The sequence below is a fragment of the Bubalus kerabau genome, chromosome 10, assembly GCF_029407905.1.
Source record: "Bubalus kerabau isolate K-KA32 ecotype Philippines breed swamp buffalo chromosome 10, PCC_UOA_SB_1v2, whole genome shotgun sequence".
Taxonomy (NCBI): Eukaryota; Metazoa; Chordata; class Mammalia; order Artiodactyla; family Bovidae; genus Bubalus; species Bubalus kerabau.
In genome coordinates this window covers 71345720-71417808 of record NC_073633.1, presented here as the reverse complement: position 1 = coordinate 71417808, position 72089 = coordinate 71345720, and the positions used below count along the sequence as shown (strand labels likewise).

The window sequence follows — 72089 nt, the reverse complement described above, 5'->3', positions numbered from 1 at the left end:
TTTGAGATCGGAATTAGACTTCAGAATAAGTTTGATAGGAACTGAGGAATTAGCAGAGAAGAGCTTTGTTCTATGACAAATACCTTCCCTGGTTCACAGAGCATCCTCCTAGCTCCTGCCTTAACCCAGCCCCACCTGGTCCCCAGGACTCCTCCTGCTGGGGGTTTCTGGCCCTGGTTGCTTGTCCAGGTCCCACCTCAAGCCCTACTTCTTCCACACTCTTGGAAAGCCTGGTCCTCTGTAGCCATCTGGATCAAAATCTGTCTCCTACCAACTTCCATCTCCTGACCACTTTCCCCTCACCTTCTATCTCCTAACCACTTTACCCTCACGTTCCACTGACATTCCCTGATGGTTTGGGGCATGTTCCTTCTTCATTTTTCCAACACATGTTTGTTCTTCTCCCCTATTATGATGAAGATGTTTCCCTTTCCACCCAAGGTCAGTCTCTACTCATGGTGAACTCACAATTCCCTACCTCTGGCCTCTTTCCACCCTCTGATTTTATCTACTTAACACCTCTTGGATTTGTGTGTGTGTGTGTGTGTGTGTGTGTGTATCTCTAGCCTCGAATTTAAGCTACTTGTTGTTCAGTCACTCAGTCGAGTCTGACTCTTTGTGACCCCATGGACTGCAGCACACAAGGCTTCCCTGTCCTTCACCATCTCCTGGAGTTTGCTCAAACTCATGTCCACTGAGTCGGTGATGCCATTTAACCATCTCATCCTCTATTGCCCCCTTCTCTTTTTGCCTTCAATCTTTCCCAGCATCAGGCTCTTTTCCAATGAGTCAGCTCTTCGCATCAGGTGGACAAAGTATTGGAGCTTCAGCTTCAGCTACTACAATTGTATAATCTCTCAGCTTCCCTAACTCATTTTTCTGCACAGTGTTGCCTTTTCCAGACCATCCTTCCGTGAAGCCTGAGTGAGTTTTTCAAAATGTAAGCCTGAGTATTTCACATAACCCCTTTTGTCATTAGTGAAAGGTCCATACTCTTCAGCACGGCATTCAGGGCTCTGTTTTTTGCTTAGCTCTGAAAGGAGATAAATCATTCCTCAGCAAGTTAAATAATGACATGAAGTCTCCTATGTTAAAACGTTTTTTAAATAGAGAATTTCCAGTTCTTTCAAAGCTTGGAGCTTACAGAACTTAGTATTTTCTTTATAGGCCACCCCTATAAAGAAGACTGTTTCTGACATTCACAGAATTTCTGAAAGCCGTATACTTTTTTCTTTCAGATGCTTATGATGCAGGTTTTGGACAATTTCTTTTGTACAGAAGGTTCGATTCATAGGAGAGATTGGTAATTTCAAAACCAGGAGTTCTAATTTTAGGAAGTTGCCTATGCAAGGTATGTGTGCAATCTTTGCCTATTTCTGAAGCTGTAAGATGGTGACAAAACCGCCACATCACCTTCATGGGTGTTTGTAAAGCATAACTAATAAAAATGACAGGCTATGTTATAGGATATTAAGATGCCTGGCAAATAACAATCTTCTTCCTTAATAATGCATGAAGACTTATGAGTCTTTTGGAGTTGTTTTTAATCCCTGAGGTAAATCTTTCTGTAACTTAAGCAAGAATAATCAGGTACAAGGTGGTGATATTTCCTGCTTCTCAGTGTATGTCATGTGACATGCGATGCCAAAATAAGACCATGAAATTCAGAAAATCGGCTAAGCGTTAGCATCTATGAGTATCATTTTGCTTTCACAGCTCCTTCCAAACCTCAACTAATTTAAGTACATCTTAAAGGAAGGTGACAGTGAGGCTTATCTGTTTTCCAGGTGGGGAGAAGCTGAAGTTAGTTGTTAAAAGCCTTGCCCAAGGCCACAGAGGGGGATGTTTTGTGCCCAGGAAACCTGGGCAATCGCTTCTGCAAATTCAGCAGCACCACACTCGCCTCCGAGTGGTTCCCCTGCTTGTCTCTACCATGGCCTTGAGGGTTGATTGAACGGATCTTTGACATTTGACCTTCGATGGCTTTAAAGTTGAAACTAATGTGTTTTGTGATTCATGTAGACGTCATGGGTCCCCACCCCTGCCCCCCCACCCCAAAACTCAGTTCCTGGAAACTTGTTTTTTGAAAGATGATTTTAAGAGAGAACAAAGGAGGCCTGACAGAATAAGTAAAAACATGATATACCAGGAAGTGCTTCTGCTCTAGTGGGTGAGTGGGCTGTAACTGCTGGCCGATGTGGCTTCCAGTGAGGGCGTCTAAGCACTCAGCGTTAAATGTTAATTGTGAGTGCACTGCCCTACCTAGTGTAAGGTGGTGAATCCTCAACTTCTAGAGGACAGTAGATGATGGTATCACTCCTTTGTACCTGCAAACTGAGCATGACAGGCTAGACAGGTTGTTCCAAGTGCTCTTTGAAAAGGGGCTGTCAGAGGTCTTAGGTTGCCTGCATTCCTCAATTTACATAACAGATATATTCCCCTGAAGTTTGTGTAAATGGAGTCCTATTTTTATAGCGCCAGGAAATCTTGCCTTTTAAAGGATCCTTGTTTTGAGTCCATTTGAAAGTGAACTAAACTATTGTGCTAGAGACGATTGCTTCTGAATTAATCTATTGTGCAGATTTGGCTTTTCAAATGAGTGAATTTTTAAAAGCAGAGCCTTTTTGTGAACTTGTCACAAAATGCAGCAGTGATACTGCTACAAGTGGAAGGTAGCAGGGCCCCTGGAAGGACATGACCTTTCAAGGCAGATGTCTCTGAATTGCGATATAAATACTGTCAATTAATACTGAGTGGCCACAGTCAAGGTTAGTTTTACATGGAATAGAATCACTTTATACTGAAAATTTTAATTTAACCGAGAAACAGGGACAACATCAAGGCAGTTCCGAGGCAGTTTATTATATACACCTCTTTCATTCTTTTAATATTTGCATGATATTCCACTGTAGAGGTTTAACATAGTTTATATAATCATTCTTCTAGTATTGGATACATTAGAAAAGTATCAGAAAAAATCTTGACAATATGTGTTTATGTATTTTTATCACTTTGACCACCTGATGTGAAGAGCCAACTCATTAGAAAAGACCCTGATGCTGGGAAAGACTGAAGGTAGGAGGAGAAGGAGATGACAGAGGACGAGATGGTTGGATGGCCTCACTGAATCAATGGACATGGATTTGAGTAAAATCCGGGAGATCGTCAAGGACAGAGAAGCCTGGTATGCTGCAATCCATGGGGTCGAAAAGAGTCGGATGTGACTGAGCAACTGAGCAACAACAACCTTATGTATGTAGGTCAGATTCTGAAAGGGGGCTGACTAAGGGTATGTGTTTTAAATCTTGTGGATACTGAAATTGTTCTCTAGAAAGCTGCAGCACTTTGTACTTAAGTGAATGCTGTGTCGAAGGGTTCACACCTTGACCCCATCGCCTCCACTGGATGTTGCCCTATAGTCTTATTTATCTAGTCTGTTGGATGAAAAAAGTATCTCCATGTTTTGTGTTTTTTTTAATTGTGAATGAGCTGAATAAGCAGATTTTACATTTTAGGCCAACTATTTTGTTTCTGGATGATTGGAAAGGAATTTATTCATAAGAAGACATGCAACTTAATCCAACTCTGGGACTAAGAACGTCCTTGATATTCTTTATTGTAATGGAGACACTAACTTGCAGGGTAACCCAACTTATCCAACATATTGGAGAAAAAAGTGTAAGCCATTCCTGTATTATCTCCAACTTTATTAAGACTCTTGATATTAATTGTGCATTTTTGGTTCTGGGAACTGGAGTTGGTGGAAATGTTTTTAAACAAAGCTTAGGAAAACTTAATTTCAAGGGAAATGAGACTAAGATTTTAGGGGAAAGAATGATTAGCATTTAAGGGAAAATAACTTTATAGCCCTGAGCGCTGACTTACAGCTGGGGAATCACTGCCACAACAATTTGATTGTTATAGTTGGTAGTAGTTATAAGCTTATTCACTGTAATTCATGAAGGACTGATGCTGAAGCTGGAGCTCCAATACTTTGGCCGCCTAATGCGAAGAGCCAACTTATTGGAAAAGACCCTGATGCTGGGAAAGATTGAGGGCAAAAGGAGAAGGGAGTGGCAGAGGATGAGATGGTTAGATAGCATCACCGAATCAGTGGACATGAATTTGAGCAAACTCTGGGAGATAGTGGAGGACAGAGGAATCTGGTGTGCTGCAGTCCATGGGGGTCACAAAGAGTCCAGGATAACCTAGTGAATGAACAGCAATAACAACAGCAACAGCAACATTTTGAAAAAGTCGACCCTTTAAATGTGCTACTATTAAAAAAAGAATCATCCCTGTGCCAATATTAAGCCTGATAGTAAGCCTGTCTTTAAGGCTTTCACTATAATTCTCTCTCCCTCTCTCTCCTCTTTCCTCTCCCATCCCCCGTCCCCTTCTCTCCCCATCAGGATTCTGCTTTTTCCTTATCTTTGTACGAAGCATTTTTCAGGTCTTACCTTATCTTATCCTAATCAAAAATGAGAAGAGAGAGAAAAAAGACCAGAATGGAAAAACAACCACTTTTTAACCTACAGGAGGATAAAAACAATTGTAATGTTTTAAAATTTTTAACTTTTTTTTTTTTTTTTTTGCCGTTAGCTCCTTAGGACTGTGGGCTTCCCAAGTGGCTCATTGGTAAAGAATCTACTTGACAACGCAGGAGATACAGGAGATGCAGTTTCGGTTCTTGGGTCTGGAAGATCCCCTGCAGGAGGAAATGGTACCCCACACCAGTATTCTTGCCTGGAGAATCCCATGGACAGAGAAGCCTGGAGGGTTATAGTTCATGGGGTTGCTAAGAGTCGGACACAACTGAGTGAACTGAGTACAGCCACAGCCTTAGGACAGTCATGCAGTTTCTCAAACATGAACTACTGTTTGGAAAACTCTGTGATAGTGTTGTCAGTCGTCATGCCTAACTATTTGTGACCCCAGGGACTGTAGCCCGCCAGGCTCCTCTGTTCATGGGATTTTTCAGGAAAGAATACTGGAGTGTGTTGCCATTCCATTCTCCAGGGGATCTTCCTGACCTAGGGATCAAACCTGGGTCTCCTACGTTGCCGATGGATTCTTTACCATCTGACCCACCAGGGAAATACCAACACAGATAGAGTTTATGTTTTTTGGAAGGAAAAGACATTGTTGCCAAGGAATCGCAGGTAGTGTATTTCTTTTAACTCAGGGTTTACAGTCGGAGAAGGCAATGGCACCCCACTTCAGTCCTCTTGCCTGGAAAATCCCATGGGCGGAGGAGCCTAGTAGGCTGCAGTCCATGGGGTCGCTAAGAGTCGGACACGACTGAGCGACTTCACCTTCACTTTTCACTTTCATGCATTGGAGAAGGCAATGGCAACTCATTCCAGTATTCTTGCTTGGAGAATGCCAGGGATGGGGGAGCCTGGTGGGCTGCTGTCTTTGGGGTAACACAGAGTTGGACACGACTGAAGCGACTTAGCAGCAGCAGCAGTATCTCAAATTCTGTTTTGAAGAAAGAGAGAGTTAAAGTTCACCTTCCTAATCAGAATGAGAGTATTTAGTACTTAAAAAAAAAAAAAAGACTCTGGATGATAAAAATAGATGTAGGACAATGGAAAAGGACCAGCAAGATGGGCAAAATCTGGAATGCTATGTGGGAGTGATTCGGCCATAAAAATGGTGCTGGCCAAGAAGACTTTCAGGAGAAAGGATAGCTAATTTTTAATTATTACGTATTTGCAATTCAAATCCTCTTCGTTTGATCAAAACTTAAATCTGCCTATAATACACAGTGTTGTGTGAATATTTAAGTTATTCTTTTGTTGGAAAGTCAAGAAAGGGTCTTATTTGACTTTGTTGATGGGTTATAGAGGAGAGAGCATACATGTGTATGTAAATGATTCAAAGACTGAACTAATAATTGGAAGTGAAAATGAAAGTCGATCCTGTCCGATTCTTTGTGACCCCATGGACTATACAATCCATGGAATTCTCCAGGCCAGAATACTGGAATGAGTAGCCAGTCCCTTCTCCAGGGGATGTTCCCAACCTAGGGATAGAATCCAGGTCTCCCGCATTGCAGGCAGATTCTTTACCAGCAGGAACTAGAAGTCAGAGACTACCTCGAAAATGGAACTGCTAAGCCTCTCTGACCAGTCGTCTCTCATCACTCCATTCTGTGCAACAGTCTTGGAGTTGTGAGAATCTTTGGATAAGGGTGGGAAGGAGGAACAAGGAATGTTCTAAAAAACCAGGATGAAAGATTCAAGTTGATTCTATATAGATTTTAAAAGTTATATCTTCAAATAGGCAGATATCCAAATTCCACCTTGCAATTGAGGAGAGGAGCTCCTCATAAAATAAAGAGCTACCTGCCTAGGTTCTGGCCCTGCGAACAGATAGAACTTTGGGGGCTACGTTGGCACTGGAGGTAATTGCATCAAGATTTAAAATGCACATGTCTCTTGAGCATATAATCAGTTAAGTAAGCAAAAAAAAATATGTATAAGTGCATTCATTGGATTCAATTATTATTCAATTTTCATAATAGGCATAATTGGAAACAACTCTCTGGTTGGCAGATGACCTGATTGTCTCTGCTGACAATTCAAAGGAATCCACAAAAACAAATTCTACTAGAATTCTTAAAGTGAGTATGGCAAGATAGACAAAGGTTAATATACAAAATTTAATTGCTCATTGCTACTATATAGAAATGCAATTGGAAATAAAATTTTAAAAAATGAGTGTCATTTAAAATAGCACTGGAAACATGAAATACTTACGTATAAATCCAACAAAATATATGCAGGATCTGAATGTATGTTGGAAGCTCCAAAACAGCATGAAAGAAAGATGACCTAAACAAATGGAGAGAGATCTACCATGTTTGTGAATTGAAAAACAGTACTCTGAAGATGTCAGCTATAGATTTGATGTATACATAGTTATGCTAAGAAATATATTGCTGTTGCTAATAAAAATGGTTTGTTCCATGGAGAATGCTATGGACAGAGAAGCCTGGTGAGCTAGTCAATAGGATCGCAAAGAGTCAGACATGACTGGACTGAATCGACTTAGGACACATGCACTGTTTTTGCCGCACCCATGGCCTTCAGACCTTGGTTGGTCCTGGGGAGTTTCTCTTCTTTAGGAAGCATGTGAGCTGCCACCTGGCTGATGCTTCAGGGACAGAGCTTGCTGCCACATGGGGGGCATGTTCCAGGGCATTCAGATAAATGGATGCACATGGGCAGATGCATCTTCAGAAGTTTTATTTCCAAACAGGAGGAATGTTACATATGCAGCCTGCTCCAAAATCACTGCAGATGGTAGCTGCAGCCATGAAATTAAAAGGCGCTTACTCCTTGGAAGGAAAGTTATGACCAACCTAGATAGCATATTCAAAAGCAGAGACATTACTTTGCCAACAAAGGTCCATCTAGTCAAGGCTATGGTTTTTCCAGTGGTCATGTATGGATGTGAGAGTCGGACTGTGAAGAAAGCTGAGCGCCGAAGAATTGATGGTTTTGAACTGTGGTGTTGGAGAAGACTCTTGAGAGTCCCTTGGACTGCAAGGAGATCCAACCAGTCCATTCGGAAGGAGATCAGCCCTGGGTGTTCTTTGGAAGGAATGATGCTAAAGCTGAAACTCCAATACTTTTGCCAGCTCATGAGAAGAGTTGACTCATTGGAAAAGACTCTGATGCTGGGAGGGATGGGGGGTAGGAGGAAAAGGGGACGACAGAGGATGAGATGGCTGGATGGCATCACCAACTCAATGGACATGAGTTTGAGTAAACTCTGGGAGTTGGTGATGGATAGGGAGGCCTGGTGTGCTGCAATTCATGGGGTCACAAAGAATCGGACACAATTGAGCAACTGAACTGAACTGAATAACTAGGGTGTTTATATTTGTCCTCCAGTCTAGTTCCCTTCTTGGCTCCCTCTCATGTTTCGAGTTTCTTTGTGGTTCCTTCTTTTACCTTGAGCCCAAGTAGTGTGCACATTCTCTTCTCCCTGCTTGACTATGCTTGCATGTATGCTAGACTCTTTCCTAGGTTTATATCCTCAGCATCTCCTTAATTGTTCTAGCTCCTGATCTTTCTGGCCTCAGGCTGATTCAATTCTCACAATTCTGTGTCTCTAGCTGTTACTGGAGATTCCTGCTTCTCCCTCTGCGCATATTTCAGTCTCTCCCTGGCCCCCTCCTCCCCTCACTGAGTTTTTTGCTCTCCCATTTGGACTTTAGGTGTCACACAGAGAGGTCTGGGGTCAATTTCCCTCAGACCCCTTGAGGCCAAAATATTTGTAGTGATTCTATACCTGGAACCAAATATCTGTGCAAACATTGCTTATGAATATAAACAGTCAAGTGTGAGGATTATAAAAGAGAATGCTCTTTGGATTGACTTTGCCATATCATTTTTATACACAGGAAGAGGCCATGTAGTACAGTGGCTGGAAGCGAACACTCTGGGGCCAGATAACTTGGATTTGAATCCCTGTTGGGTCACTTTCCAGCTATAGGACCTTGTATGAGTTATTTAACTTCTTTGTGCCTTGGTGTTCATGTCTCCAAAATAGGGATTTTAATGGTATTTTTCTCATGGTGTTGCCATGAGGCTTAAATTGGTTGTATAAAATCATTTGTATAGCTGATTCACGTTGTTGTACAGTAGGAACTAACACTGTCAAGCAATTATACTCCAATAAAACAACATCATTTGGAGGCCTGCCTGGCACACCGTAAGTGCTACATAAATGCTAAGTGCTCTTATCGTTGTGGGATAATTTCACTTCTGGAGGCCATGAAAATGATGACAGAAATAAGCGTTAACTATAAATGTCAAACATCTGGGCAGACAGTTGGGGAATGACAGCTCTCAGAAAAAGAGCGTTCTCTGTGATCTAAATAGAGACTAGAAGTCAGAGCAGAGGGCCCAGCGTCCTGAGAAGGTACTGAGATTTTTCTTGAAGGATGAGACACTTCAGGCAGCTGCCCCAGACAGAGCTGTTTCTTGGACAGCTTTTACCTCTGTGAGCACGGGAAGGATCAGAGGTCAGGAAACTGCTTGTCCTGTACAGTTTTGTGTGTGTGAGTAGGAGTATGTGTTACGCATTTGTGGTGTGCACAGAGGGGGATGGGGACAGGGGGTCTTCCTTCGCCAATGCTCCATGAGCTAAGCAGAGGTTCTGTCAATCACTGTCATTTAAAATGATGTTTCTGCTAACTAGGGGGCCTGCTTTAGTCCCTGTTTGATTCTTACCTTGACCTGTGGAAAACTCATCTGCTGGGAAAAAGTTAACAAACCTCATTTTGGTTTTTTGCAATGTAAACTCTAGACTGAGAATCCTGTTTACCTTTCCAGTTTTGCTCAGTTCTACCTGGCCAGTGACTCACACACAAATGCATTATCACATCATTCCCGCAGAGAACAGGGGCAGCAAAGGGAAATGCAAGTGTACACACATTACGGGGAATGAGCTCTTTCCATAAACGCACGACTATGTGGTAGAGAACATTTTCTAATTTGATTATACATTTCCAGCATGAACGCATTAAAGACAGTGGAGTATGTTTACATGAGCACCATTTTCCTACAGCAGTGCTTTTTGAATATTTTCCCTCTGACCTGAGGATTCCTGTGCATGCCCTCCAAACAAAAAACAAAACAAAAACTCAAGCAGCTGGCAGCAAACTGGAGGAATGAGGTTGAATCAGCAAAATATCATGCCCAGGGGGGATTTAGCTACAGATAAAAGAGAAATAAGGCCAGAGGGGCTAGACAGGGAGTGGCCCTGGACCTACCTAGGGCACGGAGGTCACTGCGGAAAGGGAGCCTAGCTCCTTGGTTGCAAGAGGCTTCAGTGTGTTGATTTTTTTTTAGGCAAAATTTTGAAAAGTGATGTTAAAAAAATTCAATTGATAATAACCTTAAAAAGCATAAAACAGGGATGAATTTCTCAGAAGACATGGAAGTCTACCTGAAAACTACAAACCACTGCTGAAAGAAATTAAAGAAGACCTAAACAAATGGAGAAAATATATATGTTCAAGGGTCAGAAGTCCAATATTCAGCTGTCAATTCTCCCCAAACTGGTCTACAAAGTCAATGAAACTCAATGAACAATAAAAATTCCAACTGGATTTTGGGGGGTTAAAAATCGACAAGGTAAGTCTAACATTTATATAAAAAAAGCAAGGGTTGTTGAATAGCCAAAATGATCTTGAAGAGGAAGTTTTTTATATATATTAGATGGTAAAGTTTTCGTGCATGCTCTGTGGTGTCTGGTTCCTTGTGACCCTGTGGACTGTAGCCAGCCAGGCTCCTCTGTCCATGGGATTCTTCAGGGACGAATACTGGAGTAGGTTGCCATTTTTCCTTCTGGAAATCTTCCCAGCCCAGGGATCGAACTTTTGTCTCCTGTGTCTCCTGCATTGGCAGGTAGATTCTTTTACCACTAAGCCATCAGAGAAGCCCATATTAGGTGTTGATGACTTAAGTGCAGTTGTTTAGCTTAATGATTTAGGCTTCTTTGGAGAGAAAAGTTAAAATTCTAACTGATATACCGAAGGCAGCTAGTTTTTGTTTTCACCTTCTATATATATTTTACTGGTGGTTAATACTGAAAAACAACGCAGTTACAACTCCATTTGGGTCTTGGTTGAGTGACTTTTTTTAATTCAGAGGCTACATAGGGTCACAGAGGAAGTAGAAGCCAACAAGACATGGTTTTCCTGCATGTTTCTGTTAGTTTCTAAGCCTATAGGCAAAAATTCAGCTCTAGCATACACAACTCTCTAAATTTACTAACAAAATCCCAGTGTAAATCTTAGAACGTGGTTTATATTTATAACTGCTTCCTAGCGTCTTCCCTCCTTTGGTTCTCTCTTTAGACAAGCTAACCATAGGGTTTAGAAAACCGGGGCTGTTTGGAGAACATTAGAGGATATTGGATTAAGGCCAGGATGTGTTAAACTTCTAAATGTAAATATCTACTAACAACCCATGGTGAGTGGGACGCAGCTAGCGTTTATATTTACCATTGGTTTCCATAAATTCACATTAGCTGGGCTGCAAAGTTAATCTGGATACAAAACTTGAATGGAGCTCCTTTAGTCTGTACAGTCTGTGAGTGGATGTGAATGGTGATGACAGCTGCTAGAATAACAAAGTTGAGGAGAGGGAAAGGCTAGCACAGCTCTCATCCTGAGCTCAATTGTTGCTAATTGGAGGACCAGTCTCAATATCCAGGCAGCTTGTTCTGGGCTCAAATGGCAGACAGATGCTCTAAAGCCCTTGGGCTCAGGTATCTTATAATTGTGGATCCAGCCAAGGACAAATTTGATTTGTAGCCACACTTTGACCTCTCTATAGTGCAAAGCGCTGGGACTTGTTCCCACTTTGCCCCTCTTTCAGATTGTTTCCATCATAGTCCCCCATTCCCAACTGCTTGTCAATTTCCAGAACTATGTCCATATTTTATGAACAGTCCTCAGGAGATTGAATTCCAGAAAGAATGATGGGAAAGAAATGAGACCAGAGGAGAAGGCAGGGCAGACCCATTGCAAAGGTCACTATGAAGCTGACCCATTGTTTATTTGGAGGCAGAAAAGGCACAACATTCATCTCGGAGGTATATGGTTCTGGAAGATCATGGCTGTCTCTCCAGTGCAGGTTTTATGCGGGTAAAATCAAATTGAAAGAACAGTAAAGGCAAGTTTAAAGGGAAAAAATGAGAGCAAGACAACTTACACTCAGTGTATTTGGGAGTTGTGTTTGGCGGCAGTTGAGTTTTATAAACTAATTATGTATTATGAGCCTGCAGAACTTTTCAGTGACCAGATGTCACAATTACCTCCCAGAAAATTATCAGGGCTCTGTAAATGCTATCACCAGTATGTGTGCCCTTGGGCATTTTATTTTAAAAAATAGCCCATATTGATGATTAGAGGGCTTCCCTGGTGGTGCAGTAGTAAACAATCTGCTTGCCAATGCAGGAGACGTGAGTGCGATCCCTGGGTCAGGAAGATCCCCTGGAGAAGGCAATGGCAACCCACTTCAGTATTCTTGCCTAAAAAATCCCGTGGACAGAGGAGCCTGGCAGGCTACAGTCTACTGGGTCGCAAAGAGTCGGACATGACTGAGCACAGCACAGCAGCATTGATGACTAGGCTTGCCGGCGTGGCACCCTGAAAGAGTCTAGCCCAATTAGGACACAGCCCTAGCTTTACAGCTCCCCACCACACCCACTAGGGCACGTTGCATACAAACAGTAAACAGCAAGGCACTTATTAAAACTCCTGCAGAGTCCTGTACTTAGGTCAGAACCAAACAGCCCCAGGCATTTGGCCTTTTTTCTTTAATACGAAACTTGACTATTAAAATGAGTATTTTTTTTTTAAGAATGGAATTTTAAGAGACAACATGCATCTTCCCTTATACATCATACTGATTTTATGCCCTCCAGATGCGTGCTGCTCAGTAGTCAGTAGCTACTTGTGGCCACTGAGCTCTCAAAATATGGCTAGTCCATACTGAATTGTGCTGTAATTATAAAATGCACACTTGACTTGATAAAGATTTAGCTTAAAAAAAAGTAAACTCTCTTATGAATAATTTTTATACTATTATATGTTAAATATGTTGATACATTGGGTTAAATCAATGTTAAGACTATCTTTTTTTTAAATGTGGCTACTAGAATTTTAAAATCACACATGGGGTTCACATTGTATTTCCGTAGACAGCACTGTTTTAGATTTTTAACGTAAGAACCACGTAAAAAGAAAGGTGTTCAACAGGCAAGATACTGATTCAAAATATTTCTCTAATCTAAACAATTAAATATTTATTCAAAACCACTACATGACCAACATGTTGCTAAATGTAAAAGAGCATACAATTTCAGTGGGAAGAACACTAAGATGCATTAACGTCTAGTCATTTCTTCATCAGAGATTGGAAGTGGAGGGTGAGTGTTATATCTACAATACTTTCACATAACAATCATCCACAATGAGTCAGATGAGTCAGGGAAAAGTCACATGCATGTGTGCTTAGTCGTGTTCCACTCTTCATGATCCCATGAACTGTAGCCCGCCAGGCTCCTCTGTCCAGGGGATTATCCCAGCAAGAATACTGGAGTGGGTTGCCATTTCCTCCTCCAGGGGCTCTTCCCAACCTGTGGATTTAAACCAGGTCTCCTGCGTTGGCAAGCAGATTCTTTACCACTTAGCCACCTGGGAAGCCCAAAGGAAAAGTTACAAGAGACAAAACCATGGCATCTTAGAATTTAGAGCAAATTCAAATCTTGATGATAACATATTCCAAAGCTTTCATTTTAAAAAGGGGTTGGGGGGTGAGGGGTGGGAGGGAAGCGGCTACAAAAAACCCTCTCGCTCTAGAAAGACTGACTTATCCAAGGCTGTAAAGATTCATTGGTCTCTGCAGACCAATCAGAAAAAGGCATCCTTTTGGGAAGACCAATCAGAAAATGACTCCTTCTCTTCAGGTGACCCCAGGCTTGGAGAGAACAGTAGGGGCTTGGTTCCCGTTTGGCTAGACACCTCTGTGTACAGCTATAGGCAGAGGCCCTGAGTAACTTTTCTCTGAGCCTCTCATCATGCTCAGGTTAGTTCCAACTTTTCAGAAGTTTAACTTTTCCCCCTTTCTGTGGATCACTATAGGAAAAAAACATGATTGTCACAGTCTGCTGATTTCAGATTGTTAGGAAATTGCTTTTATTATTTTGGTTGTTTCAGGAGTTTCAAAGGTATGCTTCAACCTTCCTAAGTGTAATGTGAATCCATGTTTCTTATTAAAAATATGTTTTATACAGGCATCTCTCTTTTTTTTAAACAGGCATATCTCTTTGTTTTATTGTATTTCCATTGTGTTTTGAAGATGAGTTTTTTTTTTAATAACAAATTGTAGGATTGTGGCAATCCTGCATTGTCAGATGATGGTTAGCATTTTTTAAACAATGAAGTATTTTTAAATGAAGGTATATACATTTTTTGGCATAATGCTGTTGCAGTTAATAGACTATAATATGATGTAAACATATATATGCACTGAGAAGCCAAAATATTTGTTGACTTTATTGTGATGTTCACTTTAATTGTGGTGGTCTGAGCAAACCCCTACTATCTCCAAGATGTGCATGTACTTTTAAAAGTTAAGAGAAGAACTTTACAATCATAGATAACAGGACTTGGAGTACTTTTGTGTTATAAGGAAACCCATCACATTTTGGATTTATAAACCCAGTACGTGATTATAGGCCATTACAGCACGAAGTTGAACTTATTTATGGGAGCCAGTGTTGTTGTTGATTTTGTGTGTGTGTGTGTGTGTGTGTGTGTGTAATCAAAGTTTTTTTTTTTTAATTGTTTATAAGATGACAAACTCATTTCTTGGGGGCTCACTTTTAGACCTGCCACTATCATTTATCTTTTCCCTCAGCTTTGGATTTAATTGACATACAACAGTATTGAAGTTTAAGGCTCACAATGTGTTGCTTTGATATATTGCAAAACGATTACTGCCATCACCAAAATGGTGTTAGTAACCACCTCCATCATGTCACATAGTCACCATATATTTTTTGTGGTGAGAATATTTGAAATCTACTGTTGGCAATCTTCAAGTACATGACCTTTAATCTTGAATTCTCATTTTGATCTTAGGCATTTTCACCTTCTAAAGTCAATATTTTTTCTCCTAACTTTAAGGAAATAAGAACTGTATAATTTTTATTGCTGTGGGTTCTTCCTTAAGAATCCATTTCCCTTAATAGTTAATAATTTTTTCTATCCTTTTTGAAGCTATGAATTACCATCTCTCATGGTTTGTATTCAGTAATTTCTAGATAATTATTCTTGTTTCTTTGAAATTTTTGCTAATAATTTAGGACTGAAGATTTTCCTCTCCATATAGATTCCTAATTCTGGAACTTACTGCTTGTTTCTATAACTACAGTCTGGAAAATAATTTCTCCCATTTTCTTAACATAGTTAAGCTGCAGAAGTTGGTCACTGATTTTGTTCCTGTTTGCTTTTAGGAGGCCTCTTTCTTTGTGATTAAGGGTGATGAATGTGATTAAGTGTGATGAATAACTTTTCAATTGGAATATAATTTCTGGATTTTGTATACTTATTGGTAACCAAAATATTAGTTTCTTATTGGCAAGTTACATTTGCATATAGTAAGCTCTGTTTCTAAACTCCAGATACCTAGGAAGTCATTTTTAAAAGATTCTTTTAGTAATATTTTAAAAAATGATCTCCAAATTGTATAGTGTTTCAGAATGCTTTGATAAATGTATTACAAGAGAATAGTAGTCAAGAGGCTCAGGATGATGGATTATTGATTTTTAAGGTGGTATATAAGCTGAACAAAATATTCTGAGCCTGGATTTCATGTCTTGTGTGGACTCCATCTCATTGATCTTGTTTTCATACTTTCTATATAGTAAGTCCATTTGCCAGAATATTAAATTAGCCAAAATACCCCATTTCCAACGCAAGCAAGAGCAACAGAAACAATAAAATCTCTTAGCTTCAGGAACGTATCTTCCTTCCATTCAGAATGTACCAATGTATTTAAACATTAATAACATTTAGATCATGTAGTTGAATAGCCTCACCTCAGATTTAGATTCGGCCTGATTTCACCTCCAAACTGATTCTCATCATCTGTATACTAATAGGCCAATGTGATTGACTGACCTAATGGTAGCTGGAGGGATAAATGCTGTGAGTGACTATTCCATAGCAAAGTAAACAAATCTCACTATGATCTCTGTTAACACCACCCCGAATTTTATATTGGTAGTATGTTTCCCCAACCAGATTGTGAACCTGGGATGGGTCCCGAGATTGTTTTATTCCACTTTGTTTTCCCTGATTCATCTAGCCCAGGGCTTTGCATGTGGTGAGCACTCAGAAATGTTTATGAATTTGAAAGAAATAAACATTTCAAATGGGCTTTGGAAAGCACTTCCTTTACAGATGCTGTGCTGGGTCTCAGCTGGTGCCAATGAGGCCTCCCAGAGCTCTCTGCTCTGCACACAGCCCTGTGTTCAACAGAACTGGAGAAGATGGAACAAGAACAAGGTTCTGAGTCTGCCCAAGGCCCGACCCTGCAATGTACAGACCCTCCAAAGAAGAACACACCCAGGGATTAGGGCAGGAGAAGTGTTCTGGTGGAGAAGCCTTGGTTTCTAGTCAGGATCTAGTGCTTCTAGGGGTAGTTCTTACCTATTTGGGGCTTCCTTTTCACTTCTATCAAATATAGATAATATTGGGGGGTTAGTGAGTAGAATAAAAGTCCAGAGCTCTGCAAATATCAGTATGCACGTGAATCTGCTGGGCATCTTGTTCAAATGAAGATTCTGATTCAGGAGGTCTGGGGTGGGGTCTGAGATAATCTATGTCTAGCTAGTTTCCAGATGATGCCCACGCTCTGCTCGGTGTGTGGTCCATGGATCAGAGAGGCGGGGACCTGTGTAATTCATCCCTGCATGTCTAATGCTGTGAATGGAATAGGGCAGGCCCTCAATAACTGCCTGCTGGAAAAAAAAAGTTCTACTATTTCACACCAAAGCTGTATAGTTTTTGGTTCAGAACCAGGCCCTTAGAGGAGAAAAACAAGGATTTAGAATTCCAAACACTTTGCTTTTAATATTAAAAGCCTGGTGGACTGAGAGCAAAAGTTTACCAGGAGACACACAGTTGGAAATGATGGCTGGTTGTGGCTCAAAAAAATTCGAGTTCACCCAACGGTGAAGAAGGAAGGATGAGAGACACAGTGACAAATGAGGGCCTCGTGGGTGCTTAAGAAACGGTCCTTGCAAACTGCATGGTTCAGGGGTCAGACCCCGAGGGAGCCCCAGAGCAGTGAGGAACCTCGCTCCATTTCCCAGGGCGGCACATGAGGAATGGGTTTGTAAGTTTGAGGACAGCCTCACAGAGCTGAGCCCCCTGAGAGAACTTGAATTGGCCAGTTCAAGGGTTCCAAAAAGTTGGGCTTGTGACCCAAGTCATGCTAAGTTAGTGAGAAATAAAGTATTGTTATTGTGTATCTCTGTGGTGCATCAGCGGATTTCAAACTCGTTCCCGATGTCTGATACTGGGCTCCACCTGAGGTGGCAAAAGTGAGGAAGAGGGATAAGGTGAACCAAAGAGTTATGGAAAATGTCAGACAATCGTTGCATGGATGATTAGCCATTTCCCAGGTGTCTCGTGCCTGGCTGATCTAACGCATTGATTGATTTGATTATTCACTCACAAGCTACTGGGAGGACGATGAGACATTCAAGGACTCCAGCAGGTCTTTGGTGACCCAGGCAAGGAGAGACATTCAAGACGTTCAAATGTGGGATTCACACACCCCACACAGGTTGTTCTCAGAGAGGACCACAATCAATACAAGGTTACTGTCAAAGATGGAGTTCAGACAGATCCTGTTCCAGTTAAGTGAAGAAGCAGGGGCAGACCAAGTTGAAAACCTGCCTCAAAGAAATCGTGCTAAAGAGAGTGGAGTGCTCGTGTTTGCTTACTTATCTTTTTTACCGTGAACCACTTGAAAGCCACATGCCAAGGTTGGCATTGCCTGCTACACAATCCCTCCCACCCCCTACCCTAGCAGGATGCCATGTTTTGTCCTCCTCTCCACACATGCTGAATGGGGAGTCTGAAAACCCAGTTCAGCCCATGCTGAACATCTGGCAGCTTGGGAGGGGCACTGGCCTGAAGCTTGGAAAACTGTTGTGACATTCCTGTCCTCACGAGAGGCAGCCTTCTACCCCAGCTTCCTCTGGCAACTTCCGCACCACCCGAGCAGACAACTGTGGGAGTGGGTGGGATCATAAGTCAAGTAAGGCAGGACCCTGGGGCCCTGGACATTCAAAAGGAATAGACTCAGAACTTGGTGCCCTGGAAGATCACAGGAGTGTTATGGTTCTAATACTTTGTCTCCTTGCTAATTTCCTCCAGCTTTGATCTCAGATTTGTCTGAGGACCTTGAACATGAGGCTTCTACTTGGACTGGGTGAAATCCTTAGCTGGTAACAGTTCAGATTGCCAGGCCTTACCTCAAACTTGGTGATGAATGTCCTGGATGGGACCCAGAAAACTTTCTCTTCCTTCTCCCTCCCTCCACTTTCCCTCCCTTCTTTTCTTCCTTTTCTCTGATTTTCCTCGTTCTCCTTTAAAAGAATAAGCTTCTGAGGTTTCTTTCTGCCTGCCACTTGGGAAGAGTTGGGCAGGAGGGTGTTTGTGAGCTCTCAGGCCATGTCCTTGACCCCTCTTTGGCCTCACAGCCCAGATTTTGATGTCGTGCCCAGGCATCCCTAACAACTACCCCATCCTCGGATTTTTGCATTTGTTATTGTCAGCTAAGTCCTTGAAACCATAACACAATACAGAGAGGAGGGCTGAAAGCCACACTTGGGAGAAAGCCTCGACTGGCATCATCATGCCTGGCATGTGAGAGAAGAGGAGCCAGCGGGGTGGTAAAAGTCAAAGGATTAGCATCTCAGAAGTGAGGAGAGTCATTTAGAGAGGGAGGTAGGCATCAGTGCTGACATACGCAGACATGCTATCTGTAGAAATGTCAGAGAGAAAGGGTACATTTATTGCAGGGTGGATGGTTCAAGGAGCAGCCAAATATCATGGATAAAGGAATGTATGAGGAAGCCTCATTTGGTACAGGTGAACGTATCTGCAGGGTAGGAATAGAGACGTAGACATTGAGAATGGACATGTGGACACAGGACGGTGGGGTAAGGAGGATGGGGTGAATTGGGAGATTAGGATTGGCATATATACACTACCAAGTGTAAAATAGATAGCCAGTGGGAATCTGCTGTATAGCACAGGGAACTCAGCTCGGTGCTCTGTGGTGACCTAGATGGGTAGAATGGGAGGGAGGGGCGGTGGTGGGAGGGAGATCCGAGAGGGTTAGGATATATGTATATGTAAAGAATGCTCAAACTACCGCACAATTGCACTCATCTCACATGCTAGTAAAGTGATGCCCCAAATTCTCCAAGCTGGGCTTCAGCAATACGTGAACCGTGAACTTCCAGATGTTCAAGCTGGTTTTAGAAAAGGCAGAGGAACCAGAGATCAAATTGCCAACATACTCTGGATCATGGAAAAAGCAAGAGAGTTCCAGAAAAACATCTATTTCTGCTTTATTGACTATGCCAAAGCCTTGATTGAGTGGATCACAATCAGATCAGATCAGTTGCTCAGTTGTGTCCGACTCTTTGCGACCCCATGAATCGCAGCATGCCAGGCCTCCCTGTCCATTACCAACTCCCAGAGTTCACTCAGACTCATGTCCATCAGTCAGTGATGCCATCAAGCCATCTCATCCTCTGTCGTCCTCTTCGCCTCCTGCCCCCAATCCCTCCCAGCATCAGAGCCTTTTCCAATGAGTCAACTCTTCGCACGAGGTGGCCAAAGTATTGGAGTTTCAGCTTTAGCATCATTCCTTCCAAAGAAATCCCAGGGCTGATCTCCTTCAGAATGGACTGGTTGGATCTCCTTGCAGTCCAAGGGACCCTCAAGAGTCTTCTCCAACATCACAGCTCAAAAGCATCAATTCTTCGGCGCTCAGCCTTCTTCACAGTCCAACTCTCACATCCATACATGACCCAGGAAAAACCATAGCCTTGAATAGACGAACCTTAGTTGGCAAAGTAATGTCTCTGCTTTTGAATATGCTGTCTAGGTTGGTCATAACTTTCCTTCCAAGGAGTAAGCGTCTTTTAATTTCATGGCTGCAGTCACCATCTGCAGTGATTTTGGAGCCCAGAAAAATAAAGTCAGCCACCGTTTCCACTGTTTCCCCATCTATTTGCCATGAAGTGATGGGACCGGATGCCATGATCTTCGTTTTCTGAATGTTGAGCTTTAAGCCAACTTTTTCACTCTCCACTTTCATCTTCATCAAGAGGCTCTTGAGTTCCTCTTCACTTTCTGCCATAAAGGTGGTGTCATCTGCATATCTGAGGTTATTGATATTTCTCCCGGCAATCTTGATTCCAGCTTGTGTTTCTTCCAGTCCAGCATTTCTCATGATGTACTCTGCATATAAGTTAAATAAACAGGGTGACAATATACAGCCTTGATGTACTCCTTTTCCTATTTGGAACCAGTCTGTTGTTCCATGTCCAGTTCTAACTGTTGCTTCCTGACCTGCAAACAGATTTCTCAAGAGGCAGGTCAGGTGGTCTGGTATTCCCATCTCTTTCAGAATTTTCCACAGTTTATTGTGACCCACACAGTCAAAGGCTTTGGCATAGTCAATAAAGCAGTGGATCACAATAAACTGTGGCAAATTCTGAAAGACATGGGAATACCAGACCACCTGACCTGCCTCCTGAGAAATCTGTATGCAGGTCAGGAAGCAACAATTAGAACTGGACATGGAACAACAGACTGGTTCCAAATAGGAAAAGGAGTACGTCAAGGCTGTATATTGTCCCCCTGCTTATTTAACCTATATGCAGAGTACATCATGAGAAATGCTGGTCTGGAGGAAGCAGAAGCTGGAATCAAGATTGCCGGGAGAAATATCAATAACCTCAGATATGCATGTGACACCACCCTTATGGCAGAAAATGAAGAAGAACTAAAGAGCCTCTTGATGAAAGTGAAAGAGGAGAGTGAAAAAGTTGGCTTAAAGCTCAACATTCAGAAAACTAAGATCATGGCATCTGGTCCCATCACGTCATGGCAAATAGATGGGGAAACAGTGGAAACGGTGGCTGACTTTATTTTTCTGGGCTCCAAAATCACTGCGGATGGTGATTGCAGCCATGAATTAAAAGATGCTTACTCCTTGGAAGGAAAGTTATGACCAACCTAGACAGCATATTCAAAAGCAGAGACATTACTTTGCCAACTAAGGTTCGTCTATTCAAGGCTATGGTTTTTCCAGTGGTCATGTATGGATGTGAGAGTTGGACTATGAAGAAAGCTGAGTGCCGAAGAACTGATGCTTTTGTACTGTGGTGTTGGCTAAGACTCTTGAGAGTCCCTTGGACTGCAAGGAGATCCAACCAGTCCATTCTAAAGATCAGTCCTGGGTGTTCATTGGAAGGACTGATGTTGAAGCTGAAACTCCAATACTTTGGCCACCTGATACGAAGAGCTGACTCATTTGAAAAGACCCTGATGCTGGGAAAGATTGAGGACAGGAGGAGAAGGGGATGACAGAGGATGAGATGGCTGGATGGCATCACTGACTTGATGGATGTGAGTCTGAGTGAACTCCGGGAGTTGGTGATGGACAGGGAGGCCTGGCATGCTGTGATTCATGGGGTCGCAAAGAGCTGGACACGACTGAGTGACTGAACTGAACTGAACTGATGGTTGATTCAGTTTTTATAAAGTAGAAACTAACAAACATTGTAAAGCAACTGTAACCCAGTTTAGAAAAAAGAAAGGAAACTGCATCCCTGTGTGGCCACTATAGGCAATTATCTCATTTTCTAAATCTGTGTCTCCATCTATAAAGTGGGTATAGAATAGTTATGAAGTTTATTTGCCTCCATAGTAGCTAAATACATAAAATAAGGCTTGGCACAAAGTCTGAGCTCAAAAACCATTTCTTCTTCTTTCTCCTTTTTCATTACTCTTAAGTCTTGTTACAGACTCTGGACTTTGCACGGAAAGGGTAAGCAATTATTGTTATTTAGTTGTCAGAGACATTGACCTTGAGTTAAAATTGTAACTTTTTTTGAGCACACAGCTCCCCCATTAAATTCTACAGATATAATTTCCTTCTTTTTCTGTGCAGCTGAATTCATTTGAATTTCAGCATCCAGGCAAGTTACAAGGATCTGAAATCATGCTGTCTTCAGCCAAGCAAAATTTCTCTACTGAGCTGAGTCTTTCACAGAAAGACATCTGAATTTAAATGTCTTACAAGGACGAATCTCCTTTGCCTCTTGGGATCCTCTTTGCTTCTTTGATCAGGATTTGTTATTTTAGTTTTTAGGCACCTTGTTCATCTGTGTTACAACTTGGTTTAGCATATGTGGATTTCCCCCATTTATTGGCGTCTACTAGAAGTGAAAGAGGAAAAAAAATATTGCCTCACCAGGTGGAAGTTATTATTATTTACAATCAGAGAGGAAGGCAGAAACAATACCAATCTGCTCTTGGTGGTCTTTACACACAAGTTTGTAACTGAAAATTGGCTAGGGGTGAAGAGGTAACGTCACTGGTGGTAACACATAATTTTCCCAAGTTTGCTTTCGTATTAGTGGAAGGTCCTCCAGGGCAAAGCAGATGGCTTCTACTTCTTTTGCCCACCCCGCTAAGGCCTATAGTAGATTTGTTAACTTTATTGGTTTCTTTTTTATGCTTAATAATGGATGTTCATCCTTTGAAACATGGAGTTACCATGTCTTTAATGTAAGTGGTGGAAATTGCCACCACTGAAAAAGTCTTGACATGACTCAAATTTTCTGGGACCCTGTTTTGGTTCCCAGGGCATCTGAGTTCTTAACGTACCTTTAAACCTTAACACATTGCTTATTGCTTCCAGAGACTGAAGCCATCCTGTCTTTATAGGAAATGCTGTGCTACCCCCACTCAATCACGAACAGTGGTACAGGAATGCTCTATTGGTGGCCTATTGTTCTAGCCTGGCAGACCCTGGAAGACATTTGTAACATATTTTTTAAGTTTTAGATTTTTAAAGCGAATATTTACAGGGTCAGCTGAATAATGTTTTTTTCTCACTAATTAGACTAATCCCATACAGTTTGCCCCTCCTTTGTGTTTTATGCTTATTGTGATCTCTATAACACACAAAAGCATATAGAGTCTTTCCTATAGTTAAAAAAAAAAGTAACATGTAATTAAGTAACATTCTTTCTGGACAGGGTCATTTTAGCCACATCTTCCTCTCATCCCTTCTTCCTTTTGTTTCGAAGGCTCCTCAGGCCTGTGCCTCCAGGGGCCCCCGTAATTAATAGGACTTTGTTCCCAGCAGGCCCTCTGGTCTCCTGGCCCACCTCCCTGAGTGAAGTATTAGAACAATCAGTGGGTCCAGGCGTTTTATTCTCCCATTCCCTGAGGGGGCCTGTGGTCTCTGAGTTTCAGGCCTTGGATTTCCAGAAATCTTAGCTGAAGAATCCTGGGTGGCCTAACCGGCCATCTCTGCTTTAAGTGCTATAGAGCTGAGAGCAAAGCGCATTGCTGGAGGAGCGGAAAAAACTGCCCACCAGCTGGGATGCGGAGAGAAGTTCCACCCTGGGTTACAGGATTCCTGGAAAGATGCTGTCCAGAACCAGTGCCATGCTCTTTGTAGGACTAACTAGGTACTGATGTGTCAGTGACATCTGGTTTTCCCTGGAGATGTTTACATGCAACTGTTCTATGAAATCAGTCCACCATGCAAACTCATCTTACTGAGAAAATGTGTGCAGATGATTTAACTTAATGACTTCGTTGAATTGAATGTCTTCCAGTAGCATAGTAATGTGTTTTGAGAAATTTTGAAAGAGAGAGAGAGGAAAAGCTGGTTTCCCATCTCATTCAAATAATTTTCCATTCCTCAGGGGGAGAAAGGAAAGTCTGAGAATCCAGCAGACTTAGTGCAGGTTACCCATTACTTCATTTTATAATGTTTGGCAAGGAAAACATGTAAGTCAGTTAAATCTGTTTATTTGGCTCTTCAGGGCATTCCATGTGGACAGGACCTGGGTTGGTGGGGACAGTGTGATGTTCTGCTGAGATGCCTTCCTGGTGAGAAGCAGGGCTGTGTTATAAGCAGTCCTGACAACACCTGGACTCTATAATGGGTTCATTAAGGACTCAAGGGTTTACTTGAGCATTGAGTTTGCAGAAGCCCTTCCTGCAGATGAAGAATCTGAGAAGCCCATCACTGACTCCTCAAGCTGTGAAAAAGCTCTATTTGGGGTCACCTGGGTTCAATTCCCACTCTGCTGTTTGCCAGCTGGTGACTTGGGGCAAGTCATTAAATCTCTCTGTATCCTGAGAAGCCTCTCTTTCAGAGGATAGTTGTAAGGATCACATGAAACAGCAGACGTAAAAGTGGCTTATTACAGGTAGATGATTATAACAATGCATTCTAAAATCATGCCTCACACTGGCAGTAGAAAAACATGTTTTTGGATAGAACACAATAGTAGAGAGGGCAGAAGATGTAAAGTATCAAGGATTCTTTGAAGAAAAATATCGGTTTTCCAGCACTGTTCTAAAAGGCATGACGGGTTCTTTTGAAATGATCACCTAATAGGAATCAGTCCAGTGGTTAGCAGGGGCCATATATTATATTTGTACTCAGTGGAAGCAACCTCAGCGTGTCTTAGCAGAAGGTGAGAGAACAGAGGCTGTACTCGGCATGTGAGGAGGACAATGCTAACAATCTTATCAGTTGAATGTAGACCCTGCTAGGTGCTGACTTGCATCACCTCATTTCTTCTCCATAACCATGGCTCTTTTGATTGTTATCTGCATTTTACAGAGAGAATTCTTGGAGAGGTTAAGAAACTTGTCCAAATTTACACAGTTAGAAAGTAGCAGAATGGGAATTCAAAGTCAGATCTGACTCATTTTCCAACCCACACCCTTAACCCACTGTTAAAGGGAAAGAAATACAGCAAGGCTGGTAGAGAAACTCTCTTTTCCTCTATAAACTCTATCAGGAGTAACCCCAGAATTTCTTGGGATCCCATAGTAAAACACACTTAAAAAGGGAGGAGGAGATTATGTCATGTGGCTGCAATTATTGCTTGTGATTAGCTATAAGCTTCGACACCTCTGAGAACATTTGGCCCTCAAGAAGGCCTCTGGACTCTCCCTTCTGAGATTTCAGGACAGTTGCTCAAGTACAAGGCTCTGCCTTCTGCAAGGACAGACATGATGCCTTTGGTTTCTAAGGATTACCCTTCGACATCCAGCTCAGTGCCTCTTACATCATTAAAAAAATACTTGGTGACCAGTAGAATTAATGGAAATGAAAACACCCCAATTCTCTCTAGACCCTGTCCTTTCATCACATCTAGAAAAGAAAACAAAAACAAAAAAACCAGCTCTGAAATTTGTGACTCTGAGAACTTCTGTAGCTAAGCTCTGGATCAACTTTGCTGGGCAGGCAAGGCCCACTTGGCCTCCACCTCTGCTAGCATGGACCTTTCAGTCCCACTTCCTTCTGATTTGAAGTGTCCATTGAGTTCACTGCCAATCTGGCGGAGGGAGCAGATGTGACTGGAAGGGAAGTGGAGCTACTGCTTTTCGTTCCTTTTGTCTTTTGGTCCTCCATGATTTTGTCTTGTTCTTTTCAGGTTGTGCTTACAAATAATGAAACATGAAAGCCTTAACAAAATGGATGGAGAACACTTATCTAACAGACCCTGATTTATACATGCCTAAGAGTTTCTTTGTGCTGAGTCTCTCTCTTTTTCTTTTTTTTCATTCTTTGATCAACTCCGCACACATTTGAATCATTGTGAAAGGTATCCCCAAGGAGTTTTACTGGAGAGGAAAAAACAATGATGCCAGGAGGCAAGAGGCTGTTTCATCTGGTGCAGAGGTAAAAATCATGCATTGTTACCAGGAACAGGAGCCTGGGATTGAATTACTGATACATATTCAATTGTGTGTGAGAAAGGTCTGGGTAAACTGTTGAAGCTCCTAGGGCAAAAGAGATGATGCACAACTTGCTCCAGAAAGCTCATAATCTGCAGAATGAAATGACGAATCTTTCTTCTTTGTGAAAGGATTCTGATCCAAGTACTTAACACTAGACATCAGTCAAGTCTTCACAGAAGCGATTGTTTCTGCTTTCATCTTTTACTCCAGTTGTTGGAAAGCCCACTTTCTTGTCTATAGCATCCTTTTCAGGCAGTTTTGTAGACAATTTACAGAGTAGTACAGTGGAAAGACGCTCATCCTAAAGATCAATCAGCCTCAGGCTTTTTGATTTCACTATTTGAAAGTGAAAGTGTTAGTCGCTCAGATGTGTCTGACTCTGCAATGCCATGGACTGTATGTAGCTTGCCAGGCTCCTCTGTCCATAGGATTATCAGGCTAGAATACTGGAGTGGGTTGCCATTCCCTTCTCTAGGGGATCTTCCTGACCCAGGGACTGAACTCAGGTCTCCTGCATTGCAGGCAGTTTCTTTACTGTCTGAGCTACCAGGTATGATGATTTCACAATTTACTACTATTTACTTTGAACTTGCCACTTCACCTTTCTGAGCCTCAGTTTTCATCTTTACCTGCCTTACAGAATGGCTGTAAGCATAAATTCAGTAGTGTCTCTGAAAAGACACTAAAAACTATAAGGCACTTGCAACTTTATGTTATTGAAAGATAGATGAAATGGAGAAAAAAATGTTCAAAGAATATTTATGGTAAAATCATGTAACTATTGTATGCATGAGTTTTGATTATGTTTGATTCATTTATGTGACAAAATAGAAATATATTGAACTGATGTATCAGTTTACAATAAAAAAATTAGAAGCTGATTTATTTTGTAACCACATTGTAGCAAAAGTACTGGCATACTTTTTAATCCATAGTCAAGGTGATTTTAAAAAAGCTGATTTATGGTTGATTTGCATTGCTTAGGTAACATTTATACAATCATTCTACTTATTTAGAATCAAACTTTCTAGATTACTACAATTATAGCAGAACACTTATTTAGCTATTCTACTTATTCAGATTACTCCTCCACTAGGAGTATTCCTTCCCTGCCCCCACCCCCATTCAAATACCTTATATTTACATAGTGCTTTGTAGTTTTCAAAGCCTTTCATGGATACTACTTAATTTGAGACTTGCGTAATACAAACTTTGTGTTTTTCTCTCTTGGTAACATACTGAACATGTGAGGTGAGACACTGGTTACTCTTAACAGTCCCATGAAACCCAATGCTAAGTTAACCATAAGGATGTTGTGAAATCGGTTTCTCTTAGATGTTCTCTTAGCACTGCTGCCCTTCCCTTGTGGCTCTTGCTGAGGTCGTATTTATAATTAATTTCTGTGATCACCAGGGAAAGTTATTTGTCTCCTAGGAGATGTTAAGTTGCACGAGGGCAAGAGCGGTCTGTTTACTTATTTCTGTATCCCCATGCAATCTGGTACTTAGTAGGGGCTCAGTAAAAGGCTGATGAAAAAAATGAATCCAGGACAGTGCTTGAAATACTACAAAGGATCTAGTTATTTGAGGCTTCCTGGGAGAAATTTCCTTGTGGTCTTACTACATTGCTTCTCTGAAACAGTTTGTTCTTAGCCCATGGACACCCTCAGCTGTGTACCCATTCACTTTCTCCTGCTCTTGTTTGTGGCAAGAAAGCTCTGAAATATGTTGTGGTTGCCCCTTATCAGACATGAGGAACTTTATGGTATGTACTTTGTGCACTGGTCACCTTCCTGCTTAAAATTTATGCCTTGTTCCTTATTTTCCCTTGTTATTTTTCTTTGTTCTCCTTTTGTTTATTATAACACATATTTTATGTGACCTTTACTATTATATTAAATATATTTGACAGCAAGGCAGGTTATACAAGATAGTACCCATAGGAATGACCTTTAATGAACTGGGGGCAAGAGATAAAGTTAGAATTTCAAGAATGGAATATTTTCGTATGACTAGCTCAAACTTAGTTTTTGATTTGCTGGTGAGGTAATGACAAAAACAAAACAAAACAATGTTCATACTGAGATTTTGAGTTTTAGCAATGTAAGATCCTACAAAGAAATGTGGACTTCTGTCTAGAGGGTGTGTGAGAACTAAGAAAGCCGTTTGAATAGTGCTTGGGCCAGAAATATTGGTTTCTTTCTTAGTTTGCTTCCTCATTGCTTTAGTTTTGGAGACATGAGTCAGGTATGTTCTTTTTAGGCCCACCAAAGTTTTACTTCGCTTCTCCTCTAGGCTGTAGGGATATCAACAGGCTTCAGGGATGTCAACGAATGGAGAACTTATTTCTCACACTGAAAGCTTGGTTCAACCTCAACATTTTCAGGCACTCTTTTCGGCTTGAGAAAGGCTGTCTGACCTGTAGCATCCCTGAGTTAAATCTTAGAAATAGCTCCAGCCATAGTTGCCACAGTGCTCAAGCAACCAGATTTATAGGACCAGCCTTCTCTGTGCTTTTGAGACCTTGGTGACCCCTGCTTGTGGGAGACAGGGAGCTTTGTTTACACGTGAAGCACCACTTTCAGTTACACTCATGATTATGTGACTTTCGGTATTTGCTATGTCCTCACTCTTGGCCAACACAAATATGTTATCACATTCGACCTTCCTTAGCATAAGAATGACTTTGGAAGCCCACACGATTTTCTAATAAACAAATAATGAAGGAAATGAGAGCACCTGCAAAAGGAAGGAAAGCCTCCAACTGCAGATGAGGAGATAAGACCTAACAAAGCCAGCCACGTTCCTGTTCAGTGATGGTCCCTTCCAAGAATGCAGAATGCTAGGACTGCTGGTGTGGAATGCTTGCCCTGGTCCTCTAGTTCTAACACAAGTAGTCCATGCCGGCCAGCCAGGGAAAATCTGACCACTGTCACTAAACAGACCCCCAACATTCACCCCAGGAGGCAGAGGAGAAAGCTCCTGGCACCATTATTACACTTCACCTCAACTCTTTGAAGGAAACAACTATAATTAATCCCAGCCCTTCTCCCTTTTCCTTTACTGCCCATTCCCTTCTACCCCCATCCCAAATATCTAGAGCTCTTTTTTATGAAGATAGTACTTAAGGTTAGGAGGGAAAAGGCTCCTTGCTTATTTTTACTAGAGAGAAACCTTCGCTTCCAATAGCCTCAGTTTCATCCTCTGAAAGTCGATCTCCAGAGTTCTTGTATTTTTTTTTTTAACAGTGTTAACTCCATCTCCCTACTTCCAAAGATGCTCTGGCTTCTCTCAACTGCTCATTGTTTGTGCAAAAGTAACTGAGGTTTCACACCATGAATTTTAAATCATCATAACTAGGCTCAAATTCATCTTTATTAATCAAAATGGGAACCATTACAATCAACACATTTTGCCAACAGGAAATAAGTTTATTTCTGTAGTGTAAAAATCTGTTCTTTGGGATTCCATGAACTCTTGGGAAGGATTTTCTGCCTCCTGCTGGTTGTGGAAGTGTTTTCCCTGCAAAAAGTCATCAAGATGCCTGAAGAAGTGGTAGTTCATTGGCATTAAGTCGGGTGAGCCTGGCAGATGAGGCAAAACTTGGTAGCCCAATTCATCCAAGTTTTAAAGCATTGGTTGTGGGACATGCACTCAGGCCTTGTTGTGGAGAAAAATTTGGCCCTTTCTGTGGACCACTGCCAGCTGCAGGCATTGCAGTTTTTGGTGCGTGTCATCAATTTGCTGAGCATACCTCTCAGATGTAATGGTTTTGCTGGAATTCAAAAAGCTGTAGTGAATCAGACCAGTAGCAGACCACCACACAGTGACCATGATCCCTTTTTTGGTGTAAGTTTGGCTTTGGGAAGTGCTTTGGGGCTTCTTCTAGGTCCAACCACTGAGATGGTTGTTGCTGGTTGTCATATAAAATCCATATTTCGTCACGTGTCACAATCCGATTGAGAAATGGTTTGTTGTTGTTTCGTAGAATAAGAGAAGATGATACTTCAAAAGTTTTTTTTTTTAATTTTAGTCAGCTCATGAGGCACCCACCTATCGAGCTTTTTCACCTTTCCAATTTGCTTCAAATGCTGAACGACTGTAGAATGGTCAATGTTGTGTTCTTCAGCACATTCTTGTGTAACTGTTAAGAGAATCAACTTTGATGATGATTTTTAGTTGGTCATTGTCAACTTTCCAAGGCGAGCTACTGCACTCCTTATCTTCAAGGCTCTTGTCTCCTTTGCCAAACTTCTTGAACCACCCCTGCACTGGACGTCGTTGTCAGTTCCTGGGCCAAATGCATTGTTGATGTTGCCAGTTGTCTCTGCTGCTTTACGACTCATTTGAATCCAAATAAGAAAACTGCCCAGATTTTCTTTTTGTCTAACACCATTTCCATAGCCTAAAATACATACAAAATAAATAGCAAGTAATAAATCATTAGCCAAAAAACAAGGTGACAAATGCACAGTAAAATGATGTATAACATAACCATACTTATTTAAGAATGTATTCCGGTGTCAAATGGCAAATTTCAAAAATGCAAAAACCACTATTATTAATACATTTGCACCAACCTAATGTCTTCTCTACACTGTCTTTTTACTACTTGTTGGAATAGCAGGCTCTTGAGTCAGACTCAGTTCAGTTCAGTCGCTCAGTCGTGTCTGACTCTTTGCGACCCCATGAATCGCAGCGCACCAGGCCTCCCTGTCCATTTACCAACTCAGGCTACCTGGCTTCAAATCCTTTCTTCGTGGCTTCGTAGCTATGAGATCTTGAGCAAGTTCCTTAAACTTTCTAGGCCTTTTTCTTCACTGGGAGCGGGGGTGGGGGGGGCGGGAAAGGAACAACAATAATCCTTATTTATGCCCGTTTCCCATGATTGTTATGAGGATTAGGTGAGGAAACCTGTATACTGTGCTCATGTCTTTCCTTTTCTTCTCCTCCCACCCACCCATTTTTCTCTCTTCTTTCTCGCCTTCCCTCCCACTCTGCCTACCATCTCCTTTTCTCCCCGCTTTCCTCATTTCTTCCTCTTTTTCTTCTTACTCTCCCATGCAGCTTGGGTGAAGCAGAATCTACCAAGGACCAGCACCCAGATCCTGGGTGGGAATATTCGAGTCCCTACTCCTGCTTCTTTTAAACAAGGTTCGCTTTTCCCGATGCACAGCAAGCCAAAATGTTAAGACATCCAGGTGAGGTTTGCAGCAAAGAGAGTTTTAAGTTACAGACAATCAAGAAGACGGTAGAACAGAATTCAGATCTGCCTTCTGGAAGGTGAGTGACTAGAAGGGGGTGGTATCTATATGATAAGGAATAAAGCAATAGGGCGGTCTGAGCCATAGGGAGCTTCGGGAAAGGTGTGGTAATTGTCAATCTGCACAGGTGTAACAGCTGGAAGGCATCAGTGATGCAATGAACATGAATTTGGGCGAACTCGGGAGATGGTGAAGGACAGGGAGGCCTGGTATGCTGCAGTCCATGGGGTTGTAAAGAGTCAGACACGACTCGGTGAACAACAACAACTCACTACAGGCTTCTGTACTTGAAAACTTGGTGGCACTTAGCACGATCTGGCGGAGTTTTCAGCCTTTGATGTCAAAAGTTCGTGGGACACTTGCGCATGCCCAGTTGGAAGGTCAGGGCTCCAATCCAGTTTTAACCAGCTCAGCTCCAACTAGACAAGAGTGGAAGCCAAGTTTCTGGAAAACAACTCACGGGGTGCAGCTTATATTTAAGACCATGTGCTGCTTGGTGGACTATAATTAGTGAAGGCAGGTGAAATGGACTTAACTAATAGTTACCCGCAATTTTCATCTCTACCTCCTATCATGACCCAGAAAGCCAGCCCAGAGGCACTGTGCCCCCAGGAGGTAACAGGAGAAGATCCCAGTGGTGTAGAGCTGCCTAGACCAGGTGTTTGCATTTCCTCTTATTTTTAAATTTTATTATTTTTGCATTTCCTTTACAAATGGATACAAGCACATTTAGTCTCTTAAAAAGTGATTCTGGGATGAAGCAATGACCCCGCCTAGGTTGACATAGGATAGGAAAACATCCAGGACCTCATAGATCCGGTAGGTTCTTAGAGTGGTCTGCCTTGTGAACTTGTGACAACTTGTCTTACTGAGGGAAGGATGGAGAGGGGGAAGCAAAACAAAAGTTTGTATATGTAGGTGCCTGGCAAATTTTGGAGTTGCTTTGGTAAGAATTTGTAGATGAGTTTTAGGCAAGGTTTCTTTTTATTTATTATTATTTAGAAAAAAAAATCCTTTGACTGCATGGCATGTGGGATCTCAGTTTCTTAGTTCAGGGATCAAACCCATGCCCCCTGCATTGGCAGCACAGAGTCTTGACCACTGGACCACCAGGGAAGTCCCTGTTTCTTTCTAAGTCCTGCTTAATCTATTCTGAGCCTCTACTGCTTGGGCAGCTGTGATGGTAGAACTATGTCTGCAGCAGACATGGAGAGCACGTGAGGAGGATCCCACAGACAGTGATGGTGATTAGCTTCCACTTCACGTGCCCACCCCTACAGATTTGCAGTGCTTGCCTGGAAATGTTGCCTTGAGAAAGATTCAGAGGCAGCATTTAGAATCAGAGAAAAAGAGTGCTATAGTTTCTTATCAATGCCTGTCATGGGCAAGGTAAGAGTGATGGGTGTGTGTGTATATGGATATGTATTTGCCAGATCGAGAGTAAGATGTTAAATGATGACATCACCGTTACAAGCAGGAAGCAAAATAACCCAAGGCTGCTCCAGAGTGTGGCATACTGCAAGAGGAAGGGATGAGTGTTCTTCAGTTGGGGTGAGGGTGGAGAATGGAATGGGGAAGAAAGAGTAGACAGAGCTGCTGAAATGAATAGGGAGGAAAAAGAAATTGTTTCATTGTAGGGAAAATAGAATATATAAATAGAATATCTTTGTGAGATGAAGTCATATGAAACAGTGTTTTGACAAAAATTTCTCCTTGCACCTGTTAATGTTTAACCTCTGCTGAGGTGGACTCCAGTAATTCAGCTGGACATATCTGCTGAGTGTAAATGGTTTTCTAGGTTTCCCATATGCTGTTTCTGTCTTAAGCTATTTATATTTGCAAAGCAAAGGGGAGGGGAGTTTAACTCAAGTGTATGGAAGAAGCCTTGCTTGTCTTCAGTTCCTTTGATGAAAAGTTCTTTTTAGTTAAATTTGGTTGTAACATAGGCTCTAGAAAATCTCTCTTGCTTTGAAGCTTGTTACTCCTGGAGTGTGTATGTGCTTAGTCATGTCCTACTCTTTGGGACCCGTAGACTGTAGCATGCCAGGGTCCTCTGTCCTTGGAATTTTCCAGCAAGAATACTGGAGTGGGTTGCCATTTCCTACTCCAGGGGATCTTCCTGACCCAGGGATCGAACCCGAGTCTCCAATGTCTCCTTTATTGGCAGGTAGATTGTTTACCGCTGTGCCACCTGGGAGGCCCTGGAGAGGAGAATTTAAATCTAAAGGATAAAGCAAAATCTGGCCCGGCTACTCAATACAAGCTCAAATTGGAACTGTCCCAATGTCTCCCAAGTGCTTAGGTTCCTTAATATAATTTAGAATGTGTTCCAAAAGATTTTCATTTATAAAACGTTTTATAATGACAGTCTTCAAGTGTTGGGTTTGCTATTTATATAGATGTGACGATGGTTTTTCCTATGTGTCCCAAATTTTGCAGTTATAAATTCATAGCTTTCTGAAGTAGCATGGTGAGGACATATGTAAGGAATTATTTATTAACAAGGCTTGTTCTCTCTCTGTAATGACTCCTCCTTCTTCCAACATCAGACTGAATACTTGTTCCTGTTGATTTCACCTTCTAATATCTTTTTTTGTGCTTAGTTCAGAGTTTCATATTGATCTTCTTCCTCCGTTCTTACTCAATTCATCCTTGCTTCTTTAATCTGTTTGCCAAACTTCTACCATAATAACCTTGCTACTCCTTTACTTAAAACTGTTCAGTTTTCCAGTGCCTGTAGGACGAAGCCCATTCAAGGCATTCATGCTTTATCTACTTCCCATTCCCATCTCTGCCCTCTCCATTCTACAATCCATACCTCTGGCATGTGAGATCTCTTGAAGTTATCTCTGCATTCCCTGGTAATAGTAATCTCCATAGTTCTGCCTGTACCATCTCTTTTCCTTCATCTTTTTATTCAACAGGTGAACTCTTACCCTTTGAGATCAACCAAAGTATTTATCTCTACTCATCAAGCCATTTTTTCTACTTTCCTTTTGTTTCTGCTCATCATAACCTGGATCTCCAGGATGTGTGCTCTAGTACAGGCAGGTTGTTAAAGAATTAACTACTACCACCAGGACCGCCTGGTAATTTAGCAATTAAAGGGTTACTGCTTGCTCTATCAGGGGGCCTCCCTGACTGTGTACGAGTATTTGGCACTATCTATTGGGTTCAACATTTACTATTTTCAGTTTCCTCCTTGATTACATCATTCCCCATGTATGAGTGCCTGTGCACCCCCCACCCCCGACCTTTTCTGTTTCATGTGATCACTCTTCCAGCTCTCCTAAATTGTAACATCTCTGAAGGTGAGGATGCAGTCTTTCCCAGCTCGAAATCCCTAGCATCCAAGTCAGAAACTGAAACCAAGTAGGTGTCTAATTGAACACTGAATGAGACTGAGCCTGTGTGCTGATGTGGGCTGGGATATTGCAGAAATGATATTAACTGATTTCTGATTGGTTCTGAACCTGTCCACACTGGTTTCTCTTATAGCAGCAGTTCTTATTTGGGGTGATTTGTGCCCACTCCCTCCTCCAGGGGATGTTTGACAATGCCTGGATACAGTTGCAGTTGTTAGGTCTGTGGCAGTGGGTGGTGGAGGGTAGGGGTGCTAATGACATCTCGTGGGGAGAGACAAGGGGTGCGGTAACAGCCAACAATGCACAGGGCAGCTCCGCAACAAGCACCTGTCCCGTCCAAAATGTTGACAGTGCTGAGGTAGAGACTTTTTTAGCCATGGCAAAAATTTCCTTTCTTATTTATTTTCTAGACTTCCCAGATGGTTCAGTGGTAAAGAATCTGCCTGCCAGTGCAGGAGATGCAGGAGACTTGGGTTTGATCCCTGGATCAGGAAGGTCTCCTGGAGTAGGAAATGGCAACCCACTCCAGTATTCTTGCCTGGGAAATCACATGGACAGAGGAGCCTGGCAGGCTGCAGTCCATCGGGTCACAAAAGAATCAGACACAACTGAGCCACTGAGCACATACATCTACTTCCTGCCATTGGGGTTCGATCCTTTTCTTGGTTAATGCCTTCTTCTCCTGACTTTCCACTCATTCCATGGTTCTAGTGAGTCTGAAGAAATTCACTGGAACAGCAACAGAAGAGGAGGAAGCTCTTATTTCTCTCCCTACCTTTCTTCTGCTGCCTGAGGTGGTGCTGCTATTCCTAACCTCTTTTGTGTCCTACGTCCCTCCAAAGTTAAGGTCCCTCCTTTTTTTTTTTTTAAATATGCTTAAAAGTGAAGATTTTTGAATAGTGTGTAAGATCTGAAGTTGACTTCACTACCCAACATACTCAAGTCAGCATTTGCTGTCTTAAACTAGCGAAAGGCAGGAGGAGAATCTGAATATTTATGTCTAAAGGACACCAAAACACTTAGTGGAACAAGACAATTGTTTCCTTGCACGTGAGTCGCTTGTGCTGTTTAATCTTTATGTGACCATTATCCTTTTTCCTCTACAGACCAAACAGACCTCATTCTTTCTGTGATCTCTGTTTTCATTTTAGGAGGTTTCTTTTTTGGTTTCTTCCAATGAACCCTTATTTTGCTGCATAATATCAAAATATTTTCTTCGAAGACAATTTCCTTTAAAAATAAACTGTTATCAGGAGAGAAGCTATGTTCACAGCTGGTAAAGGCATGATTAAATAATCGCTGTATGGGGAATTGAAAAGTAATTTCATAATATAGCTGTAGAATCCAGAGAGAAAATCGAAGGAAACATCCCAGTTAGTTAAGAAAACTTTTAATCAAATGAAGTGTTTGAACTCTATTTGGTTTTCAATTTTTTTTTTTCTATTTTGGCAACTTTCTGTATGTGCATGTTTTACTTGGTGAGAGTTTGTAAGAGGTTATCTGAATACAGTTATGGGCTTCCTGAGAGTTTGGTTAACCTCCTAATTACATATAAAATAGCCCTGCAAATAGTTACACTAAGAATTTTAGACATAAATTTGACATTGGTCCTTATCTTTACAGCCAGTCTCTGCTATAGCTCTGTTTTTTATTTTATTTAAAAATTATCACCAGTTGAAGAGGAAACAAGAATATCTTGCGAGAAATTCCTATATTTTTATAGAGTTACACTCTATAAAGAGTAGTATGGAAAAAGAGAGTCTACTTTTGGTAGGGAGAGGCTAAAGCTCTGCCGGTGACCAACAAGTAACTTTCAGAAATCCCCTAACATCTCTGGGTCTTAGTTTACTTCATCTGATGACTGGGTACAATGTTACCATCCTTGGTGTGCGTATGAGCTAAGTCGCTTTAGTCATGTCCGACTCTTTGTGACCCTGTGGTCTGTAGCCCACCAGGTTCTTCTGTCCATGGGATTCTCCAGGCGAGAATACTGGAGTGGGTTGCCATGCCCCGCACCAGGGGATCTTCTTTTAGATTTGTGGTAAGGACTAGAAGTTACCATTGCAAAACTCTCATGACAGTGTATGTAGCAGGACCTGGATGCTGAGGAAACAATAGATATGATATTAATAGTACCATGGTCGTGTTGGTGATTCAGGGGATAAATCAGCTTTTTACAAAAAAGTTTTTACTTTGATAAAATGTTAGAGCTACAAAGAGAAATTTGTAAAATGCGTGTAAAAATGTCTAAGAATGTACAGATTTAAGCTGAAATATGTATAATTTTATGCCTATCATTTGGGGACCAATATATATTGATTTTAGATGTGAATCTTTGATTAATTTTTAAAGCTTCATTATACATGGAAATCCTGCACTGGTATAGACATAGCAATTTACATACCTGTGATTGTGAGAGGTTGTATACTATACTAAAAACTGTATTTGATTATTAACATTATTGTTAAAGTCCAAGATTTTTAAATAATTAATTTTGAAACTTAACCTTATTTAAATATATTCAAAATAATGTAAGTGTAAATTTTGAACTTTGCAAGTTGGTTTAATTGTATGAGATGGTAGCTGAAATAGTCTGTTTATTAAACCTATATTAAATCTTGAAAAAAATGAAATAATTTAGAAAAATCTTTCCAAATCTTGTGAAATGACTAATTTTTGTTGTTCACATGAGCCTCAGAACATTTTAATGTACTGTTGTTCAGTCACTCAGTTGTGTCAGTCTCTGTGACCCCATGGACTGCAGCACACCAGGCTTCCCTGTTCTTCACCATCTCCCAGAGTTTGCTCGAACTCATGTCCATTGAGTCGGTGATGCCATTCAACCATCTCATCCTCTGTTGTCCCCTTATGCATACCCATATAATCATTATTATATATTCCAATATTTGAAATAATCAAAATTACATATTCTAGAAACATACTTTGAACTTCTGTAACAGAACTGACGTATGCTTTGGAATTATACACATGCAGTAAGTCATTTAGTCAATTTACATAATTGTAAAATATACAATATTTGAAATGCCTTTCCAAAGCATATTTACCTGGATTTTATTGCCCATCAAAGTCTGAATTTTATTTAAGTACTTATGTCATTTTTGTGTTCATCTTAAAAAATTATATTTAACATTTTGTAAGACTTCATTTAGCATTATCCAATACATTAATTTAGTCTTAATTCAATAGATTAATTCCAGAGCATGGTATTTTAAACTCTTTTTACCTTTTATAGGAGTGCTATATCATACCTATTTGCAAGTCGTAGGCTGGAGGCACTTTAATGAAAAGATTACCTTGCCTATCCCCACACAGCATTATATACACATAGGATTTTCAAAGATGAGTTCAATTACCCAGCAAAGTACATTCTCTGATTCTTAAAAATGGAAAGAAAATCAGTGGCATGCAGATAAATAGAATCAACCTAGTCTTAAGGCTTATTTCTTTGTATTTTTGTCTTATGAACTTTGAATTGAACTTCTGCACAGCATCTGATCTGGATGAAATGTCATATCTGAGACTGATCCTTATCTCCTAAACGTTTCCTTTGTTTCTTTGATTCTTTGGGCTTTACCCTCTTATTTTATTGTGAGTGGCCCAGAGCTTTGATCTTGCAATAAGCTCTGGCTCGCAACACAAACCTTTGCTTTGGTATGACACACAGAAGGACATGGGTATACTCAGAAAATCTAAATAGACAAGAGGTTACTTCTTCTGTGGTTAGGGCTGAAGGCAAATGGGGTAACTTCAGAATTTATTGTCTCCCATTACATGATGGGAAACTAAAAATTCACACGGGTATTTTAACATTAAGAAAGCACACCTGTGAGAATAAGTTTGACGTACAGTATATATCTGTTTCTTGTTTCATTTACAGTAGTTTCTTGAGTTTTAAGAATTAAAAATTTCCCCTTTGTATTACTGTAGGCATAAAAATTTAAAGCCATCTTTCAGATTCCAAATTCCTTTCTAGTTAGAAAATTACATTAAAATAGTTTTGAAGCTGTACAGTAAGAACAAAAATGTAAAAAAAAAAAGTAAAACTAGTATACTGAGCACAGAATATATCATACATAGGTGTTTTTTGGCTTAAATAATCAAAAATGCCAAATCCTAATAAAAAAAGACATTATTAAGTATTTTACTTTCAAATAATATTTCATATTTCCTGATCATTTAAAAATTTTCTTTCCAGGAAAAAAGCATACAACTTTTTGAACCAAATAGCTCAGTGTATCCACTGTTTCAGAGGAAGTACTCAATAATCATGTGTCAGAGAATATATTTAGACTACAAACACTATATGTGTTATATACATATGTACATTGTAGACCTCTAAAATTAGGGGTGTCAGAGTGCTTCAGAACTCAGATAATGCTAAAGATGTTTGAGTAGAATTTCAAAGCTTCCTCCGTCATGAAAATCTACTAATAAGATAATTATGAACATAGATCTAGTAGTTGATGGGCAATTTTTAAATTTTTTGTCTATGTTTAAGCAGAAAATGTTAAGTAGCAAGCCCAACCCAGTCATATGATGATATTAATGGAAAGTTTATCATTTTTGAATGGACACTGACACTTTGATGACACTCAAAAGCAGCCAAGCAATTGATTTCACATGCTTAATAAATGAGGAATTGGGCTGGAAATTTTTATTTGCCAATATCAGACATTTTCCTAGCAGACATTTCTACTAACAGCTTTCTTCAAATTTGAGAACTAACTGAAAGAGCCTGGTTACAAATATACTGGTAGGGAACTTCAGTTTGTGCTAGGAAAGCAGTCTTATCGTGACTATTATGTCAGTCTTTCAGAGTATGAGACTTTGGTTGCATTTCTCTGTCTCTCTCTCTCTATATATATATGTCTTCTATTTTTTTAAACTGGGACTCACCCACTAGCTACTAAACAAACACTGAACTTTGTCCAGTGGGTTCATAACCTGAATTCAAGTTGTAGGTAGTGTTTGTAATTCTAAAAATGCCGACATTTGTCATTGTGAGTTATGTTTCCTTTAGGAAATTCCTTTACTAAAGAGAGGCAGTCATTTTTGACACTAATCAGATGCCTCTGTACTGACCCTCTTGCTGAATGAGGCCAAGCTTTCTAGGTTATTAGTATTTAAAAAGAAATAGCCATTCAGGGTAGTGTTTCAGTAAATAATGACCTACAAGACTTATTAGGCATATTCCACAAACTTTCCCACCCACAGCAATGGTTAACTTAGGAAACATTATAGAGCTTTTCTTGTGTCAGCTGAGTAGGGGTTTGTAGTTCTTCATTCACATTTTTCACTTAATCTGATGGCTTTGAATTCTTTGCCTTGTAAGTTTCTATATATAAAGATTAGAAACTGCTTTTGGCTGTGCAGAATTACATGCTTTTAGATGAAATTCAATCCATTGTAAAAGATTTTGTTAAGAGCAACACTATTTTTTCCTTGTTGAATTTGGATGACACAGAGAAGAATATTAGTTAACTGGGAACAGAAATCGTTACCCAATTTAAAAAAGCTGTAGCAATAATTTTGGGAATGACTAGAAAAATTAAACACCATTGAGTTTATTTAAGCCTTTTAAGGAAAAAAGGAAATACCGGAAGATAATTAAAAGTGCAGGGCTAACATTTTCTCTGGAATGTCTTTGGGTTGCCTGCCTTTTATATAGGTTATGTCACAATGAAGGTTGGGGACTGAAAAAGAATTTTTGGTATTTACGGAAGTGATGGGTTTTTGTGATTGTTAGTATTCATCTTTGAGTAAAACGGGTTAAAAAAATCATTAGGTGTGAAGGAAAAATACTTGGATCTCTGGAGCTATTGGAATTGGTTTTTCTTTTGCCTATTTTTCAAATATACTAGACTAGGTTAAAAACTTGGAGAAACTCTGAAAAGTGATTATTGTCTCCTTCAAGTTTACTCTATCTGACCACTTACAGACCAGAGGGGAGGCTTCTCTCAGATCTGTGGTGAGGCTCTTGATGTTGTTTGCAGAATTCCAAAGAAATTCCATGTTTCTACATGGAGTGTTGGGGCAAGGGTGGGGATGGGAGTAGGGAAGGTGTCCACACAAGGAGGAAAAAACTGAACAGATATTTCATTTGTTCATATAGCAGTATTAAAACTTTTGTTCCCTGTGGAGCACAGGCATAAATCCTTAGACAATCTGCAAAATTTGTAGAAGGATCCCTTGAACTTAAAGATAACAAACTCTTGGTGTCTTTGGGTCACACATTTATATGTTCTTATACTCTTCACAACTAACAGAAAATGCCAAATGCCACTGCTCTGCACTCCCTCCCCCCGCCCAGACCTCCTTTATTGTTTTCCATGTCCTCTGCCTCTCACATCTAATTTTCTTCCCAGATGCATTTAGCAGATTTTTATGTTGGTTTGTGTAAATGAGCTTCATCTCACAGTAGCCATGTCCCTCCCACTTCTGAATCTACTCTTAATGGATAACCCTTACTTCCTTGTTTCCCAGTCTTCCCTCCTTGAAACGGTTGCTGCTCCACTGTGTTTAACATTAGCGTTGGATGTTTCTCAGGATTCATTCAAAGATGGGAAGTGAGTTTTTTTTTTTTTTTTTAATTGACTTGGCTGGAAAGTGCTCATATAGAAAGGATGCTGGGAAAAGAAAATGAGCAGACATTCTAGGGAAGTGAGGTAATCACACTGGACAGAGGGTGGGTCCGGAAGGTCCCGCTCGCAGTGGGCTTTAGGGTTAAGGAAAGTGAATCTTCCAGTTCCTGGCTTGGTGCCTTATGATAGAAAAGGCATCGTAAATATTTAACCACTTCTTGGGGGGGCCCTCTCATCCCCTGTAAGTATTACTGAATAAATGACTATTTGCTTCTGGAAGATTTTTTTTTTTAACTTTTTTTAAAGACCAAAAAGCCATTTTATCATTGAGTTGAGACCCAGACTTCTGATGAATCCTGTTGAAGAGGAAACTGTACATGCTGGAGAACATAGGTGGCTATTCCATGTGTACCTAACTTGTAATATTTGAACCCAGTGTAGGGAAGTTAATATCACCAGAAAGAACACAGAATGAGAAGCTCTGAGAAGCAGAGGGTTGTGACCATCTTGTCCACCACTACCTCCCTGGACTGGTGGATGTCTGTTCAATGGATGGATGAGTGAATTATCCTGTGGGCTGCTGTTGCCAAGTCTTTGGCTTGTTTCTTTTTGATGTCAGTAGTATTAGGCCTGAAATTTGCTTTGAAATTACAGGAAGAAAAACTCTATATAAACTAAATGGCCATTGTTTTTGCTAATATAATTATGTCACACCCAACCCCCAATCCTTCTCAGACAACAATTGAACCAAAGCTACATCAGTCATGTGATGCCTAGGGTCAAGTTAGTTCACCTCCCTGCCTCTGGCCTGGCATTATGTAAACCACTGAAATAAAGGCAGGGAAGTCTAGTATTTCTTTAGAGGTTCATATTTAATAAAAACATAGTTTGAGGTGAGAAGGGGGGAGAGAGGACATTGTTTGATTTCCTCCAAATGAGTAAGTTATGCTTAGACACAGACCAGTCTTCTGCAGATTTCTTCTTTTCTTGGATGAAATTAACAGAAAAAGGATTTTGGCCTTCCAGATTGTTGTGGGGAGGGAGGGCCTGTCCTCACTTGCACAAGGTAATTTCTGTCTGTCTCATGGTAAATGCTGAAGCTCAGATATAGCAGTAGATTCTAGGTGAGTTTATACTGACATTTGGTAATGGTAGGGGCAAACAGAGACCATAAATTTCCAGCCTTGTGAAAGTATCCTAGGACTGGTAAAATTAGTGAAAAAATGAAGCGCCCTCAGATCAGATCAGTCGCTCAGTCGTGTCTGACTCTTTGCGACCCCATGAATCGCAGCACGCCAGGCCTCCCTGTCCATCACCAACTCCTGGAGTTCACTGAGACTCATGTCCATCGAGTCGGTGATGCCATCCAGCCATCTCATCCTCTGTCGTCCTCTTCTCCTCCCGCCCCCAATCCCTCCCAGCATCAGAGTCTTTTCCAATGAGTCAACTCTTCGCATGAGGTGGCCAAAGTACTGGAGTTTCAGCTTTAGCATCATTCCTTCCAAAGAACACCCAGGGCTGATCTCCTTCAGAATGGACTGGTTGGATCTCCTTGCAGCCCAAGGGACTCTCAAGAGTCTTCTCCAACACCACAGTTCAAAAGCATCAATTCTTCAGTGCTCAGCTTTCTTCACAGTCCAACTCTCACTTCCATACATGACCACAGAGGAGTATACCTTCTCATGACAATATGCCACTAGGTCTTCATGTTTTTCATTCATCTATATAAAAGATACTTATTTGGCATGTATTATGGACCAGGCCAGGCTTAGGTGGGCACGATTCCTGCCTTTCTGGTGTTTCTATATTTAGCATTGAAATAATTATCAATCCACATAAGAGCTCTCACATTCTGAAATACTACATTCAGAAGCTGAATTAGTAATAAATATGAATGAATAATAATAATAAGGAGGAAGAAGAGAAAAGGAAGAGAAGGAAGAGGAGGAGAAGAAAATAATATAAAGCAAAAACCAAGAACAAACCAAAAAGAAGTCCAGGGACTGTGTTAATCAGTAGCAGAAAGTCAGCCCTGATCCAGCAATCCCCTCAACCACCTTTAGACACCCCGTTACATACTATTTGTTGGGGCTTCCCAGGTGGCTCAGTGAGTAAAGAACCTGCCTGTCAATGCAGGAGATGCAAGAGATGCAGTTTTGATCCCTTGGTTGGGAAGATCCCCTGGAGGAGGGCATGGTAACCCACTCCAGTATTCTTGCCTGGAGAGTCCCATGGACAGAGGAGCCTGGTGGGCTACAGTCCATAGAGTCACGAAGAATCACACACGACTGTAGTGACTTAGCATGCAAGCATGTACACAGATGGGGAAAGAGTAGGAGAGCCAAGTCTTGGGTCAGGCTGCAGATGTTTGCCCATTTGGGGAGTTCTTTCCCGACACAAACACCTGCTGAGGTAATTGGGGATTATGGCAGCCACAGAGAAAGCATAGAAGGGCACTCCCATTTTTTGCAAGGGCACGTTCAGGCCAAACATTCAGTACGCCTTCCTGAGTTGAAATCTTTCCACTGGTAAAACTAAGCCTAGCCATCTTGGGCACTCAGGGTCAGTGGTGAGGGACTTCCTGCTTGCCTCCCTTTCCTTGGTCTATGTGCAGCAGAAAGGAGGGAAGAGGCCACCCATGATGACAGAAGTCCTTTCCTGCCCATGCCCCCATTCTTCCAGATGCATCTGCAGGCAGTGCTCCAGGCATAGCCAGTCATGAAAAAAAAGTATGTTGCACAAATTAATAAAAATATGGTACAAGGAGTTAGCCCAGTGCCTTCCAGGACAAGTACACAAAAAGCAGAGTGGCCAGAGTGGTGAGAGGTGTTCACATGAGGGCCAAATGGGTAGCATGGCCCCCCTTCTCTGGCAGCAGCAGCCTAGTTCCCATGGAGTCTTGCCGTGAGGAGAACATGGGTCCAGTATTGCTCAATCCTCCTTCAAGAGGAGCCAGAAATCTAGACTTCTGTGTGAAATCTCATTAAAAAAAAAATCTCATTTGAAAAATGTGGCTATCACTATTTTTAAAACACTGAGAGGATCAAACAAACATATCTGTGGGCCAGATGCAGCCCAAATCTGCTCGTTTATAGCTCTAGCATAGATGAAAACAGAGAGGACCCTATTAGGGGAGACAAGTCAATGAGAAAAACAACTTTGAAAGAGTTGTTTTTGGTCCATAGTCATTAACTCTTTTGGTTTATATCACAGAGCATATGCTAGAGGCTGTGAAGGTCTAGGCAAAGCTGCTGTGTACCCTCTAACTCTGTCATTGTTATGGATCCTCTCTGGCCTTCTGCTGACTTTTCAGAGTAGGTATCTGGAGTTCTCTCATTAGCTCAGATGTCTTCTCAGGGTTACTGCTTGTGCTTAATTCATCCAAATTAATGGAAAGAGCTTAAAATAGTTTTGTGCGAGTCTTTCTAGGTGGCTATCACTAGAGGTACCAACTAGGCCATGCTCCGAGAGTGATCACAGTAAACAACAGTACCTGACCCAGATATATTTAATTATACATTGTGGGGAAGGGTGGAGAACACAGGCCTGATATCACTCCGGGAATAAGAGAAAATGGACTTTTTACCCCAGTCAGGACAAAGAGAATTTCCAGGGTGTGACCTGCAGAGAACATCTGCGACCTTCTTTATTTCAGAAGTTCCAAGAGGAGGCTCAAGCTGTGGCTCTGGCTGCCACCACCGGTTGAGCTGGTCAGCAGGAAGCCTGGCCTGCCAGAAAAACAAGGGAGGGAACAAGAGAGGCACGTTTCCAACTTATCCAGCTGCCTCTGAGTCCAGAGCTGATTGGCCAAAGGGAAGTGATTTTAATGAGTTTATCTTTACTAGTCTGTATTAGATGTGGTAGGCTACCTGATGCTATAACAACTAAACCCCAAAACCTCATGGCTTAACACAATAAACATTTGTTTTTGCTTAGCCAAAGTCCACTGATGCTCAAAGGGTTGCTTCTATGGAACTGTCTTCCAAGCACAGATTCTGGGATCCATTTCCATCCCTTTAGGTCCTCTGGTGCCCTAGGCTTGCCTTGAGGCTCTCTTTTGGGATAAGCAAAGAGAGAGAATTGATTGATCTGTTTTAGAGCCAGGACAAAGAATGGCAATCTTTGCTTCCATCATATTTTGTTGTCTAGAACTTAGTCACAGGGGAAACTGTTTACCATCCTGTTTTCCCTGGAGGAGGAGACACTATTTGTGAACATAGAGTAATCCTGACAAACAGCACATTGACTGAACAGAGGAGAAAGTTATACAAACAAGTTTCTTTTCCCTTCCCTTTCTCTCCCTCTCTCATGCTGATTGTAGCTGGCCAACCCCAAGCCAGTGAAACCCAGCTGATAACAGGATGGTAGCCTGGCTTTCCATGAGGCTGGACTTTCAAAATTACGAAGGAGCATGGTGGTCTCATTCAGACTGGAGCGCAAGAACTAATTTGTCTCTGATTAGCCTATTGCCAGTTTCTCACTTGCTAAGAGCTTTTTCAAAGAACTCTTCTTCTTCCTTCTTTTTAAGTCTAAACTCACCAGAACACATAGACATAGAAGATGTGTGTAGACCATTCCATGTAAATATGTATACACATAGGTTCCCTCATTAATCTCTTCCATTTCCAAGACTAAGATAAATTGTTCAACTTTTCGACTCTGCACTTTTCAAAGTGGCTTCCATCAAAAGACCTAATGGTGGTTCACAAGTATTTAAGCCTTTCCTATTCATCCAAATGAGTTTTAGCTGAGCCAAACATCAAACTTCCTTCATTTATAGAGGAGAAATGGAGTCATAGAAGAGTTTAGATTTGTCCATGGTCACTCCCAGAAGTAAAATCATTATTGCCAGATATTCCTAAGGCCTAAGAATCACCTATTTCCAGAGATTAGGTCAGAATTTGCACTGAAATGCCTGCATAACTTATTCAAAAATTAATGCATATGTTTTGTGTATTTTAAATATGCTTTTGAATCACTGCCACTAAAATTACAGGTCATTTGTCAAAATTCAGAAGTGGTTGGTACGTGTATTTTAAAAGTTCACTCAAAGACAAGATTTTGAAAGCCACAAGGTCACATTAGATGTCTGAGCAAGTAGGTCCTCTTGGTTTGTGAATCTGTCTTCATAATGAGCCCATGTTCCTATGAAACAAGCCTAAACAACATGGCTGACCATTGATGCAATACTTGCAGAGTATCAGTAAGACGTGGTGTTCTTAGTGCAAATAGCTTATGTGGGAAGGCAATGGTAAGCTAACCAAGTTAAGTGAAAAATGACTCTTTAATGCACTGTATATAAAATTGTTAAGTAAAATGATAGACTTTTGAGTGGGCTTAAAGTGACATTTTTCGGGAGGGTTTATTGACCAGATGCAGGGAATCTGAGATCAATTAATTTTGCTTTGAAGTTTGTTCTTGATCCAGATCTTCAATAAGAAGGTAGTTTCCAAATCACTGGTCTGTGAACACTGCTTGTGATTAATTACCCTTTTATAATCTTAGGAATTCTGTTCTTTGCTATATTTTGAATAACTCAGACTCCATGGGGAGTTGTATTTTGGCTGGTATATTTGGAACTGCTAATAAACACCTACTTCCTGTTTTTCTTACTACTGTGTATAGCAAATTGTAAAATTACTTGAATTGCCATCTCTGTTTCTTGTGTGTTTAACTAGCCCTGATTTATGTTGTGGAATAATCTGCATCAAAGAGTCTTTGACAACACATTTCTCATAGTTTCAAAATGTAAGATGCTGTATCTTACTATTGCAGTATAAACTTGAATGATGATAGGAGAAAGTATTCCATTTCATCAGCACAGAAAAATTGGAATTTTAGTATCTTGAGCCCTAAATAACTCTTGGAAAGAAGTTAGTATATTTTTATTTCTTTACATATATTTTTGAGTTTAGTAGTTTGATTCTTTTAGGAAGATGTGATGGGGTAGAAAACATTTTTCTATGCTTAAGGTGTAATTTTTCTTGCTACAGGCTAAACAGTATTCAACCAATAATAAGTACTATTGTTTAATAGGGCTCCTCTTAGGTTTTTAATTAGCAAAGTACTGTGGTTGCTTTTGTTGCTCATATTCACCTGGCTGTTGCTAAGCCCTTTAGCTTGTGCTGTGAAAGCTGCAGGTTTGTGTCAAAGTCCAAGAAGTTGCTGATTTGGGATAGATTAAAACTTCCTGTGAAAGACTGGATGCTTGGGGACAGCTGACCCTGGGTCTGGCACTGGCCCCACGAGAAGGTGACTGTCTTTGCTTTGCAAGTCTAGATAGTAGTTGAGTGAATGATCAACAGACATTCATTCTCCTTTGCTGATAGAAAAGCAGAGAGAGTTAATGAGTTACTGGTGCCCTGGAACCTCTACTCTTTTTCTACTCTCCCAGCAGGGCTCCACCCCATGTGGTGGCTCAGACGTAAAGAATCCACCTGCAATGCAGATCTGGTTTAAATCCCTGGTTGGGAAGATTCCCTGGAGAAGGGAATGGTAACCTACTCCAATATTCTTGCCTGGAGAATTGCATGGACAGAGGAGCCTGGTGGGCTATACAGTCCATGGGGTCGCAAAGAGTTGGACATGACTGAGTGACTAACACACACAGGTAGGAATGGAAATGTTGAAAATGATAGGAAATGTTACTCCAGAATAGCCTCTGAATTTGGCACTGCATCAGCCATGGGGTGATACCCTGAGACCTGGGCAATATGATGCCGGTTCCAGAATCCCTGCTTTAGAGGATGCTGCTCAGACCCTTCTCTGCTTTGCCCCTCACCAATGGGGGATGTAACCTGGGAAGAGTATCCACCCAGAGCTCATGCCTTACTCCTCCATAATCTGGGTACCCAGGACCAAAGAGATCTTGTTTAGATGACCCGAGGACTTCTCCCCAGGCCTCGGAGGGCCTTGTTCCTCAACCATCTTCCTGAGGGGTACTAAATTTATATATGTGCTGGAAGAGAATTTGGACCTGAGAGATGTGGTGTCCACACAGGCACCCCAGGCCCTCCCAGTGCAGGATGGAGCTGCTGATGGCAACAAAGGGGCAGGCGAATAAGTGAGGCCTCCATTTATTTTTTTTTGTCATGGCTGGGAGATGTTAGGAGCAGGCCCACTGTGCAGGGCAAAAGGGAAGATGGAGCTTCAGAACCTTCATGGTGCTCCCCAAGGTTTCTTTCCTTCCTTTACCTTCTTTTAAGTCTGTTAACAACATTTTCACATGACGTCTCCCCTTGCTACAGTTGACTTCCCAAACTATCCTTCTAACCTCCAGGATCCCACCTTCAGTTGTCATCGTGATTTCTCTTCCCAGAGGTCCCATCAGCACCTTGAATGCAGAATGAACCAGAATCAAAATCACAATCTCCCATAATCAGCTCCAGTTTTTGAGATCTCCGCTTGGTCAAATCACACCAGATTCTGTGATTATTCAGGCAGTTGTATCCAGAACCAGTTTTGACTTCCTGCTCTCCTCTACTGTCCGACTTTGTGTGCATGCTAAGTCATTCAGTCGTGTCTGACTCTGTGTGACCCTGTGGGCAGTAACCCACCAGGTTCCTCTGTTCATGAAATTCTCCAGGCAAGAATACTAGAGTAGGTTGCCCTGTTCTCCTCCAAGGGACCCTCCAGACCCAGGAATTGAACCTGTGTCTCTTATGTCTCCTGCATTGGCAGGTGGGTTCTTTACCACTAGTGCCACCTGGGAAGACCACTGTCCTCCTTTAATTGATTCAAAATTAATTAGCTAATTAATTCTCAACACGAGGCGAAACACCACTGTGCAAAGCCTTTAGTTCGCTTCCTCTCTCATTGCTGCACATTCCTAGAATTTCATAGCTGCTCATCAGAAGGAGCTTTCCAGCTCCTCACCTCCTCCTGCTCTCTGTTCCACCCACCCTACACCTCCTGGCCCGGCTGCGCTCATATCACTTCTCTGCTTAAGAGCTTTAAAAACTTTCATTTGTTGATAAAATTTAGTAAGAATTCCCTACCCAGTTATTGAATATATATTCCTGTTATCTCCAGTAAGTTGGAGAAGGAAATGGCAACCCATTCCAGTATTCTTCCTGGAGAATTCCATGGACAAAGGAGCCCAGCAGGCTACAGTCCATGGGGTTGCAAAGAGTTGGACACAACTGGGTGACTATTACTCACACTCCTATCAGATTGTTATAGTCTATTAACATCTTCCTAAAATAATATCAAGAAATCTATTTTAAATTCTCAATTCTATTAGATATTTTTTCTTTTCTCAATACTTTTTTTTGCTTTATTTATTTTTGTGTGTGTGGTTTTTTTTAATTTAAATTTATTTATTTTAATTGGAGGCTAATTACAATATTGTATTGGTTTTGCCATACATCAACATGAATCCACCACGGATGTACACGTGTTCCCCATCCTGAACCCCCCTCCTACCTCTCTCCCCATACCATCCCTCTGGGTCATCCCAGTGCACCAGCCCCAAGCATCCTGTATCCTGCATCGAACCTGGACTGGCGATTAGTTTCTTATATGATAATATACATGTTTCAATGCCATTCTCCCAAATCATCCCACCCTCTCCCTCTCCCACAGAGTCCAAAAGACTGTTCTATACATCTGTGTCTCTTTTGCTGTCTCGCATACAGGGTTATCGTTACCTTCTTTCTAAATTCCATATATATGCGTTAGTATACTGTATTGGTGTTTTTCTTTCTGACTTACTTCACTCTGTATAATAGGCTCCAGTTTCATCCACCTCATTAGAACTGATTCAAATGTATTCTTTTTAATGGCTGAGTAATACTACATTGTGTATATGTACCACAGCTTTCTTATCCATTTGTCTGCTGGCCACTATGGAAGACAGTGTGGAGATTCCTTAAAAAACTGGAAATAGAACTGCCTTATGACCCAGAAATCCCACTGCTGGGCATACACACCAAGGAAACCAGAATTGAAAGAGACACATGTACCCCAATGTTCATCACAGCACTGTTTAAAATAGCCAGAACATGGAAGCAACCTAGATGCCCATCAATGCATTTTTTACTGTATAATATTTCAGAACAGACAAGAACTGAGAATAATATGATGAACAGCATGTACCTACTATTTAGCATTATCAGATCTCAACATTATGCTATATTTGTTTCAGACTTTTTTTAATTTAAGAAATCAAACTTCACTGATATTGTAAAGGTTCCCAGGTACCCCAAACCTGTCTTCTTCTCCTCTTTCTCTATCAGAGACAATCACTATTGTGAAGTTAGTCTTTATTACTACCATACATATGTTTGTACTGCTGCTAAAACTAAATGTTTGCTGCTGCTGCTGTCGCTTCAGTCGTGTCTGACTCTGCGACCCCAGAGACGGCAGCCCAGCAGGCTCCCCCGCCCCTGGGATTCTCCAGGCAAGAACACTGGAGTGCGTTACCAATTCCTTCTCCAATGCATGAAAGTGAAAAGTGAAAGTGAAGTTGCTCAGTCGTGTCCGACTCTTCGTGACCCCATGGACTGCAGCCCACCAGGCTCCTCCATCCATGGGATTTTCCAGGCAAGAGTATGTTTGTACTACATACTTATATATTCAAAACTATATTATATTACTTTTATGGTTTGTAAACTTAATATAAAAGTTATAATTTAGCTATTATTTTTCTCTACCTATTGTTTTACAGCCTTATTAATATTTATTTCATTTACTGACTATAAGTTATTCTACTGTATGAATATTCCACAATTTATTGATCTGTTTCCCTTTGATGGGCATTTACTTATATTGTTTCCGATCCTTTGCTCTTATAAACAGTACACGCCTTGTTGTATGTACCTCCTCACACCTAAGTGTGAGAGTTTCTCTAGGGTTTATACCTAAAAGTGGACTTTCAGGGTTACCAATGTGCCTATCTTTACTTACTAAAGTGCCCTGTCAATTGCACCCATTTATTAATACTTTCCCACTGGTGTGTGTGTGTGTGTGGGATCGGGGGTTCTTGCTTCTCCACAGTCCTGCTTGCAGTTATGATCATTAGACTTTAAATTTCGTGAATACAGTTTGTGGATTGGATCTCATTGCTTTAAATTGCATTTCTCTGATTTTCAGTAAAGAAGACTTTGTTATTAATAGATAGGACACAGTATAAGCATGGTAGACCCATGAAAGATCCATATATCCATACAGTCTAAAAATAAAGACCTCTGTCTAACAAAAGAGACCATAGAGTTAAAAGACAAGACACACGCAGGAAGAATGGACATGCAATGCACATGACTGCTACGAACTTAGAATGTCAAAGAACTCCTGTAAACTTTAAAACAAGACAACTCAATAAAAAATGCACAAACGTTATGAACTGTCAATACTCAACAGCAAGAATCTCACACATTTATTGAGATTCCTGGATCTCTATAAATGTTTGCGGGTTATTAAATGAGTAGAATGAGTGACTGAAGCCGATTTCTGCAGATGTCAGTGTCTTCAGTGGAGTCCTGGGACTCAGACCCTGAGATGGGGGTTTGTGTAGGGGAGGTTTAATGGGAACTGGTCTCGTGGGGAGATGAGGAAGACAGGATTGGACAGAGTGAGAGGTGGATCTGGGAACTCTGGAGGAGGCTGGTCTTTCACAGGTATCCTAAACTGAGGACCGGCTTTCTTGTCCTGGCACGCATCGGTTACTGGTTAAGGCATCCCTGAGGCGGAGAAGTCACCATTGGTGGGGCAGATCCCTTTGGCAGAGGGGACGTCCAAGGGGAGACTCTGCTGTGAGCCATCAGTAGCTATGCTCCTGGCAGCTAGGGGAATGAGGCAGGAGCTGGGTGGGGCACACTCTGGCGTCCACTTCATTCACTATGAAGACCCAGGGAATTTGTCCAAGTACCTCTCATGATTCAGAATTCCTGCCTTGGAGTAAGAGAGCCCTGGGATGCATCCTAGATCCACTGCTAACCCAGATAGGTAATCTTGGGCAAGTTAACCAATATCTGTTTCTCAGTCATGATTTTCTTTCCAGAAACACTGAGTAAAGTATCTGAGAATACCTACCTTGAGGTTGCCCTGAGAGTTAAGTGGATGAATACTCACAAAGAGCATCACAGAGTTCCTGGCACACATTTAATGCTTGATAAACAGTGAGTATTATTTTTTTATTATTAATACTTGTGGGGAAGAGCCTGTGTTTCTTTGCTCTGTCAGCGGAGTACAGCAAGAAACTCTCTTGGAATGTGCTTCCGTGGCTTTCTTAGATAAATGGAATACTCGTGAGGTTAGTGGGATTTACAGCAGGCTTGTTCTCTAGTCTAAGCCAGTAATGCCTTAGCTGTTTAATAAAACATTTCCTGGTTTCATATTTAAAACTTCACTGACTTCCTACTCCTCCAGGCCAATTGTTATTTTTCTCTTTCTTTTTTTCATGTGACTTAATTCCTATAACAAATGGAAACTTCTTAAAGCAAGAGAAATTATTCAGATGCCCCATCTTCTCTTTGACTGTGGTGAGCAGCTTTGGACATTAGAAAATTCTTTCTCTGTTAGAACTGGGTAGAATCAAATACATTTTAGAGCCAGGAGGGATCATAGACCTTAAAGATTATCAAGGGTAATTTTTTCTTTTTTTAAGTAGTGGGAATCTACCTCCTTCTACCCCATGCTGCCCTTTTTATAAATGGAATCATACACAGCAGCCCGTGATTTGGAGCAAGAGAACACAGGCTGGCTACAGTTGAAGTGGACGAGGAGACTAGAGGTCTCCCTCCCTATCTGCTCTTTGCAGTTCACCTTGGATATAGCTGTCCCTGAGGTTATGTCTTGGTTATAGTTTTTGTTTTTTTTTTTCCCTTAAACTCACTGGTGTAGTATAACAAATTCATTGTAAAGATGAAGAAATGTCTGGTTTCTTCCTACCTCACTGCCTACTTCTCTGTCTTCTTCACTGGCTCTTCCTCTTTTTCTACCTTGTGGGACTCTTCCAGACCCTGTTCTTGGACCTTTCTTCTTTCTACAGTCGCATTTTTGATGATTCTTTTCAACCTCATGGCTTTCAACTCCACCTATATGCCATTGACTCCCAAAGTTATATCTCCAGCCCAGGCCTTTCTCTTAAGCTCCAGACATATTTCCAACTGCCTACTTGACACCTTTCTTGAATATCCAACAGCTCAAAATTAACATGTGCCCAATGACTCCCAGCCCCTCCTGCTCTTATTTAATGGCAGCTCTGTCCTTTCAGTTGCTCCATCCCCCAGGTCTTAAGAGTGATCTGTTCTTTCCCTAATTGTCCACATCTAATCCATCAGGAAATCCTGAGATCTCCGCTTTCAAAATATATTTGAATCAGATCACTCCTTCATTGCTATTAACTTGTCTCATACCATCATTATTTCTCATCCAGATTTTGAAATAATGTGGACTCTGAATTAGGGTGGGGGACACAATATAATTTATCATCCAAACTAGGACACTTTAAAGACCCAGAGGGGAGGGCCATGAATAATAGCATTGCAGCACATAGCCCAAGACTGTTGTGGGCAAATAGGAGGTACAGTTTTCTTCCTTAACACATTCTCTGGCCTCTACCCTTGCTACCTTGAAGTCTAATACTCATATATCAGCCAGGGTGTCCCTGTTCAAATCCAACTTTAGACCAGATCATATTCTAACTCCTTCACTGGGCTTCATTTCCCTCAAAATAAAAGCCAGCCTCCTTCCAAAGTTCTGTTCTATCTGCTCTTCCATCACCCTCCAACCATAATTCTTGTTGCTCTCTTCCCCTGCCTCTCCCTCCAACAACCTCTTTGCTGTTTTTCAATCATGTTGAACTTGCACCCACTTCAGAACGTTTGTATGGGCTGTTCCTCAGTCTGAAATGCTGTTCCTCTAGGCGTTTGCATATCTCTTATCTCCTTCGATTGTTGTCACTTGGTCATGTAGACCTACGCTTGCCATGTTATTTTAAATTATAACCACCCCCTTCTACTCCCCATTCCCTTTTGCTTTATTATTTTCAAAATATTCCTCTAATATTTTATATAATTTACTTGTTATACTTATTTTCTGTCTCTGGTCAATAGATTGTAAGCTCCATGTGGACAGGAAATCATTTTATTTTATTTTTTTGCTTAGTTTCTGCTGTACCTCCTAAGCCTAGAACAGGACCTGGCACATAATTGAAACTCAGAAGATATTTGTTGATAACTGAGTGAAGGAGCCAAAAGTTTCAGAAGGTTCAGTCACTAGACAAGCTTGTAGAAAGTCTGAATCTAGAGCCAGCATCCCTGACTTCCCAGCTCAAGGGGTTTGGGTGGGATTGTAGAGCCATAGTGTGCAATGAGGTAGCTGAGCAAAGTATTGTTCAGTTGAGCTCCGCTCTAACTGGGCACTTTGTCTTGTTTGGATCTGGATGTCATTTCTGACATCTGGATACAAAAAATGACGTTGGATGTAGATTAGAGAAATTCAGGAAGAACTAATTCTTAGTAGAAGTAAGTCTTAGATTTGAGAGCAGTGATGCGAAAACAAATGAAATCCTATTCAGAGGATGATCTGAGAAGGATTTCTGCCTCAATCCTATTGAATGAGAGATTAAGATAGCACTTTTTGTGGTGCCTGCCTCTGAAAACATAGTTCTAAGAAATTGGCTCTGTTTGGGGAGGAGAATGGGAGCCTGGGGGCTGGGTTCTGTGCCTGTTTGGAAATCTCGGGCTCTCTGTAGTTATACTTCCACCTCTTGTTTCTTTGAAAATATACATCTTGCCTTCTTGAAAATAGTAGGGTGATGAGTGAGTCAAATTTTCAGTATTAATGAGAATTGCTGCTGGTAATGTGTGACTTCTTCCATTTCTTAGGCCTGAAATGTCCTCCCCACACTCTTTCCTAAGTTCCTTCCAAATAAGAATCCAAGGTTTATTTTTTTTCCCATAGTTTGAAATGTTTACATATTGCTTTGTATGGTATATGCTGTTTTCAAAATGTGATTTAACTGTTTTTGTAAAAGTCTGTCTTGTATCTCCAGTTAAATTTAAAGTCTTCTGCAGGTAGAAGATGGGTGCTTGTGTGCCTTTTCTTTTTTTTAAGTCTCTTGTTACTTATCTCATAAAGGCTGATGAAGGGAATGAGAAGACCTTGATTCCACTTTCAGTTTTGACTTGACTACCTATATAATCTCTTATATAAGAGATATAAAATTCAGTTTTCTCCTTTGTAAAATGGAAATAATAGTAATAATAATAATAAATGTCAGTTTTATTGGGGTTTCCCTGGTGGCTCAGATGGTAAAGAATCCACCTGCCAATGCAAGAGACAAGGGTTCGATCCCTAGGTTGGGAAGATTCCCCTGGGGAAAGAAATGGCAACCCACTTCAGTATTCTTGCCTGGGAAGTCCTATGGACAGAGGAGTCTGGCGGGCTATAGTCCATGGGGTCACAAAGAGTCAGACATGACTTAGGGACTAAATAACAACAACAACAACAATCTATTGGGTTGCCTTTCCTGGACACTCACTTTTGGGTATGAGTGAGTGTCCACTGCCTGCCCACTTCTATCTGTGCTTAGTCGCTCTGTTGTGTCCAACTCTTTGTGACCACGTGGCCTGTAGTTTGCCAGGCTCCTCTGTCCATGGGGATTCACCAAACAAGAATACTGGAGTGGGTTGCCATGCTCTCCTCCAGGGGGTCTTCCCAACCCAGGAATCAAACTGGGGTCTCCTGCATTACAGGTGGATTCTTTACCAGCTGAGCTATCAGGGAAGCCCACCTTCTATCTGCATGGCTGTAATGGCTGGACTCTCTTAAGCCACATTTGAGTAACATGACACAGTCTCCCTACCCCAGGTGATTGACAAAGGATGCCTGGGCACCTGACCAAGGAGGCCCTTTAAATACTTGCAATAAAGACCACAAAATTCCAGTTTCATCTGGCCATTCTTTTAAACAAAGAAGAGACAAACTCAGAAGGTTTTAGTTGGTGACATTTTTTTCAACCAGGCAGTTGAATCATAGAGAAAGCAGTGTTGCAGTTAGAATACAGACAAAAGAGAGGATTTGGGAGGTTTCCTGGACTAGAGCTTCCCACTTCCTCATTCTTGAGGCCAAGTTGCGTTCCTGCCCTGAGCTCAGTAAGATACTCTAGTATCCACATAATCAATTATTATTATCTGCTTTATTTAGCTTGAGTTAGTTTCTGTTACAACCAAAAGCAATGCTGATTAATGGCATGATATTTGAAAATGATTTGCAAATCACATATAATAGATCGGTCTTCCCTTGTGGCACAGCTGGTAAAGAATCTACCTGCAATGCATAAGACCTGGGTTTGATCCCTGGGTTGGAAGATCCCCTGGAGAATGGAAAGGCTACCTACTCCAGTATTCTGGCCTGGGGAATTCCATGGACTTTGTAGTACATGGGGTTCCAAAGAGTCAGACATGACTGAGTGACTTTCACTTTATAATAGATAATTACCAAGTAACTTTTTTTTCTAAAAAAATATTTTGGCTGTGCCTCATGGCATGAGGGATCTTAGTTCCCTGATCAGGGATCAAACCATGCCCCTGCAGTGGAAGTACAGAGTCCTAACCACTGGACTGCTAATGAAGTCCCTGAGTAGATTCTTCTTTTTATTTTATTTTATTTTATTTTTAAACTTTACAAATTGTATTAGTTTTGCCAAATATCAAAATGAATCCACCACAGGTATACATGTGTTCCCCACCCTGAACCCTCCTCCCTCCTCCCTCCCCATACCATCCCTCTGGGTCGTCCCAGTGCTCTAGCCCCAGGCATCCAGTATCGTGCATCGAACCTGGACTGGCAACTCGGTTCATACATGATATTTTACATGTTTCAATGCCATTCTCCCAAATCTTCCCACCCTCTCCCTCTCCCACAGAGTCCATAAGACTGTTCTATACATCAGTGTCTCTTTTGCTGTCTCGTACACAGGGTTATTGTTACCATCTTTCTAAATTCCATATATATGCGTTAGTATACTGTATTGGTGTTTTTCTTTCTGGCTTACTTCACTCTGTATAATAGGTTCCAGTTTCAACCACCTCATTAGAACTGATTCAAATGTATTCTTTTTAATGGCTGAGTAATACTCCATTGTGTATATGTACCACAGCTTTCTTATCCATTCATCTGCTGATGGGCATCTAGGTTGCTTCCATGTCCTGGCTATTATAAACAGTGCTGCGATGAACATTGGGGTACACGTGTCTCTTTCCCTTCTGGTTTCCTCAGTGTGTATGCCCAGCAGTGGGATTGCTGGATCATAAGGTGGTTCTATTTCCAGTTTTTTAAGGAATCTCCACACTGTTCTCCATAGAGGCTGGACTAGTTTGCATTCCCACCAACAGTGTAAGAGGGTTCTCTTTTCTCCACACCCTCTCCAGCATTTATGACTTGTAGACTTTTGGATCGCAGCCATTCTGACTGGTGTGAAATGGTACCTCATAGTGGTTTTGATTTGCATTTCTCTGATAATGAGTGATGTTGAGCATCTTTTCATGTGTTTGTTAGCCATCTGTATGTCTTCTTTGGAGAAATGTCTATTTAGTTCTTTGGCCCATTTTTTGATTGGGTCATTTATTTTTCTGGAGTTGAGCTGTAGGAGTTGCTTGTATATTTTTGAGATTAGTTGTTTGTCAGGTGCTTCATTTGCTATTATTTTCTTGATTCTTCTTTTTGATGGTGTTCCATAGTCTCCTCTTACACTTGAGCCCTAATGGCAGCAGAAATGTGTTAAGATTCTGAGGTGAATCAACACCATCACCTCCACTTCCACCCCCAGTATACACAGAGGCATCCTTTGTTACTGGTGGTGACCATATATCCAGTGTACTGTATCAAGCTGATAAAGCTGTTTTCTGGGCAAGAAAGGAACTAAGCCTTTTGTGGTAGCAAACTTAGATTGAATCAGGGAAGTAAGAAGGCATAGACCCTGAGAATGACGGCTTCAACACAAAGTTTCCTAGAGCAATAATTTTTTTTTTGTTTTTTTTTCAGTGAGGGTGCTGGCACTAGTGGTCTAGAGACCAGTGAAGCCAGGTGATACTATTTCATAGCATTGCTTTTAGAATCATTCGCGGCCAGAACGTGCAGGGATACAGGACTGGGCCTCACATGTCACACTGGTATGAGGTCCCTTTTGGTTTTGCTCATGATACTTCTTAACGTGACCTCAAGCCAAGATAAAATGAGATAGATGTGCTGCATGGTTAGATGCAAAGATTTGTAAGTTGAGCTCTTTTCCTTTAATTTCATATTCAACTTTTAAAAACTTTAAAAGAGATTCAAACACAAAGGATGCATTCAAGTTTTCTACCCTTGTAGGGAAGTTAAAAGTACGCGTACACCAGTATCCTGGCTGTTTGCTAGCTGCAGAGAGTGCAGTTGAGAGCACCAGAACCTTTCTCTACACCTCCCACATGAAAAGTCAGGAAATGAGGTTAACTGCAGGCACCCATAATGGAAATAATTTTGGAATCAGAAAATGGTGAACAACCTTGTCCTTTATGAGGAAGGTGTAGCTCTGTGTGGCAAATGTCACAGCTGGCACGACATGCCAAGGAAGATGCTATTTCTCTCTCACCTGTTCTTTTAGGTAAAAACTCAAGTGTCTTGTCCACAGCTGACTAGATCCGTCTCCCATCCCTGGGAAACGGGAGGAGGGTCTTGAACACACCGCCTTGAATACTGTGTTGTTTTTAAGATTTTTTGTGTGTGTGTGAACCACTTTTAAAGTCTTCATTGAGTTTATTACAGTATTGCTTCTGCTTTATTGTTTGGTTTTTTGGCCTAGAGGCATGTGGGATCTTAGCTACCCTACCAGGGCTTGGACCCACACTCCTTGCATTGAAAGACGAAGTCTTAACGACTGGACCACCAAGGAAGTCCCACTGTGGTTGTTTCTAGAATGTGGCAGAAATGGATATGCCTGAAAAATGGGTGGTAGAGTAACATGATTTAAGCCATCTCCTGCTGAGAGGTGGCCAGCTAGCAAACAGGGTGGTCAAGCAGAATCCTGGGCAGAGTTGAAGTGGGTGACCCAGATGAGAACCACCAGGATTCCCATAGCTGCCAGTTTACTGGGAGAGCATCACACCATTCCTAATGGGGTTTGCAGAGGAGACTTGCTCCTCTCCAAGTTTACTCTCACCCCTCCCCCAGACTCATTGATTTTAATAGCTTTAAAATATTCTGGAAAATAAATGACCAAAGGATTTTTCTCTCCCCAAAGTTCTCTGCTAGGGCATGTTCTCTTTTACATTTTTGTTATTAATTTTCATTCTATAAGAGTTTGGTGACATGCCAATTTGGAAACACCCAACAGAAAGATTTATGGCATTGCAAATTATACACAATTAAATTGCAATTCAATGACTTAAGAATGTTCTAAAGCTAAAAAAATTATATTCTTTGGTTGATCTGCACATAAAACAAAGAGCAGAAAGGGGCACAGTGTTAGTGGTCTACATATAGTATCGAATCCCAAGATAAGTTGTAATGCTCTTGTGTTGACTACTTTGTAGTGTGTTAGTTGCTCAGACATCTCCATCTCTTTGTGACCCCATGGACTGTAGCCTGCCAGGCTTCCCTATCCATGGAATTCTCTATACTGGAGTGGGTAGCTATTTCCTTCTCCAGGGGATCTTCCTGTCCCAGGGATTGAACCTGAGTCTCCTGCATTGCAGGTGGACTCTCTACCATCTGAGCCAACAGGAAAGCCAGGAAGATTTCTTTGTGAGGTAATGAGTATTACACACTTCAAGGAGTGTACACTCTGGAATTAGATTTGGGTGTGGATCCTGGCTCTACCACAGCAAGAGCGTCATGTTGGGCAACTTAAATAACCTCTTAAAACCTCAGTTTCTTTTTTGGTAAATTGAGAGTAAAAACCCACCTTACAGAGTTGTTATGAGAATGAAGTAAAATACTAAAGGGCTGGAGTTGCTCTAAGCCAAGTGAGCATGACTGCTTCGTGCCTTATGCCCACTCCCACTTGTCCTGCGGGTTACGTTTGCAGCTAGCACATACTACATTGTTTTGATGCCTTCCCCCCATTATTTAGTTCTTAATTGATTTTTTCTTTAGAGGAGGCATTATAAAACAAGGACAACAGAACCCGACAAAAACAATCCCATAAGAATAAGTTGATTAATTGCTGCTGATTATTCATTATGAATTCATAACTCATAATGTTAGGGCTCCCAGGTAGCACTAGTGGTAAAGAACCCATCTGCCAATTCAGGAGCTGCCAGAGTCACAGCTTTGATCCCTGGGTCAGGAACATCCTCTGAAGTAGCAAATGGCAATCTACTCCAGTATTCTTGCCTGGAAAATTCCACGGACAGACGAGCCTGGTGGGAAGAGTAGGACTAAGCAACTGAAAGCCAAAGCCAAGCCACATTCATAATATTGATTGTGACAGTTGACACTGGTAGATAAAGTTTCTGATTAATTGTTGTTTGCTAAATACTTTAAAATTTCAATCTTTCCTTTAAAGGGAGCAACCACCCTTGCCTGCAAGGAATTAAAACTTGCTTAGAAAAATGTCACTGTGTATGGAAGGGTTCCATGGTTTGTTCCAGAGAATGGACAGAAGTTGAAAATCATAGAGAAGGTAATTGCAACTCAATTTAAAGAACTGTTTACTAATGTCTTGGAATTTCAGGACCATGTTCCATTCTAGACAAGAATTGCAAAGGCCTGGCTTTGTCTTAGGTGAATGTAAGATATGAAGGATATGGATATAAAATACGTGGATCATGTGCTGCCTCTGCTTGTGAATCAAGAAGTGAGCATTCAAAATTTAACTGCTTGTCAAATCAGGTAGCCAGGATCCAAGAAAAAGTTTCCTAAAAAAATGTCTGGGCACTTCTGAGTGTTTTTTATGAGCAACCCCAGATAATTTACTCAGGGCCCTGCTGGGTGACCACCTGGGCATCTAGCCTAGGTGGCAAGTGCGGGCCAATTTTAGGACATTCTCTATTTGCCATCAGATGGATTTTAGGGGCCCAGTGGAGTCTCACCCTAGAAGTATCCCTGTCTCTAAGACTGAGGGGGTAGAATGGAGGGAGGGGAAAGGAAAGGCTTACTGAACTGACTTTTCTGGTCATCTTTAATCTTCCACCTGTTGTAAAAGACCTGCTGTTAATGAAAACTGATAGTCAGTCTCATTCAGTTTGGGAAGGAAATTTGAAATGCTGGAGACTTTGGAAAGTTGTATATCTATTAACTTGGACTTGCCTAGAACCATTAAGAGAGGTAGTGGAAGTTTCTGTCCTTGCAGAGATTTTATGAAGGAGTGATGCAGAAGGTGTGAAGGTGGGCAGGTCAGTTCTATGTTATTTTACAATTTGGGGAAGCTATGATAATTTTTAAGACAAGGTGGAATGAAATCTGGTTTTAGGGGTAGGGAAGTTCGGGACTAGAAGGTTTTACCATGTGATTCTGTTGTAGAACCTCTACTTGGCGTAGCTGTTAAAATCTCAATCCAGCCTCTGGTTGAAATCTATATACTTTCTCCAGTGCTACTTTCACAAAGTGGTTGATCAGAACCCTTACCTTCCAGCCTCCTGTTTAGCTGCTCAGAAGGAAGCTGAAGAAACACCTTGGATTTAATCATGGCAAATGATGTGTTTACCTCAGAACATTTTAAGTTAATGAAAAACCTGGAAAATATCAATTTAGTCATAATGCAAAGTCCAGAAAGCAGTAAATAATTCTAGCACATTCCTCTGTCCATGAAACACAAAACTAGCTTTGTTTTATTTTTCCTATCTAAATCTATTTTCTGTTTTAAATCTCAGTGGGATATATTTTCAGCTTTGAAAGGCTCATTAAATCACTGATCCCTAAATTAGGTTCTTTCCAATGGGTTTGAAAAACACAGGCACCCGTAAGTTCAACTAATTCATACTGTCTTGAGTTGTCTGGGAGAACACATTCATGTTCAGACAGAGAGACTTGGTCAAACTACTGGTTCCTTACAAGCAAAAACATTTTAGTTTATAGTGTATATACTTGGAGGAATTTATACATATCAATATTGGTCTCAATCCATATTTATTTTATGGTCTTCACTTTATGGTTGACAGATTAAACACTTTATTTGCATGCTTTAGAAGGTCTATAAAGAACAATTAATGCTCAAAGTATTGCTGCTTGGGGCATGGCTTGGGTGGAAGGAAGAAATGTTTAGAGATCAGCATGGTAAGGTGTAGCTTCCTGAGACTACACTGCAGTGGAGGTATAAGGAATCTACCCATTATTCAGCCAAAACTTGCTGAGTCCCTGCTATGTACCAAGACTTGTTTTCCTTACTACAGATACCACTATCTACCTCATGGGCTTAACGATTTTGTCCATTGCTCACAATTGTTAGGGAGAGCTTATAAGAGCTGTGTAAAGAGAAATATGAACAGAGGAGCCTGAAGGCTACAGTCCATGGAGTCTCAAAAAGTTGGACACACCTGAAGTGACTTGAGACGCACGTAAAGGGAAATATGAAGTCAGATTATGGTATTGATTGAATTGGGACCTATCCTAGCACCATTCAAGCAGGGGCAGCCTAACCTTCTCTTATTTGTGGGTTCCTAGGGGTCAGTTTTCCAGGAAGCTATGTAGACTTTGTAATCAAGAAGCCAGTGATAAGTCCTCAGATTGTAGGTTAATTCAAGAGCAATTTTTATGTGTTATGTCATAAATGCCTTGGCAGAAATTCAGATTAAGCTGGTAAAATAAAACTAGCAAGAAAACTTTCTGTGACCAGGAGAATAAAATTCATTTTTATCCTATTGCATATTGTGTAAAAAGTTAGTGATTCAAAAGTGGCTAGCATTATTGAGTTCTTATTATGTACCAGGAGCTGTACTAAGTATATATAAATCCTATATATGCATCCTGTCCCTTAATCTCATTGTCAGCCTTAGGAGCTGCATACTCTTATCATCTCAGTTTTACTGTTAGGGAATTGAGGCTCAGAGAGGCTAACCAACTTGTTCAGCATTGTGTGGCTACTGAATGGGAGGGAAGGCAGTGGACTTGAATCACAGTCTCTGTTCAAAGCTCATGCTCTCACCTGGTCATGGTCAACTTGATTTAGCTCCTGGTATAAACCAACATCCACCACTCTTCCTGTCTCTCCAAGCCATTAATGGTCCTAGTATTTTCTCCAGCCAGAACCTGGGAATCACCTTGACCTCTTTTCTTCCTCTCTTTGACTTCTCCCCTCACCCATCAGTCTTTAGGTCTTGATAGTTTTAATTCCTAGTATTTCTTGAATATGCCTACAGTCATCATTTTTACAACTACAGTAATTTCCTAACCAGCATCTCTCTCTTCCAATCCGCCTTTACAGCTGCCAACAACATTAAACAACAAAGATGTTCATGCTGCATCTCTGCTTAAAAACCCTCAGTGATTTTTTGACCCTCTGCTCACTCCTCTCTCTCTCAGTCTGTGCTTCAGAGACCTTGAACTAGTTGCACTTGGCTGATTGTGCTGTTGCTTCTATGCCTCCATCTATCCTTTTCTCTATGACCAGGCTCCTCGTGGTTTTCTGTTCAGGAAATTGGCTCTAATGTCTCCTCTGGGAGTCTTTCGTGTGTCTTTGTGATAACAGTCATCACCACTTTGAGTTGCAATTTAATACCCACCTGTTTTCTCTCACGACATGGTGAATATTTCAAGACAGAGTAATGCAAACTATCAGATAGACAGTGTAATAGCAGAAACTGTCCACAGGAAAAGGAGCACCAATAACAAGCATCATACAGTACCCTAAGGCCCACCAGAAGTCCTGCTCAGGGTCATCAGAAGAGAAGTTTGTACATATAGGGATCCATGACCTGGGCGCCAATTTTCCTGCTGTGATCAGCACATGTACCAAATGTTGGCCCTCTCAGCATGATCCCTCTATACTTCTCTACTGGAATGTACTCATTTAAACTTCCCACTCATGGCATCAACTATGCTGCTCCTTAAGTTTGCAGCAGAGTGGGTTTTGCCAGATCTGTTGTCCATCCTTACTAACTTGTCATAGTCCCTTTGCCCCTGCACTTGCAGAAATGTCATAGGAACATGGTCTGTTTTTGCCTCAAAATAATCTTAAATGACAAGAAAACCTATATCTACGTCCTTTGAAGTGGGATTGCAAGTATTCAGCCAACTGAGGATACATTTTTAACGTTAAAACTAAAGCATATGAGAAGGCTGCAGAGAGATGAGTGTCTAGGATACAATACTGAACAGTAGGAGAGAGGCTGAGCTGAGAGTGACGGAGAGGAGAATTTCATCTGGTTCCTGCCTATTGCCAGTTGTGTGATGCTGAACAGATTGTTTAATGTCTCTGGGCAACACCCTCTGCATGCGTAAAATGGGATAGTGTAAGACCCATGTGAATGTTTAATGCTGTAAGTCACTTCAGAAGCGTGGCATATGAGCAGAACTCAATTAATGGGGGTATTATGTAACAGATGAATCTATTGTGTTGTGTTTAGTCATTAAGTCATGTCTGATTCTTTTGAGACCCCATGGACTGTAGCCTGCTAGGCTCCTCTGTCCATGGGATTTCCCAGGCAAGAATGGAGTAGGTTGCCATTTCCTTCTCCAGGGAATCTTCCTGACCCAGGGATCAAACTGCTGTCTGTCAGCAGGCAGATTCTTTACCACAGAGCCACCAGGGAAGACCAAGTGGACTTATAATAAATGAAAATACATTTTCTTATTTAAATTGCAGTCTGAATGATTGCCCTTGGTTAAGATAATCTCTCAACTGATAGATTTTTCACCAAAAGACCCTTAAATCAACCAAACAGCAGACTTGAACTGTAGTGAAGATTAATACTGAACAAATGAATCCAAGTCTAATATGACCTTAAAGGCAGGATTGACTAGCTTTGCTGCAGCTATTCTAGGTCTGCCTTGAAGCCGCCAATACTACATTTGCTCAGTGTCCAGACCAGGGAGGGTTGGCTCCCTACAAAATGTCACCCCTGGGGCAAAGAGTGCCATGATTAACCCAGCTCCTAGCGCCAGGGATCTTTTACTGGTCACAAGATTGAGCCTTTAGCAGCTGTTCCAGGAGCCAATATAAACAGACCCGGAGGACTTATGTGTTGCTCCCTCAGTCTCTGACATAACCACTTAGAGAACAAGACAGACATGATTATCAATTGGTCTTCAAATTTAAGGAGTACCCCTTATGGGGAAATAGAGCTCTGCGTTTGACAACCTTCACTACAGCTCCCAAGGAAATCAGCATGGCTGTTCTTATTTTACAGGCAGAAAACCCAAGGCACCAAGGGATTAAATAATTTGTATTGGAACGAGATTTTACTAACTCCATAGAAAATTGACCTAAAACTTAAATATGGATAAACCACATCCTTTATTTAAACAATATTTTATAGTCTATGATGAAAGAATACTTAGAGATGGAATTTCCAGATTGGCTATTCATGAACTTACAGAAAAACTATGCAACTTTCTATTCATTCAGTAAACAGTTATTCAGCACATACCGAGTGGTGAGCACTGTGATGGGTACTGGGGGGACAAGCTCATAGCAGACTATGACCTGCCCTCAAGGTAATCAGGAGGAGACACACATGTAAAGAAAATAGAACAAAATGGTATAGACACTGTGCTAGTGACAAAAATCTTTATACATTACAGCAGGGGCCCAAATAGGACGCGTGTCTTGAAAGATGACTCTGTTTGTTTTGCCCTGGGTAGGCTTGGCAACAGGAAGAATGCTACGAACCTTAAAAGAGTGGTGATACTTGCCAAGTTTAAACCCACAAATTGGTGAATATAATATATGTCTAAGAGCTAGAAGTCATGAGTGCCTGTGCACAGGGAATGTTATCATTTATGTTCAGGATCTGAATTGAGATGTTAATTATTTTCTAAATCCTAAAAAACTAGACTTTTGAGTCTCCTATAATTTGATTTTAAATAATAATTTCTTGCTAAAAGCTATCTTGCCAAAGTAGAGACTTACCATGGGAAAGGCCCAAAGAAGGAGTCCCAGGCCTTGCCAAAATTAAATACAGCTTTCAACTCACTTATGTGCCCTCTTCTTGAAACATTGTCTTGCGTTGACTTTGACAGCATCCCATTTGCCTGCCTCCCCTCTTAACTTACCAGCACTCCTTCCTAGCTTCCTTTACTGACCCAGCATCCTCTCTCTTTGATGAAATATTTTTTTCCCATTTTCTCACTATGCTCTCCCCATAGGTAATTCCATATTGTGCCATGGCTTCTGTTACAGGGTAAATGTCAATCACTTTCACCTGTCTTCAATTTAGATCTTTCCATTATCATCCAGACACAGATGTCCAACTCTGAGCTTGATATATCACTTGGACTCCTCTGTCAAAACTCAGGTAGGATGGAAACTCATGCGTTTCCCCTCAAACTTCCTCCCTGTCAGGTGTTTTCTACCTTGGTAGAAAGTCTCTCCACCTAATTCAGGGATTCTCTAACCTGACTTCACAGTTGAAACATCTGAGCGACATCGAAACCATACCTGTGCCCGGGCAGTACAGTGTTAATGTCTTGGCAAACATACTTCCTTCTCACCAATTCAGACTCAAATCCAATACTCCTGGCAGCAGGGGAAATCCTCTCTATGATTAATTACTTGTTTGAATAATAAGTAACTTTACTGTTCAACTGTTAGTTCCATGAGGGCAAATGCATGCCTCTTTCATTCAGTGTGCTCAGTCGCTCAGTCATATCTGACTCTCTGAGACCCTATGGACTGTAGCCTGGCAGGCTCCTCTGTCTATGGAATTTTCCAAGAAAGAATACTGGAGTGCATTTCCATTTCCAACTGCAGGGTATCTTCCCGACCCAGGAATCAAACCCATGTCTCTTGTGTCTCCTGCATTGGCAGGCAGAGTTTTTTTTTTTTTTTTTTTTTATTTTATTTTTAAACTTTACAATATTGTATTGGTTTTGCCAAATATCGAAATGAATCCACCACAGGTATACACGTGTTCCCCATCCCAAACCCTCCTCCCTCCTCCCTCCCCATACCATCCCTCTGGGTCGTCCCAGTGCACCAACCCCAAGCATCCAGTATCGTGCATCGAACCTGGACTGGCGACTCGTTTCATACATGATATTATACATGTTTCAGTGCCATTCTCCCAAATCTTCCCACCCTCTCCCTCTCCCACAGAGTCCATAAGACTGTTCTATACATCAGTGTCTCTTTTGCTGTCTCATACACAGGGTTATTGTTACCATCTTTCTAAATTCCATATATATGCGTTAGTATACTGTATTGGTGTTTTTCTTTCTGGCTTACTTCACTCTGTATAATAGGCTCCAGTTTCATCCACCTCATTAGAACTGATTCAAATGTATTCTTTTTAATGGCTGAGTAATACTCCAGGCAGAGTTTTTAATCACTGCACCACCTGGGAAGCCCTTCATTCCGTCATCATCCAAGTTTCATTCAATGCAGTCTCAGTTTTCTAGCACAAAGAAAGTCATCATTCATTGATGGATGGATGGGTGAATTAATGACTAGTCTTGGAGACATCCACTGAAATAAAGGTCAGATTAAGGATACAGATGTCAATGTAAAGTTTGTGGATCCATTCAATCAAATGTCACTGTGCTGACTCAGCAAAGGGCCCTGAGATGGAGATATGTGATATATGAAAGCCTAGCCACACACCTTGGTGACGTCAGGGATTTCTTTAGTATTCCCTTATCAGGAGATGTTCCTCTGGCATTTTTCAACTCCTTTTCTCTGATAGGTAAACTTTCTGTCCTAAAGTACCCCAGGATGAAGTACTTACTGTGGGCTGTTTTATTTTATGATCTGACATCAGAATGGAAAAGGAGACTATGCTTTTTAAACTCCTTAAAATGCAGTTCTATTGAAAATAGTTGTTGAGACCCATCCATAAAGTAAGCTGTTGAGTGATCAGAGAGATGATAGAGTTATAAAACATGATATGGTATTCTATCTAGAAATATTGTGCAATGTGAATATCAATTTATTCCTTAAGAATGTAACCAAAATGTATATAATCCTCTGTGACTTTTGCTTTATAATTTAATTCACTAAGGTTTTCGATGTCTGCATGTAGCCATTTGATTCAATGATATTGAGCTGGAAATATTTTGATGTATTCTAAAAAGTAAACCCTAAAATTATATCCATTTAAATTATGAATAATACATGAATCAGATTTATCTCCTCTTTGAACTAGACTTCATCTCCAACCTATACTACCTGGGGTAGTAGATTCATGCTGGTCTTCTGACTTCAAAATTAAAGTTTATTCATGCAGAATAATATATTCTATATTTAAATAATACAGAAAGAGGAAAATTCTCCATGATCAAGTTTAAGGTTAGGGGTGGAGTATAAGTCAGGGTCAAGGCAGAATCATTGCAAAATGTTGAAGTATAAACTTCAAGCTCTGGGAGGGTACTTGTAATATGTAGATATAGTCAGTTTATTTTAACTTCAGTTGATGCAACACCCTGATGCTGGGCAAGATTGAAGGTAGGAGGAGAAGGGGATGACAGAGGATGAGATGGTTGGATGGCATCACTGACTCAATGGACATGGGTTTGGGTAAACTCCAGGAGTTGGTGATGGACAGGGAGGCCTGGCGTGCTGCAGTCCATGGGGTCACAAAGAGTCAGACACAACTGAGTGACTGAACTGAATTGACCTGAACTAATGAACGCTGCATTCTTTTTTGTCCTACCTCCTGCTTTTTCTCATGTTGGAGTTATCACAGGCCTTTTGGAGAACAGGCTAAAGAAAAGTTGAGTTGGAGATCCTTTTATGTTTAGGTCAGAGAGTTATTTTTACATTATTTGCAGTTATATCCATGTAGGGCTGTTCAGCTAACTGATTTGCTGTAGAAATTACTTCTAGGTTCACTCCTATCATCCATTCATCTATTGCTTTGAGTCACCAACATTGTGACACAAAAGTGTAAGGCCAGAATTTGCATAGAAACAGGAGAATGAGCTATAGCTCCTAGCACTGAAAGGATGTGGGTGGTGAAGAAGAAACATGGTTTGAAATATATGGAACCAGAAACCAGTCTGTGGAAAATTCTTCCAGTCATCTAGCATGCAAAATTGAAAATCATTTAGTTTTCATCAAAGCTTCATCAAAACAGAAGTTCTTTGCTGCCAGTAATGTATTTGAAACATTTAGAAATATTTTGAAAATCTCTCAAAAGGGAATTTTTATCAGAATTACTGTATTTGTAGGACACATGTATGCAGTGGTACACAAAATTTGCAGTATTGTATATCTTTGTGAAGTTACATGTTTTGTGTATCTCAACATATCACTGAATTACATGGATATATTGGGGAAATACTTACATTTCTAACTTACTTAAAATGAAACACTGACATCAGCAACAATTACATTGTTGTATGTATCATTACAACAAGTTTCATTGAAGAGTTAACTAAGTTCTGTTCATTCAAGGAGCTTTTAAGATTGTTCACTGCACAAAAAAACCTTAAGATGCCCTGAAATTTTACACTCATATATGAAAGAAACTTGGTGGAAGTTTTCCTATATTTGACAACAAACCTAAGAATGTATGTGTATTTTCTAGTAGCAAACTGTGATGCTAAACTATCAGTAACTATCAGCAACTTTTCTAAAGAGTCAAGAATTAAAAACAAATTTGGATCAATGATACTGGAAGAATTATTTTTCTGTTCTCTTTGTGTGTGCCACTCAGTTGTGTCTGACTCTTTGAGACCTCATGGACTGTAGCCCACCAGACTCCTCTGTCTATAGGATTTTCCAGGCAAGAATACTGGTGTGGGTTGCCATTTCCTTCTCCAGGGGATCTTCCCAACCCAGGGATCGAAATCGTATCTCTTGTGTCTTCTGCATTGGCAGGCAGGTTCTTTACCACTGGTGCCACCTGGGAAACCTATTCTCTCTAAGGACTGATATTGCAAAGTCATTGGCATACGAAGGGATGATCAAGAAGTATATATTCAAAAAAGATAGGAAGGGGTTCCATAGAGGTCTGTTAAGTAGTTAAGACAAAATTGTTGTTTTTCTGCTTTTATTTTAATTTTGCCTTTGCAGCTTTCCCAAATTTGTAATTTGCTATATGTTTTTAACTCATTCTAAACAACACTAATTTTCGTAACACGTTTATTCTTTTTCCTTCATGTGTAAGACGTAGGCCCAATAATACCTGAATCCAATGCTAGTAGGACTATTGCTTTTATGTTTTTGGAAAGATGGTGATTTGACATGTTAACAAGGTGGTCTGACATCAAATGGCTGCATCAAAGTGTTGGGTCCAAACGCCCAGCTTTGAACCAAGCCCATCCCAGGGACGGTGGAGCCTGGTGGGCTGCCGTCTCTGGGGTCGCACAGAGTCGGACATGACTGGAGCGACTTAGCAGCAGCAGCAGCAGCAGCATCCCAGGGTGGGGCTGAGCGCTGCCGGCTCAGGTCTCACACATGCAAATTAGGGCTTTGGTATCATCTCCAAGTGAGGTTGTACCTACAGTCAGCAGGACATGCTGGACGGAAAGCAGATTTTCATCACATACCTTTAATCCTTGTGACCTACAATCAGACCACATGCCCTGGGATGCATTTTGAATTGATACTAAAAAAGAATTATCTGTGCCTAGTATAATTATAATGCACTGGATTTTTTTTTTCCTCATAAAGACATTGATTTGTTAAACCTAAAACATTTAAAATGGGCCACATTTGTGTAACTTTGCCTTGGCCTTGGGAAAGTTCTGCCACACACCTCTGATCCTGGCTCTTGGGCTATGAAAGCTGTGCTGGACTTTTTTTTCCCTTGGTGTCTGGCACATAGTAAGCCTTCAAATATTTTTTGCTTCCCTTCTTTCATTATTGTTTTTCTTGGGGTACTTTTTTTTTTTTTTGTCTGTCAGGTATGAGGAAATTTTTAAGAAAAGAAAACATATCTGACACATTCCAATTGTATTACCAAATGACTGCCTTTATTAAGCTGTCTAGGGTGACAGAGTCCAGCTCTATGACAGCATAGCACCTAGAAACTGTCTTTACAGCTGGTGTAATTTTTCATTGTTTCACACAGGACTGGAAGTAAGCTAATTAACTATGACAACCAGAATGAACCATGCTTATCTAGATGAAGACCTACATTTAACTGAAAGATGATGTATTTGAACTCTAGTCTTCATCCTGTGGACAGAATAATAGCAATTAATAATAATAGTATTGATAATAACACACAATGTCTCTGCTTTTGAATATGCTATCTAAGTTGGTCATAACTTTCCTTCCAAGGAGAAAGTGTCTTTTAATTTCATGGCTGCAATCATCATCTGCAGTGATTTTGGAGCCCAAAAAATAAAGTCTGACACTGTTTCCACTGTTTCCCCGTCTATTTCCCATGAAGTGATGGGCCCAGATGCCATGATCTTAGTTTTCTGAATGTTGAGCTTTAAGCCAACTTTTTTACTGTTCTCTTTCACTTTCATCAAGAAGCTTTTTAGTTCCTCTTCACTTTCTGCCATACGGGTAGTGTCATCTGCATATCTGAGGTTAATCTAAGGTTATTGATATTTCTCCTGGCAATCTTGATTCCATCTTGTGCTTCCTCCAGCCCAGCATTTCTCATGATGTACTCTGCATATAAGTTAAATAAACAGGGTGACAATATACAGCCTTGACGTACTCTTTTTCCTATCTGGAACCAGTCTGTTGTTCCATGTCCAGTTCTAACTGTTGCTTCCTGATCTGCATACAGGTTTCTCAAGAGGCAGGTCAGGTGATCTGGTATTCCCATCTCTTTCAGAATTTTCCACAGTTTATTGTGATCCACACAGTTAAAGGCTTTGGCATAGTCAATAAAGCAGAATAGATGTTTTTCTGGAACTCTCTTGCTTTTTCTATGATCCAGCGAATGTTGGCAATTTGATCTACATTCATAGCCTTGCGAAATTCTAAGCACTTTAGACGATGGGTACGACCTTTTACCCATGTCTTAGAACAATGCTGTGTGGGAGGTTAAGAGATTGTCCCAATATATCTTGGGCAATGAGTGGAGATCCACGACTGTATGGTTTCTGTGACTCTTGGATTTCTTATGGCATTTAGGTTAATGGTATTCAAGGATAGCACTTGCTGTGTTGATAGCCTCCTGCTCTCTCCTTAAACTCCAAGATGGAAGCCACTGTAGGAAAAACTTGGATATTATACAAAATGTTATCAC

The 72089-nt window shown here is 41.0% G+C and overlaps 1 long non-coding RNA gene across 1 annotated transcript; it reads right to left on the bottom strand.

The window, feature by feature from the left end:
• Positions 1-28983: 28983 nt before the first annotated feature.
• Positions 28984-31134, bottom strand: LOC129621532 (uncharacterized). The gene is made up of 2 exons (XR_008699422.1): positions 30632-31134; positions 28984-30031 (listed from the first exon to the last, which is right to left on the bottom strand). It is a non-coding gene; the product is annotated as an uncharacterized LOC129621532 (long non-coding RNA).
• Between the last annotated feature and the right edge of the window lie 40955 nt (positions 31135-72089).